Source organism: Strix aluco, chromosome Z (assembly GCF_031877795.1).
Source record: "Strix aluco isolate bStrAlu1 chromosome Z, bStrAlu1.hap1, whole genome shotgun sequence".
NCBI classification, from domain to species: Eukaryota; Metazoa; Chordata; class Aves; order Strigiformes; family Strigidae; genus Strix; species Strix aluco.
Genome location: NC_133971.1, coordinates 768,218 through 840,100, shown reverse-complemented (window position 1 = coordinate 840,100; position 71,883 = coordinate 768,218). Strand labels below are relative to the sequence as shown.

Below are 71,883 nucleotides of genomic sequence, written 5' to 3'. Positions count from 1 at the left end.
GCTGCCAGCGAGATCTGTTCTACACTTGCCATTAATCCATTTTTTCATTTAAAACTTTTAGCTTCTGCATCCTTGTCAGTCCTGTAGAGGGATGGGTTCTTTTTTTTTTTTCTTTTTCCCCTCTAAATAGTTTAGCATGGAAGTGTTTAAAGATCCTGTAAAAGAACAATAAACATTTTAGCTTGACAGTGCTTCAACAATAAGTACTCACCTTGAGATGTTCTCTGTCCTGGGGGGTTAAGTTACATATTTTTTCCAGCACAGGATTTCCTCACTGTGGCCATAACGTCCCCAAGTCAGCATTACTCACAACTAGCTTTGTCTTTCTGTCCTGAATATCAACTCAGCTATTTACATCTCCTTTCATCGAAAGATTTCTTACTTCTCCAGACTTCTCTCGTCATGCTTACCACACCTCCTGGTGCAAACACAGCACGTCAGTGTCCTCCCTTTGCAAGTGTTGTCCCCTCATCTTGAGGCGCCCTGACAACATGAGCATCCTCCTCTGGCTCTGCAGCCACCGGCAGCAGTGACTGTCCCCGGGAGTCAGTGCTCCGGCCCAGGGCCCGTCTGCGCTGCCCGTTGGTGAGAGGTGGACAGGCCGTGCCAGGGCTGGCACCGCTTCCCGAGACGTGCAGCAGGAGATGAGCATTAAGCAGCCCACGATACGCTGCATTTCTCAGGCAGCCCGTTATTGGCTTCTTCCCCCGGAGTTACTGATGCACACAGAGCTGGTGGAGACTATTTCACACTCTCCAGTGACTTTGTCCTAGTTGTCTCTGAGGCAAATGCTACGGATTATACATTACAAGACTCTGATGTACATAGTGGGCTGTATTTTGTAGCTGACATACGGGCACTGCACATCTGCTGAAGATCTTAGAGAGCTGAACATGCCTCTTGAAGGATCAGGGCGGCATCTCAGCTTAAAGATGACAAATTCTTGCACATTAGCTATTTTAATTAAAAGAAGTAATCCTGTTTCATGACAGAGCAGAAAGAATTAACAGACAAACCCCCAGGACATGGAGGTAGGTCTATCAGTAACTCCAACATGGACACTTAAGATCGATTCGATGGCACCTGCACGGCATTTATCAGCGCTAAAAAGGAATAGTAAAAAGATCAGAAAAAGTGCGTCCACTTCTCGGACTGCCTGATTCAGCTCCAGATACCAAAGAGGCTTGATGGCCAGTATCCCTGGCCAGTGGCCACTGTCGGTGGCCAGCATCCACGAGGTGGAGCTCTGAACGTTACGATGAGCCGTGTAAGGACACTTCACCTTCCACGCTGCATTCGGTTTTTTCCTCTTCCCTCACACGGAACTGTAGAGTGTGGGTGTGTAATCCATTTTCTTATTAAATGAGTGCTTATTTCAAAAGTAAGCTCGAGGGTTTTCTTCTCCATCTGTTTCCCTGACTTCACCTAATACCAGTTTGCGTTCTTGTTCAATCACAAGACCGCTTAGAGAGGAAATACAAAACCAAGTGTCCTATTAGAAAATGAGGCATAATTGTGAACAAAAAACGTTAGGTCAGCTTCACTTCCCTCTCAACGCTGAAAGCTCCAGAAGGCGGAGATTATTAATAAATTTAGATGGCAGATAATGACAGATAATGGTAATTGGCTTAGGCAGAATCATGTTCAAGAATTTCAAGTGTTTTGCTGAAAATTTTTAAGTCGTTTCACTTATCCAATTTCTGTAATTGTGACAGGAATGTAAATAGCTTTCCCGAAGCCCTGGTGCAAGCAGGTCATGGCAACTTTAAAGGAAACAAAATGAGTAATTAGAGTAATCTTACCCACCATTAAAAAGTACAGTTTGTTCAGGCGATTTTTTTCTTGTTTTTCTCATAAAGTCGAGAGTAGCAACGCTAACGTCATCCGAGGGAAGTCAGAAAGTTGTCTTTCTTGCTGCAGATCACTGAAAAGTTCCAGTGTTTCCACGAAAAATGCTACGTGCGCTCCCCATCCCTGTTCAACCTTTGAGGCTCAGCCCCGTGAGCACGAGGCAGATGCGTTCAGTCTGTTTTACCGGCCCCTGCCAGGCTCACAGGTGGGCTTTGAGCCCAGCACCACAGCCCTCTGGCACCGCTTCAGAGAGGGGATGCACACTGAGCCTGGAGTCCACTGGGTTTTGGGTCAGAAGGCACCAAATCCAGTGGGCTCTACCCAAAATGTTGGCATTTTAGTAGCGTTATATTGCTCGGCCAAACAACACTGAGCCAAGAGCCTTGACTTCTAGCATGCTGCTTTCCTAGTATCTATAACTAATATCAAATAAAATAAGAGACAGTTTGATTAGAGCTCATGAAAAATGTGGGTAGCCACCAGCCTGCTCAGCCCCATCACCCCTCCTGCAAAAAAGACGTGCTTTAACACACCCATGCTAAAAACAAGCGAATTGAAGGAAGCCCCTTGCAGTCTGCTGCGCTGTGGGTGCGGGGATGCTCTGTGCCAGCCCAGCACCTGTGTGCTGGCAGGGACCTGCTCACCCCAGGGATGCGGCAAGAGCATGACCCTGCTTCTTGCAACCACCCCACGCGCTGAGGGTACCGCCCCACCAGCCATGCCTGTTTGGGTAGAGATGACGATTTTCCTATCGCTTTTGGATGAGCGACTCCTTCAGTTGGAACAGACGCTGTGTTTCCGTCACCCGGCTTTGACCTCCTGTTATGGGAGCAGTGACTCACAGCAGTGCGGTAACACGTGAGGCCGTGGCATTACCAGCAGGGTAACGTCCCCATCAGGGTTCATCAATTAGGGTGCTAATTTGCTTCCATTTTCAACTGCTGGAAAACATGAAAATTTATTTCATCCTGTGCTGGAGGGCAGGCTTCTCCCTCTGGACAAGACCTGCTGCCTCTCGTGCTCCAGCTCCTGTCCGACCTAATGACCTCTGCTCCTCAGCTGGTGTTTCAGCTCTCACCCCAAGCCCTGCTGCGGGGCCCAGACCACCTTCCTGGCCGCTATTTCACCCTGACCCCCATCATCACTCACAGCAGACCTTTGACATCTCTTGTGCCCAACCCCAGGTGCTTTGCTTTCAGGGTTGTTTTCTGGCCAGGGAATAACAACTCACACCTCAGCGGCTCCTGCTGAAGCCCTTCGGCTGAGCCGGTGCTCAGGGACCCGACCCACTCACCTCTGGAGCCTGGATTTTGGTGCACTGAGGTCCTGCCAGACGCTGGCTGGATGTTCAGGCATCTCTGCAGCACACGCTCACCCATACAGGTGCAGGGCAAGGGGGAGCATTTTGAGAAGCAAAGGGCTGGAGACTTGTGCCTCCGACCTCCTGTCTCAGAACATAACTATGAAACTAAGGAAAGGGCTGAAAAAGCCTCCACTGAAACCCCAAATAAAATCATTTAGATGGGAGATTGGAGAAGGAAGGCAAAAAACTAAAAGCATAGGCATAAGAGGTACCCATGTGTCTCACACCTGTACTTTTATCCTACATCTTACAAGATACATCTCTCAAGATTGAGACAGATGAAAGGTTTTCTAAGTAAGGAGTTACACTACATCCAGGTTTAGACTGGCTATCAGGAAGTATTTCTTTGCAGAAGGGGTTGTTGGGCATTGGAATGGGCTGCCCAGGGCAGGGGGGGAATCCCCATCCCTGGAGGGATTGAAGAGTCGGGTTGACCCAGCGCTGAGGGATCTGGTGGAGTTGGGAACAGTCAGTGTGAGGTTCATGGTTGGACTGGAGGAGCTTCAAGGGCTTTTCCAACCCAGATGATTCTGGGATTCTGTGATACATGTTTACACTTGAAAAAATGTTCCTTGAATGTCAGTAGCGATCAGTGACATTTGAGCAACGGTACTGAAAAGCTGCCTCTGGCTGCTGTGACCACAGCCAATGGCACCTTCCCCTCCTCAACCTGTGATGTTGCTTTGGCCAGGCTGGCAGGCAGGGCATGTTTTATCAAGGAAAATAGCTCCTTTCCCAAATTGCACCAGGGAGATTGAAGTTGGGGTTAAATGCCCCTAAGACCCATTGGCTGCAACAGAGGTTTAATCCCGAGCACAGTCAAAGTGCGCTCGGACTACACAGGGGTCACACTCCCTAAGGGGGGAGGGACAGAATAAAGAGTTTTTTTCCGCATCCCAGGCACACACCTCCACTTTGTACCTTGGTCTGGACCAAGTAGATCCCTCCACAAGCTGATTCGCCTGCAAAAAGGCAATATTTGGAGCTCCACCCCCAACCAGACAAGGCTCTCCGAGGGGAGAGGTCGGCGGATTGAGTGGGGACATCTTCCTTTCTCACAGCTGAAGCCTTGTTGCCTCGGCGGAGTCACTTGGGTTTTTTTAGTTCAAGTTTCAATGTCTCAGCCCCAGGGTTGAGAGGAGGAGGAGGGCATTGCCAATTCGACCCCTCGCTGCCGAAGAGCTGAGTTGCCAAAGAGACAGACAGCCTTCTCTGTCCCCAGAAAGCACCAGGCTGTGCCCCTGGCTCTGGCTCTCAGCAGCGGATCGCGGAGCTGCGGTTTCGGGCCGGGTTTGTCCCACTCGTCACATGCAACAGCAGCAGTCGGTGCAGCTCTTCCCAACCCCAAACTGGTGCTCAGGTGACATGAAAAGCACAGCGGGAACAGCAGTGGTTCCTGGCTTGGAGCGTGAATACGGAGCAGGGGGTTGTCAGCTCTTTGGGGAGCGTTTGCTTCTTGCCCTGAGTTCACTCGGGTTTTGCGAGGAGGATTCGTGCTCTGGTCTGGGAACTTGGCAGTGCCAAGTCCCGGTGTGTCTGACCAGCGTCGGGCACCTCCCTCTAGACCAGGATTAACTGGCTTTTCTCCCCGGCGGCAGGATTTAAGGCTAAACCTTCTCTACAATTTTCTGCTAGGTATTACGACTCCGAGACGTCCGACCTTTCTGCCCTCATTCTCCTCCTGTCTCTGATTTAACGCTGTGGTTTTTGCCTCAGGAGCCGGCCCTCAGAGAGTAAGCTGCAAATTCATAGGATCCAGCCCTAATTTGTCCAATTCATAACCATCTTGTTATCACGAGGATTTCTCCTCCTACCAGCTAACTAAGAACAAAAGAAATCATGACTTTTCCTACAAAACTCAGAGCAGCACAGCCCTCTGGAAGAAGATATTATTTTTCGGCGTGGTTTTTTTTGAAGGATGTATTCAGCGTGATAGTCAGGGCATGTCATTGCTGAGCTCCAGCATAAAGGTGAGCTGCCACAAACAGAACTATTAACTTTCAAATTCTCAATAACTGGGTCTTGCTGTGGAAACTAAATCTCATGTATTTTGTATGCAAGAGTGGCTATCAATTTTCTGTTTGTTTTGTTCCTTGTTGTTTGAGGTTGTGCTTAATAGTAGCATTTTTTTACTTCACTCCATGTATAGAAAACTTACATAAACTTCTAATTCTCCTTATTTCTAAACCTGTTTTTGATATACCGAGATGAAGTTTTGAGAAGATAATCTATTAATTGTTGAAGAGAGAAAAAAAGTGAGTACTGTCTTCATAGCTGCCATACTAGTCAGTAAAATGGAAGTTTTGATCCAATAAAAAGTATGTTAACACATGTAAGGACAAAACTTTCTGCATTCTGCTGAGAGGATGAGCACACTTTATGTGTAACATATACACAGAGCAGTTCCTTCATACTCCATTATCCAGCCAAAAGTTTCCTCTCTAATGCAAATACGGTTTAATTTTAACTGCAGCCTGATTAGTTTAAACATTTCAAGGGTTGGCACAAACATGGCCAGATAGTTGCAGATAAATATAGACTTACGGTATGGATTCAAATGTAATCCACTTTCACACTTTCTTACACAGTAAGGCTGAAGAGAGTTTTATACCAATTTTACTAATACATGGGGGGAGGTCCCTTAGTAATGGGGCACCAGAGCCCAAGGAAGAGGGAAAAATATTTCCACTGGCAGGTAACTTGTTGGCCTTAGAGAAATATGGAAGGATGGAATAAATCACGGTATTTACGCGCCAAGGAAGTCATGAGGAACTCTTCATGCAGCTAATGGCAAGGCAGCAGTCGTCCTCACTGCAAGGTCACGCTTTAATTAGAAGCAAAACGTATGGTCTCAAAGAGCCAAAGGAAAACGTGCAATGCTACAGAGCAATTCTTTCCAAAGGTCACAAGGCGATATGAAAATTAAAAAATAATTTTGCAGTTCTTCACAGTGATATTGTTTTTTCCTCCATTGAACTGATGGCAAATTGGAGACTACTATTGAACTTGCATGCTGTCATTATTACATCAATGGATAAGATGATTTGGTAAATAAAAAGAGCAAGAGGTTTTCAAGCTATTAGGACTTTATCATTGACTATTTCAAGCTTTTATCAAGTAGTGGTAATCAACCTTTATTTGCTTAATAAATTCTTTTCCCAAAGTGTTGATTTTATCAAAATTACCTTCTCAGTAAAGGGTGTAATTTTCTGGTGGTAAAATGAAGGATGTTCTCAATACTGGTAATTGTCCAATTATTTTGTACAATTTTTATGTTTTAGCGAGCTCAGTGAGTTTCAAAGCAGCCTGAACGCTCTGCATGGTTTGTAAGCGTGTTAAATAGGAAAGCACCTGGCAGCGTTTTAATTATACACGGTCTTCCTGCTAACTAGGAAAATGAGACCTGAGCGCATTTTTTTCTTGGTGAGTGTGAAAAAGACATCACATTTTCGCACACCCGAATGCAAAACAAACATTATTCAATTCCAGAAGACGCGTTATTTCTTGGTGCCTACCAGAGCACAAAACGAAACAGGGTGAAAAAGTCTCCGCGGGGTTCCGTGGGGTTGGCCACCACCAAAACCACGGCAAGACTGGGCGCAGAGTTAAAAGGGGATGTGTGGCACCCGCTCCGTACTGCACACGTGTGTATCCACAAATAAATGCTCTGCTGGCGGACACAGTCCCCCTGGGAAGGCTGGTGTTCCCCTGGGCGGGAGGAAGACTCGCCCCGCGCTTACAGCACGGTTGTTCCCATCAGATCAGCCGCCGGGGAGTGGAGCAGCGAAAGGAGGAGAAGGGAAAGGGCTGGTTACAGCGAGTTGCCATGCACGAGGCAACAAACACAACCAGTAGCACCAGCGAGAACTCCACAGAACCTGCGCTGTGAGCACTGGGATGTCCACAGGCTTGGACAAAACCTTCCTGCGTTTACCGGCTCACCCACAGCCACGTTTCTACCCCTTCTCCATTCCTGCCCCAGATTTTTTTTCACTGTTAGAACAGCAAGAAACACGTGAGGGTTTGCAGCTGAACACAATGAAAAATAAACAGCCGCCCAAAAACCACTTTGTCCTCTACTCCTGTGCTTCTGTGAAAATATTACATCTGCAGTATGTGGTGCTTAAGAAACAAGACTCTGCACCAGATAATCACACCTGATGATCTTTGTCACTGGAAAGACTAGCCAAATCTTAGCACAGAGGGGAAACACAGATTAAACACCGTGATTTGTGCCACCAGTAATTTAGAGGGCCAAAAACCCCTGAGAAGGGAGAAACAAGTATTGCCTGACAATATTATTGATTTTCTTATTTTGAAAGAATCACCATATAAGCACTAGAGGGCAAGGTTGAAGGAGAGAAAAAAAACCACCAGATTTGGACTGCAGTAAAACGCTTGACACACTAACAAAATTTCCTTCTGATAAATTAATGTAAATCAGGCTTAGAAGGAACACTCTCATTTTAAAGTTGGCTGAAAGACAGTAAACAAAATAATAAGTGACAATATGGCAAAGTGGGGAGGGTTTGTTTAATGCGATGGCAAAGGGATAGGTGTCAGGGCTCGTTCTATTTAACATCCTCATTAATGATCCAGAAGAAGAAACAAGCAGCGTGTAATGAGATTTGATACTTGGGAGGATTAGTTAGCGCTGGTGAGAGCTGCAAATTAATGCAAAGCAACAGCAGCAGAATCATGGGCAGAGAACAACAAAAGGCACGAGGCACGTGGGTGGAAAACAAATTTAATAAAGAGAAACCTGAGGAAATTGCAGCCAGAGGAAACATCACTTCAGTAAGAGGAAACCCAGGAAGCAGTGACAGGGGAAGCAATTTCCATCAAAGGACGGGTTACCACGCGCCGCCGGGGAGCTCAGCTCCATTTTGGAGAGTCCAACCGCTCCGTCCTGCGCATCTCTGCCGCTGCCAGGCTTCGGGAAAGAGCAAGAAAGGTGGTGGTGAAGGACACGGCCGGCTCGATCTCCGGGAAAAGCTTGGAAGTGCTGCAGCTTCGCTGCTGTAGCACAGCTTGGCAGAGCCACGGCGTGGAAAGGACGGGGAGGGGCACGGCCATCGCCTGCATCTGAGGAGAGGTAGGAAGAAAAAATGCAGCTCAGAGCACTGAAACCACAGCTTTGCCTGTCAAACAAAGAAGATGCAACTTTTTCCAAATTATTCGGGCCATAGTGTATACAGAAATTCCCACATCTGAGAACATAAGAGCAATCTGACTGAATTCCAACAGGGAAAAACCTATAAAATCCTATATAAATAGCAAGAAGGCAATGACACAGCGTTAATACCTGCTTGAAAAAAATCAGCCTTACATAAACCAGGCTCCTTATTCATTTGGGCTCAGAAAGGCAGAGTGACAGCATGGAAAGAGTATTTCTAAGCAGTTATAGGTGGTTACAGACTCTGGTGACACAGTTCAAGTGATGCAAGAGGCCTAGTTAATGCCTGGCGGTGCCGTGGAGACAGACTGCAGCCCCCCGCCACGGCAAAGAGCAGCTTTCCATCAGCCTGCGCTTGATGCATCCCCTGGGAAACCTGGATCCTCCAGGAAACCTAAAAAGGGAGCAGCCCCCTGTGACACGGGCGCCCTTCTTCAGCTTCTCTGCCACCATCTTTTGCAGGGCCAGGCCTTATTTATCCACGGACGGTGGCATCCCTCCACTCAGTCTCGTGCGTTGCACGTGAGTTTTCACAGGCACAGGCAGCAGCAAGGCTCTGACAAGCAGCAAAAGGAAGGGCATCTGGGATCCAAAACCTCGTGGGCAACATCAAAAGCAATTTGCTGTTGAGGATTTGAGCCAAAGCAATAACTAGGTGTTGTTTTCCCATTTGATTTGCCCTACTCCCTTGTTAAAAACCTTTTTAAAATTCCTGGATAAATTCAGTAACTTCTTCCTGACAGTGCTGTCAGATAATTCAGGTGTATCACAAATTTATTTCCAGTACACCCACCGCTACTTACCCCGCTTGGAATTTCAGCAGGGCCATAGCAGTACAGCACATGGGGCATCTCTCCATGTGTCCATGCAGCTGCAACAAGAATTTTCAAATTCTTTAAAAAGAAGGCAGAAAGCCCACAGGGCTTTTAAAATTATTTATAAACAGGGCAGAAAGCCCACAGGGTATTTTTTTATCTCAACGGAGCCACGTAGAATGGAAATTGAAGCCCGTAAGAAGAAATCTATTCAAGTTCACAGGAAAAATTAGGTACAGTAAAGAGTTAATTCCTCCACATAATAGGGGCAAAGAGGAATCCTCTGGTGCTGTTGGCAATTTGTACTGTCAGATATACCTGTCTGACAGCCACCTGTTCCGAGGCTCGTCACCAGGACCAACTGGGAAGCTTGGGAGTGGTACCGGAGCGGAGCCCGACCCTCTCCTGGGCTGGCTGGGGCTGAGCCCCGTCAGCAGGCAGAGCTGTGGTGACAGAAGCCGGTGAAGCTCAGCAGACCCGGCAGCTGCTCACCCATGCCTCCGCTCTTTGGCCCCAAATCCCCCGCTCTTGCTTCCCAGAGGGAGTGGGAGGCTTGATGCCTGCCTGGGGCAATGTACCTGCTCCCCACAGCCATGACAAGAGGTGAGATTTTGCCTGGTCAGCCACAGTCCCAGGGAGGCTCCTGGGTCTTCTCCACCTTTGCCACGTTGTCCAGGACTCTGTGCAAGCCAGGTCCTCGTGGTCACCCAGCTGTGCGCAAAACCACTGCTCCGGTGGGCTCTGGGGAAGTGAACACCACGCTGCCATCTCCTTCTTCCCCAGTTCACCCTCTCTGTGGGACACGCTGCAGTCCCTTTGTCCGCAGTAGGTTCTGCACAGCGTTGGCTAGAAGTGCTTCCCTCTAGGGAACCTTCAGCAGCTCCACGTGTCCTTTTTCAGATGATCTCTGGATGGCAAGAAGGAGTTTGAGCTGACCTGCCCATCCAAACCTGCTGACCCTGCTGAAGGGCTGAGGCTTGGACAACCGGCCCAAGAGCTGACCTATGAATCCTGTATATTTTATAACTGATAACCACTGTGCTAACAGGTATTATACTAAGTTATAGGAAACCACCTACTCTGATGTAAAAGGTGAAAGTGTTGAAGCCTGAGCAACAGGCCCTGAGTCGAAGCTGCTAACTCAGTATGTAATCATTTGTGAAATATGTATGGGAGATGTAGCTTAAACATGAATCTTATCTTTATCTTTCTTTGTGTGTGGGCAAGATAACAGGGTGATGGAGACAGTTGTCTGGCCTTGGGACCTGACATGTGACCTTGCCCATAAATCAATTAGATAAGCAGGGAAAATCCCTGAGCTTCTCCCTTGAGCCCTGGCCAGGCTCTGGGGGAATGTAATGTGAGAGTGAAACCAGATATATCCGCTCAAATCAAAGGTGCCAGCTATTCTGGCTTGCTGATTTTTGGGTATATAAGGCTGGACCCACTCACAGTGACTTTGGATGCCTCAGCTACTGGTGGACGCACCACGTAGCATTTCCCACTTGCTGGGACAGGCTCAACAAATCCTCGCTGTAACCGGGGCTGCCCAGCGACTGCGGGTCTGGATGATGGTAACGTATGAAAATGGGGATGTATCTTTCTTAGCCACTATTCTCTCTCTCAGGTAGTAATGATTTGATGCATTACCCTGTATTTTCCTATTTAAGTGCACTATTCTGCCTTTTCTTACTGCATGTTTTCTGTATTACTCTGTTACCTCATTTAGTTATCCCCAGTAAAATACACCTGCTCTTTTCACTCTGGTGTCCGAGTTTAATTGGTATCTGTAATCAGCAAAACACCTGCGAGGCCCACCCTGCCCTAGCAGAGGAGCAACAAAGGCACTTGAGCGTCCCTCTGTGTCTGGAGGTCGGTGGGATCTGGGTTTCTCTGCCCGCCCTGAGCAGGAAGCGGAGCTGTGCGGAGGAGGGCGCTGAGCCCCTGCCAGGGAGCGGGAGCTCTGGCAGGCGGCAGCTCCCTGCCAAGCTTGCAGCCTTTCTGCTCGCAGCAAGGAGCGAGTCACTCTTGCCAAGAAAATCCCCGAGGTGGATGGTGATTTCTTCAGAAAACAAAAACGTTTTCTTTGCACGTGAAGGATCTCGACAAGAGCGCCGGACGCGAGTGCCGTAATCACAGGCATGGTCTTTGCCGCTCCAAATTGTAAAGAGCAGCTGTCGGGTAACCGGACGGAGCCAAGGAGTTGTGATTAATGCGATTGCCGCCAGACTGTCTGGATCTATACGCACAGAGAAATCTTTGCCAAAGCCTCCCACCGTCTGGCACCCCTATCCTGCCTTCACCCTTCATCTCGCTGCATTCTGCCCCGAATCAATCCGCTCGGAGGAGGGACTGTCCTACACACCCTCCCTGCTAGCTGCCTCACACAGCACAGCTTCCTCTTGGTCAGGCTGTGTTTATCTTGATGAAGTCAGAGTATTATTACACAGAGGAAAGCACTGCTGCAGATTCATCTTACCTAAACCCAAAAATCTCACAAATAACATTTTAATCTGGCTGAGGGGCTTCCAATCAACCCACTTGTCAGCAGTAGTACTTAGGGCACGCCAAGAATAACCCCGAAACGGAAGGTTTTTGAACAGCAGTCACACAGATGGCACAGCAAGCTACCAAACATGCGGTGTGTCTGAAGATGACTCAGCCTTCCCTTCTTTCAGGGTAAACAAAAGGTGATCTTGCCTCTCCTGTGTTACTTTTCCGCTTAGCTGAAGGGCTAGTGCTCATCTTTCTCCTGGCCATCTGCAGGCTGGAAAAAAATTAAAACCTAGGACAGCTGGTGGAACAAGGGAGCTGCGGCACTGCTCTGCAGTTGCTGTCTACAAATGAGCGTGAAACATTGTCACTGATGGAAAACTAATGTTACCCAAGAGAGGAGTTAGTGATGCTTATCTTTACAGGGTTTGTTTTGTTTTATATAGAAAGAGATGCATGCTTGTGTGTGTATGTTAACAGTAATTCTAGAGGAGAGTGACCATTACCTCGGCCTGGGTAGTTCTGATTCACATCTCACAGCTCTTGGCTAATTTACAGCTTTCTAGTCCTGAGGATGCCCTTAGTTCAGGTTGGTTACAACCCGGAGTCTGCTTTGGCCCCTGCGAGGGAACCCATAAATTCCCACACGTGATGGGGGTTGCCAAGCTTGCACACCACGTGTAGATCCTACTGATGGCCATGAGAATTAAATGCATGAGATACTGTGTTTTGTCATCAATTTCACTGCACCAGAACCGCGCTGGAATCCCAAACACAATGATTCTATTTAAATGTAAAAAAGACAATAAACATTTGGACTGCTAGAACATCTCGGTGAAAACATCTACCAGGAAAACAAGAGCTTTTCTGGTGCAATTTGTTCTGTTTGGAGAATCAGTATGAACAACTCTGGCAGCATCACTGTTTCACTGGTGACAACTGCACCTGAACAAGTCACACCAGAAAGCTCTGCCCAGCGCAGATGCAATCTTAGCGGGTTGTGGGCAGGGTGGTGATCGGCAGAGAGAAATGACCTTTTATTTGGGCGTTTGAGCAGGAGACTTTAGGCTAGGCAGGGCTGGGCTGGACCCAGGTGAAATATCAGCCTGCTCCTGTCAACACTGCGAGAATTAGTCTGGGTTGCACAGGTTATTCAAGCTTTCACAGGTTAGGGAGAAAGAGGCATTTTTGCTAAGTTTGTGTACGCCATGTGATCAGATCCGCGCAGGCAGCCTCTAACGGAAAATCACCTTCAGGCGTTCACTGAGAGTTGAGGGTAAGGAGGATGCCTCCCTGGAGCAAAAAGATCATTCTTTTTTTTAAATGCATAAAGCCTTTTTTAAATGCATAAAACCTACGAGGCTGTTAACTCTTTTTCAGTTCTTTGAACAGACTGGGTGACAGCAGTGCTGCCTGATGAAGAGCATGAGCAGATCAGCTCCGTTTGTGACTCAGGAAAGGACGAGCTGTTTGGGCCCGGCAAGGAGACAGGGCCAGCTAGACATCAGCCTTTTTAATGTGCAAGGTGCAATGCAGTAAATTAAATCTCTTCCCCTTCCACTGTTACTTCCACCCACACAAAGAAACTGATTGTATGACTCTGCACACTGCAGATGCAGGCAAACAGAGGACGCTCGCCAGCTTTGTGCTAACAGAAGATGATTGCACCCAGTGCATAATCCCCGAGCCACACGCCGCAATCCACGCAGGGATATGCTGTTCCAGAGGGACGCAATATGGGCTGGGGTTTAAAAAAATCCTAAGGAATTTAGGTCCTCAGGTGCCACTGAAAGGTGAAGGAAGCTGGGCCCCTACTTCCTTGTATCCTTGGTGCTGATTCTGGGTCTTGTAGAAAATGTAGCAGGCATAATCTAAACATTCTGATTCTAGCTCATAATTCAGTTTATGGTGTCCGAGGAAGGGGCATCCAGGCCTGACTGGAAGATCTTATCCCTCAGGGATATAGGTCTTATAGTGACAGATTTAGGTTAATGGTTGGACCAGATGATCTTCAAGGTCTTCTCCAACTGAGATGATTCTGGGATTCCTTCTGTTTCCTCTTAAAGTTTCAGCAATGACCCACTCCTCCACCAGCCCGACTTTTAAGAACGATGTGTCGTGGTCACGCTTCAGACAGGCGTGCGCAGGGCTTTGAACAGCACAAGCTGAGCTGGCACAGCTTTGCTGAGAAAACTAAACACTGGGCGACTCTGAAGGTAAGCACATACTGATGAATGTTCCTCAAAACGGGTAATGGCTTGGACTCTCAGTTAGTGTAAAATTAGAGGGGCGAGGTCAGGGAACTGAGCTGATTAACACAAACGGCAGAGCTGATGAACCTGGAACTGCTGGGCTTTGGATTTTATAATTAGAATTCTGGTAGGAAAGGGAGACATGAGAGATCAAGAAAGCAATGGATTTGTTACAAAACAAACCATATCTGACTCATCAGCATGAGCAGCAGAAAGATCTTTAAAATTTGTCCTTTGAAGCCAGGGTAATGCGACTGAAAATTGCTTGAATAAAGAGAGTGGAAGAGCACAAAATTCACTCTTTCTTGTCTGGGTCTGTTTCCAATCTGTCATCTCTTTCTTTTCTCTTCCTTTCCACTGCTATGGCATAACACTCGACTAAAGTTATTTTCAGCTAGTTTAATTTCTCAGGTACATGGGAACATTTGGAGTGAGCCTATAAGGACAGTGGAGTTAGTCAGAATTTTTGTCAAAGCAAGTGAGCGCTTCTGCCTTCAGACTGTTCTTCACTTCCAGTGCATTTGTACAGCACCGCAATATGAAACTGAATTAATTTTGAAAGAACTGAGCAGAACTTTAACATCCAACTACCCCCGAGCAGTAATCCTTCCAGACTGAGCCAAGCTCTCCATCAGGTACTCAATCACATACGTAGGCTTAAACAGGACAGGACAGTGACTTAAGCAAGTGGATAATTATTAACAAAAATTGGGGAAGATTGGTGGTAACGGTGAATTTAGTGAGATTCCTGCAAAATGAGGCTCTCCCTCTGCATTTAGCACTCTTACCAAATGCATCCTCGCAGTAGGGTGCTCTTACTTCCACAGCTTTTGCCATCTGGGTAAACAGAGAGGTTAAGGCAAGAACTGTAAACCTGATCTGGCACTCAAACCCATAGAATTAATTTAAATAATTGCCCAAGTGTCTTAGCTAAGGCACTGAGCACTCACCTGATTCACAGGTTGCTGAGGACACCCTGTACCACTGAAGACTGTTCTGGCATCTCCACAGAGCTTTAGGAATTGGACTGCCAGCATCTGACTGGGAGTATTTGTATCTGGTTTATCCAGGATCATGCTGCAAGCTCTGATCAAGGAACCTGCCCAGAGAAGCTGTGGCTGCCCCCTCCCTGGAAGGGTTCAAGGCCAGGTTGGACGGGGCTTTGGGCAACCTGGGCTAGTGGAAGGTGTCCCTGCCCAGGGCAGGGGGGTTGGAACTAGGTGATCTCTAAGGTCCCTTCCAACCCAAACCATTCTATGATAAAAATCTATGATAAGACTGAGCACAAGTTTAATGGTTTTACACCACCTGCAGCATGTGCTGAAATGCCTTGTTAAACTGAAGGATGCCCGTTGTTTTCTGAGCTGATTTCCCTCAAGCCCGCGGGAGGGTCACACGTGGCCTTCATAAAGAAAAACCTTGGGCTGAAATGGAAGATCCTTGTAAATTTTCTGTAGCGACCACTGGCCTGGGGAGAGCCCCAGTGTCTGAACAGATGTTTAACAGCTTCAGCCCAGCTTTTCAAGAGCACTGAGCTGCTGTGTGCTGAGCACGGCTCAGCGCCGGACCGGGGGCAAGAAGGGGAAGCGATGAGGACACCGCTCGCACCGTCCCACTTGAGACGGGTACATTCAGCGCCTGGATCAGGCCTGTGATTCACAGCTGAGCTGCTACGGACCCCCGAGACCGTGTCCTCCATAGTGTGGTTCTGAACAACCTCTGAATCCTATAGGTGCTCAACAGGAGATTATTTCTGTTAATTTTAAGGGAAATCTAAAGAAATATTCAAAGTACTATGAATATCCTTCCCTAAAAAATTTCAAATTTGGTGCACAAAGCCGTGAAAGAATTTTGACTGCAGTGTTTCACAAGACCCAAAATCCAGCATTTACAGTGCCTGATACAGTACTCTCCTGTTTTCTTACAAAGCCAGCATTAACTGTCTAAACTGTTCAAAGCTCCCTACAGAGTTATGGCTATTTTTTCCATAATAAGAGTAGGCTTATTTTTCCATTAGTGCAACCGCAGAAATACAGAATCCTTTGGCAAAATGTACCCCAGCTGTTAAAAAGATTATCAGGTGAACAAATGTCCCTTCCTCCTTTGCCCCCCTCCAAGCCAACCTGCAGTATCAACACTACCATGATGCAAAATCTGAGCTGAAATTTAGCTCTGAACTCTGTTCTAGCAAATTAGTGTGTCGGCTTCTGTCTTCTTGCTGTTCCTGCTAAGAGTTGCTTTGTTCTGCCGTCAGAGAGTGCACACGGAGTCGCGTAAGCATGTACATACAATTCTTTTTTCGTGTGAAGGTATAAGCAATGAGTTGCACTGGCTTCAGCCAGCCCGGCAGAAGTCACTGGTTAAGCAGTGGTTTGAATATCTACAGGTATTCTCAGAAAATTTTCATTCAGGTGTGGTGGACTGCTCTAAAGCGGGGTAACTGAAATACAGTGAAAAAGAGGAGAAACCCGTAGCTGCAATTTTTTCTAAACCCTCAGTTTTTAGGACGTCGCTCACAAACCGTGGATTAGCACGGGGGTGCCTGAGCTCCTCACTGGACGGCGGCACCCGACATTGCCTGGACATCCCGCCTGTTTGTGAAGCTCCGCTTCACACCGCCGCTGTCCTTAAGCGCAGGACTAATTCTCGAGGTCTGATGGAGCCGGCATATGGCTTCCTCTTTGCCTAACCTTTACGGGTCTGTTTCACGGGAGCGCTCCGTGCATCAGCAAAGCTGCACGTCCTCAGCTCTAAGTGCATTTCCTTATCAGAATATATGGCCCTGCATTATGCCACAGGTTTATGATTTGAAACACCGACTGATAACGCCGCCATGGTCAAACAAGATGGTGCATGTAACAGCAACCAATTCGTTTGTTTTAGGGAAAGAATATGACATCAGAAACAAAGAAAGAGATATATGCTCAGCTACATTTGATTGGAGGTAGTCAAACAGCTGAAATGATACAACCATTAAGATATATTTTCCTGATAACTACCCATATTCACATATTACCTATTTATTTTTCCCTGATATCTTAGTGGAACTTGGACCATATTTGACTTCTTTTTTTCCACTGGGCATTTGCTGTGTGCTGGAAGCAAATTTCCTCATTCTTTCTGGTTACATTATCCTCACAAATCGCAATAAGAGAAGCGATACTTTTATTAGTACTTGTGTGATTAAACAGAAAAATGTTTACAGAAGTGATCTCTATTAGTGCCTAGTAGGGTTGGAGTTTCAGCCTTTTCAGTCTGCAGTCAAAAATATTAGTGAGCCGAGCAGCTGATTCAGAGCAAAATACACATTTCTAGATTTGTCCCTTTCCAAAATGCTGTTGTGAATGTCATGGTTCCTAGGAGCTCTGGAAATGGGCTTCTGGAAAGATTTGATCCAACAGAAAGGTTTTAGGCTGCACAGATATTCTGTATCTGCATAAACTGAAAAGTGGTGTTGCATAATAATGACCAGTTCTTTTCCTGTAATTGTTAAACTATAATTCTTTTCAGAGCTGAACTAATTCGGGAGCCAACTTTCCCTGGGTTTGTAATGTTTGGAAAATTGCAGTGGTGGGGGTTTTGCTGTCGCAGGGGCGGGACGGGGCTGCTCCTGCTGATGCACGTGGAGTTAAGCGCAGCTGCCGCCTCCACACCTCCGGTACCTGAGAGCTCCTCAGCGACATGAGACCTTTCCTCTCCCCGTGAAGGTGCTCTTTTCACAAACAGACTACATCCGCTCCGAATTTCTGCTACTAAGATAAACCGAAAGCCAGTGTTGTGTTTGTAAAGTCCCCTTTTCTCTCTTAAAATAGCTTTCTTTTGACTGAAAGTGCTTATGATTGTTTTTGGACTGAAGTGACTTTGGGAGAGGTAAGAAAGAGGACACTCCTTTTGAAAATTAAATTTACACGTTTGGAGCTACAAGATGTGACTGATCAGGCACTCTGCTTGGATAACTCAAAACAGCTAAAGCTAGAAAGTTCAAATGCAGACTGACATTTAAAAAACCAAGCCGACGTGAGAGAAAATCCATTGTTTAGTGTGGAAGCTAGTTAATATCACCTGAATGTAGGCTCAGATTTCTTTTTTTACGCTACTTGAGAAATCTATCTTCTATGCACATTTCCTAAAAGTATTTCCGCTACGGCTATGTAGCTTGTGGAAAGCACAGAAAATGTTTTGATTATCCTTACAGCATTTGACAAAGCAGGTTTTGTGAACAGCGGCAGTTAGTTGAGACTTGAGAAGCAAACTAAACCCGAGTATGACCCGTAAATCCACAAGAAGTTTAAAGCGTTTGCTCAAACGTGATGTCTTTTCAGCCTAGCAGTGGGACAAGGGGGATCCACGGACATGGGACATCAGCATAGGGTAGAGCAGCCTGGGGAACACCAAGCGAACAACTACCCCTAAAATCTGTTGTCCACAACGATTTCCAGTGTATAAAGGTGTATGAGGGCTGGAAATGCGGGTAGTGACAGGGGGAGACACCGACAAATATTTTAACTTCTGCTGCTTTGATGCAAGGAAGTGAAGACCTGCACCGGTTAATCCAACCCCCAATTTCATCGCAGCGCTTCTGACACACGCGTCTGGGTGTGAAATAGGCAGGATTTGGTCTGAATTACAGGCACTGCTGCTGTCACTGATGTCCGCAGCAAACCCCACTTCGGCTGCAGTGGTGAAAAGTGCGTGCTGCGGTGTTCCCGGTGAAGAAATCCTCTGCAAGCCTTCATTTTCAATAAATGACACATTTTCTCCACCCAACCCCTGCTGATTTCCTCAAGCCGTTATTTTTAATTCTAAACTATATTTCCAGGTCCTTTTAAGTCAACAGCTTGACTTTATCTTACTGATTTCTTTACAAATGTTAAGACCACACACTGAGCTCTGCTAACACACTGTATTATGCTACTAGTAGACAAATTTTAACATCACATCACATACATGTTGCAGTTGCTGTTGGAACATGCCTTTTAAAAAATACCTTTATTGGATGAAATTGTCTCTTTCCCAAGAAAAATCTGGTTCTTTAATATAATTTATTATGCCTTTTAAAATTCTGTCTGTTCAATAAAATCTTTGCTATATTATAAATACCTGTAACGAAAATATAATTTAAAATTCTGAGAGAAAACATTTTTTTTTCCTTTTACATTTTTCACAAAACCCACACAGGCACCAAGGAAAGACTAACAATAAAAATAATTTACTCCTGTACAATCTACTCTGGGTTGGAAACATTCAAAAGAGAGATCTTAAACTTGTCCTCTGATGAAACTTTGGCTACAACATGGGAACTGATCTTAAAACAAAGGAGGGTCCTATGTTTTCCACCCATTAAACCTGAAAACTTCTTTCAAGGGCTGACTGATGTTGCTAGTACTTTCCTCGCTGTAACATACCTGAATGAGGACTGGCTAAAATCGCTGTTATCTGAGGGAACCAGCCTCTGAGCTTGATTGCGCAGGACTAAAAGTGGTCCTACCTCTCCAGATGGGAATATTTATCGTGGAGATTAACTCCCAGTTCTGAAAATTAAAGATTAGTGGAAATAAGTTAGTGTTCTCACTCTGCGATAGCAGCAATTAGAAATTTTTACGTTTTGCTTGTTTAGTAGTCATGTATTGCCAGAAACCCTGGGTGGTGACGGGACAGCACAAGAAAGCTTTCTGATTTGGACCACTTGCAGGGATTTTTTAAATCACTTCTCATTCTAAGCAAATTTCTTAGTAGAGAGGGAGCGATTCCGTGTAAGAGACATTCAATGGCGGAGTTGTTATCTTTGTAGTATGGACTAGAAACACAGAAGAATTCTTCAAATCAACTAAGCTCAATCTATCTAAAGCTGGCAAAAAAGCAGACTAAGCCCAAGATAGGCATGAAACCATCACAAAGAATGAATAAGCAGAGATTTTTAAATCTTAAATTTGGTAAGACAATTTTCAAAGTTGTCTTTAGAGCAGTCCCTTTTTCCACAGAAGACGTAAGTACTGTTACAGTAAACAGATTTACCTTTAAATTACAGAATTTAGTGTGAAGTTCAAAAATTCTCTCTCTGAACTGATGAATTATGAGCAAAATGTTAAATACTTGTCTTACAGCCACTCGCATCATTTTAAGGGATAAACAGTGAAGGAGAATCAAACATTTCTACAGTGTCTGGAAAACACATTTCAACAGTAGATGAGAGAGAAAGAAAAGTAAAAATCAGTCAGCACTTGTTTGGATTATCTTTAGCACTGCAGTGAGGTAACTATCCCCTGGGAATCTTCATTCCCTTGTTCTAGATCCCCTTTAATTTCTGAGTAAACACTGCAGTTGTTTTGTTTTTTTTAAATTACAAAATAATATGTCAATCTTGACTCTGACTTTAAAGAGGTATGTGTGGAAAACCGTTTGTCTGGTACACTGCTAATGTTAGAGAGCCGCCTGCCCTAGCTGCTTTCTGACAGCCACCTGTTTCCTCCTCTTCCACCTCCTCCTTCCTTCTATTCCTCTCCCTCCTCCACATTCCATGCACTTTTCCCCTCCATTTCTGAGTCCCCGCTCAGGGTATTTGTTTAATCTCACACCTCTCCCCATCCATTTTGCCTTAACTTCCCAGATATTTGGGAAATGCTCCAATCTACCACAGACACTCCAAGATCCAGTCTTTAAGCGGCCTTTGCTGGTAGAGTCATCCTTTCCATTCCACTTTGGTCACAGTTCAAGGAAAGGACAATGTGATCCCAGCTTTGTGGTCCTGACTGCTGTGGACCTAGGCATCTCAGAAGGCATTTACATTACTCAACTTTAGAAATTTAACTGAGGCTCTATAGGTAATTCAGACCCGGTATTAAGACAGAGGCTCCAAAGCTCTACCTATAGGAGCCTCTGTCTTCATTAACTCTCTGTAGCCCAGAAAGACTAGGCTTATAATTCAGGCACTTCACTTAGGTAAAGTTAGGGGGTGAGAATGCCACCCCATGGTGTGGGATGCCTCATCTGGGGCTCTTTTATGTTGACGTACATCTGTCCGTCATCTAAATCATGAGTAACTTCATCAGTGTTCACTGAGGCTCCAACCCAACCCCGGCCCCCTCCCAGCTGCTCCTCTGTGGGAGAACGGGAGGGTAAGGGAGTGTGGTTGTCTGGAGAGGGAACAAACAGACTGTGATGGAAGCAGTACTGGCTGCAGGTGTTAAATCTGGAATAAATGCCAAACATAAGAAAGACTGCAGCATTTGTTACAAAGCTGGGGATGAGAGTATCTCCCCATAGCTTTGGCAGTTTGGTTCAAAACCACTTGGTAATTGAGGTTTTGAGTCCTACTGCATGCTAAGTGAATAGGGGGGAAGAATAAGTAACGTGAAAATTGTTTAAAATAGAGCATTAGGGTTTTCAGGGGAATACTATTGCATTTCATGCCTGAGGGGGCAAATCTACTCTGATGATAATGAAGAAAGGCTTTGAAAAAAGCTATTACTAAAAAGCATCAGTTTACTGCCTTATCCTCCCACACCTGTTTTTTCCCTTCCTTGATATTTGTATTAAATATGAAGCAATCAAAGCAGCAATCACACAACTAGAGCGTACAACAGACTTCTGAAAAAAAAAAAAACCTACAGGTGGGGTGGGGAGAATGAATATTTCCAACTCAGTGCCATACCCTATAAGTTTAGTTTCCTTCATTTATAATATCAACCAAGGCTTGCAGCAGTCTGTCATCTCTATGCTTGTATGGTTTGGCATTGTAAAAAAGATCAACGTAGTCACTGTACAGACTTTCTTCTGAGTCTCTCAACTGGGAGGGCTTGTTTAATTTTTCGAGGGCTTGATAGAAGTGTTCATATGGAATATTTAACTTCTCACTCGCAGTCTTCTTTGGCAGTCGCTTCTGAGCCATCTGTCTGCTAAAAGCACTTTGCAGCAAATGTAGCATAGCCTCTGATGGGATTTTATCTTCTGCTTTGTCACTGCTGCTGCTGGTATCTTCTGTGACTTTGGGTTTTTCACGCAGGTTCTCCTGTGTGGTATGGTCCTGGAATACAGAATAACACAAAAAAGGTCAGGTGCCAATGAAAATCGGAATGGATTAAGATTTGGTCTGATTAGTGATTTCTCTGCATGTGGGTATTTTTTCATTCAGGAGCCACTTAGCCTCTAGAAAAGAACTAGACCATTATACACAAAGAACTAGACCATTATACACCAAAATGGAGTATAAAAAGGACCATATGTATAAATATCAAATCCTCCCGCAACGTAGGAAGTTATAAATTCTGATTCTACAGTGGCAGGATAAAACATGTCATTTTATAGCAGGATTCGTCCCTCTCCTAAAAGCTATTTCTAGCCGTACTGTGGGAGACAGCTCCTCAGCAGTCTAGCCGAAGGATGTCTGTGCAGCAGCGACATCGGCTCTTACTGACTGTGCCACATGCCCTTGTTGAAGGGACTGATTTCATGTAACCTTCTCTGCAGAGGCTCTCACCTGAGAAAGGCTGTGGAGTGTGGCTAACAGGTAGCCGTGACATTTATCCTGAAACCTTGGAAGATTAGTGCCAGATACAGATGCAGAGAGGAGCCGGTGAGAGGCAGCGTCTCCTTTCAGCAGGGTCTTGTGTGCTGACGCACTCGTGTGTGGCTGCGCAGCTTCCTCATTTGCACTTTCAAACTGAACACACATTTTGTCTTCATCTGGTTTTTACTACGTCCACCTATCTTCTCCTACAGCACCTCCTGAATCCACTTTTACTTCCTTCTAATTCATGTTCTTGCCCCTGGCTGCCACACCTTGGACACTTATTTAAAGACCATAATCACGTCTCCCTCAATACTCTCCTTCATGCCCTGGCTGAGGGATGTTAATCTCGCTATACTTCATGCATGTCCTAGTTACTGAACAGGGAGACAAATTGATGTGATGAATAAAGTATTCCGAACATGTTGACATGATCAAGCATTGTGAAAATGTCCAGTACTACAATCCTGTGCATCCAGAAACCCACTGTCACTCCCAGAAGCCTGCAGTATGTTTACTCTACCTGAAAGGTAAAGAAGGGGTGACAAAGGAGCTTGCAGCAGCAGATCCACTGAGCCAAACCTTCTGAATCAGTGAGTCCCTCACTTTTGTCATGTCTTTTGTTACCAACTTCCTTCCAAACTCCCTGAAAGTACACCAGCAGGCAAAGACCCTTTTGGATGTGACATTTGTCCTCACTAGAATTACGTAAATGCAGTAAGTCTGTGAGAGGTGTACTCCTCCCCTCCTCGCACCACTCAACTGCAGTAGCTGTTGAGTTCACCACTTGAGTAGCAATATTCTCCTACTGTCCTAAAACCTTTAGATGCTGGCATATGTAAACAGAGACTAATAAAAATATCAGTGGCTGACATGGACAAAATTACAATACACAACTCAAAAGTGGTCAGGGGCTGGATGAAATGAACACAGAATGAATGTGTCTTCTTACCAGGAAAAAAATATAGTTTTCTTATAAACTGAAAAAATACGTAAGGAAAAAAATTAATGCAACACTACCTCTGCAAAGTCTGTCATCTTCTCCACTCCTCTTCTGTCGTTTTGCACAGCATTGTAGGATGTGTACACACGTGGCTGCTTCATATGTTCGGGCTGGGTAGCAGTGCCATGCAAAATCAATTTCCAGTTTACAATCCTTCCTTCATTTTGTATTCTTCTGGACTAAAGGACAAGCATGGCATTAGCATAGGTTCTCAGGATGTAAAAAAGAGGAAACAGGACACTTGATTGTAAATTAACACAAGTGGCTGAAATAAATGATAAGCTTTCAATATCTAATTTTAGACAATGATTTGTAAGTACCAAAAGACAGACGTATTAGACAGGATATATCAGAAAGTGGGATTTAATGAATGAATCATGTAAGCATCAGTGGAATTTTGTCATGACACAGAATGCTAAAAATTACGGAAGTGGTATTTTTATCTTATTAGTGTTTGTTCACTAAGCCATTCCTTGGCAATTTCCTCAGAAAAGTTACCACTGGAATAGTAATTTGGAATAATATTATGTAACGGTGTACAACAGCAATCTGAAACACAGCATGTGGAAGTGAGCGACAAATGCTTTGTCCATGAGTTTTGGCAGCATTACTTTAATAGTAGAAAGTGGAAGAAGTCCAGAGAACACTGAAACTTTGCTTTACAAAAGCTTCTTTCAGAATTTTTGCTCAGTGACTGAGTGGCTGAAGATAGCTGCTGAGGTTCTTCTTTGCTAAGAGAAGCCTACGCCAAAGTTCACATACACAGCCTGCATGACAACTAAACTATGAGCAACTCTGTGTGGGAATCTGATTTCAGTTAGGGTCATTAATATGAAAACTTACTTCAGGAATCACAAAATTTGTCCTCTTGAGGACAAAAAGCTTGGTTTATTATAAGTTTCAGGAACCTCTCACTTGAAAATGAAAAACGAGAGATAATTACAAACAAAATCCTCTCCTTAACTTCATTCCAAAAAATGCATTATGCTCATTACAAAGAGCAGGATATCTGTAACCACGGGGTTATCTATAAGCCTGCAGTATTAACACTACACCGTTGATAATAATATTTACTTCTACTGCCTTGTCCATCTGCTTAGTACTTGGCATTACCCTCCTGTTTACAATCGGAGGCCAATAGGGGTTGGAGGCTCAGTGTCTGGTAGGAAGCATTCAGATTCGGGCAGGATCTGACCCCTAATGACAAACTTATTAACAGACAACTTCAATGAAATTCTCCAGAGATGAGTGTGCTTGATCACTCTCTCTTTGAAGAGAATGATTTTTCAGTTGCCTATCAAGCAGCTTTATTCTGGCATCTTGCTGATGTAATCCATATCCCTAGGTGGTTTTAGTAAACTTATTTATTTCATATCTGTAGATTTCTTGGCTTTAATCCTTAAACATTGTTCAGCAGTAATTACTCTACAAAAGAATTTAGGGAAAGGTATACATCAGAATAGCTCTCTGAGGTCACCAGAAATCCATTAATTCAAAAGGTTTTGAGTTAATGAAAATTATATACACGTACCAAGAGAAGAATAGATCTATACTGTGTTTTTTTCTGCAGAAGAAACTAATTTACAGTTAATTATATGTAAATTTGATTACGTATTTCACTCCATGAATCACAGAAAACTGTGTTAAGTGATTTCTTTTGGTGACATATAATGTGTGAAAAACACAGGCATGACATTTTTTTGACAGCTACATCAATGAAGTGAGGATGGTCCTTTGCATTTACATAAAGAACAAGAAAATCTGACCCTATCTTTTTTCTTTAATCTCTAATCCAGATGGGTATTTAGTTGAAATAAACTCTTGTTGTAGCTTGCTTAACGACAAGACTCACTATTCAACCCGCTTGGTGGAGGTTAGTGATCATTTTATCTGTGTCAGCCGCCCAACATAGCTAGTTAACGTACAGACATACTTACCACATCAGTAATTCTTAAAACCCAGGTGCCTGTTGGGTTCTCTCCCCATGTGTGAACAGACATGAAGTCCCAGTTCTTAAAGCCATTGGGAGATTTATCTCTCTCTCTCTCAGCCAGTAAGACAGTGCTGGTCCCTGTGTTAGTGCAAGAGCAACAGTCGTGACTGTTCATACACACCCGCTCCCACTTTCCACACTCAGCTTTGCACACTATCTAGCGTGGGGGTAACCTGGGAAATACATTTTTTAACGGTGGCTTGTGGCATGGGAAACACGCTGCTGCTGATCAATCATTCCTTTAATTATTTTCACGGCAGTTTTTAAGAACATAAAAAGTATCACATTAGGTCACGCTCAAAAAGTACATCTTAGTGTTCAGTTTCTAACACAAAATTAGCGGATGCACATCAAGGAGCACAAGAAACAGAGGTCAGGCACACCCAGTCTTTTCCACTGATGACCGGTTCAGGAAACTTCTGAGATGGAAGTTTTGAAGGCAAACCAGCTCACGCACCATTGTGAAACCAAAGCCCTATCCTGAATTCCTCACTATATGTTGGTTTTTTTGGAGAGTGGATGTCAACTGCTACAGCCTGGAACTCCAACAGGGTGAAAAGCATTTGTATTGTTATTATTATTATTACAAAAATGCTGCAGTTCGCAAAGTATTCCTGCAGCAGAAGAGATTCTACTGCTCAGTGGGAATTTGTTGTGCTTGTTTGCACATAAGGAGAGAGCAAGGGAGCTGTATTTACATAATAAGGAGAAGAGAGCCCCAGGGAGCCTGATCACAAGCTATAAATATATTTCCAGGTAATACCGTAAATATAGAAAAGGAATGACATACATTGGGTAGTGCTGTTTTGCAGAAAAGTGGAAAAAACAGCAAGAACCAAGGGAAAAAACACCTTAACCACGAAGGCAACACGATACTATCATGGAGGCGGCAGCACTTGGCTATTGCTGCCTCAGTTATACCCACAGAACTACATACAAAGATGAAGAACATATCACTGTCTTCAGTCTTTCAAAAAAGGGTGTTTTTCTAAGATGAAGCCATGCTTCCTACATATTAGCAGCAGAACAGTGTCTCGGGAGGGAGACTAAGGGAGACTAAAAGTAGACTGAGAGCTACCGTGGCTGTCACCTCCATGATGTACCAAGAGACAGCCCATATATTTACTCCCATGCTAAAACTTATCTAAGACAGAATTAAATTTGAAAATACCACTAAGAGTCAAGGGTAAAACACCTCACAGCAACATTGTTCCCATAAAACAAAAGGTAAACTCAGAAAAGGAAGAGTTAGGCTTAAAAGGAATCCCAGACAAGGTAGGGTTTGGAAATACACTGCATGTACAGTATCTTAACCCTGCTCTCTAGTGAGGTCCTGCAGTGATGGTATGAACGAGGCTCTAGTGGTTTATTATCTGTGAACTCCTAGATTAGCTTTTAATATCAGTAAATTAGATCAGCCTGATGTTTAAATTCATACCTGAAAGCTTGTCTTTTTTTTCTAAGAATGCCAGTTGACCTAACAGATCTTACTCTCTACAAGATTGTTTATAGTCATTCTCCTTTGGTTTTTTTCTCCTTATGGTGTTATTTCAGGGCATTGTCAAGTTAGCTTGCCATATTCTAGCACATTTCATATGGTTGTTCTAAGGTGCCTAACAGGGACACTGTGTTTTTAAACACACCAGTGGGGAGACAGTTACATGAAATCTGGGGACTCAGATTTCCTCAGTTTTCCATTAGTTTGTTAAATCACAGTAAGGCTGATAAGCACTGTTGAACTATAATTTGTTGTCTGCCAGGAACTCACAGTTTTTATAGGTCCTGTTGCCAGAATGAAAGCGTATTAGAAAAAATGGTGCCTCCATTTTCTGAAGAATGATTTTCAAACCTCTTGTCACAAAAATAACCCAGAACAGCTGAAGGCTGAAAAGGGGTTTCAGAGAACCAGTTCTCTAGTTCCCAGGATGCTCTGTCCTCACACGCACCTGTTGGAGGTCACTAGATTTATCTAATGATATATTTAGCTCTTTTTAAAACGCTGAAGAACACAGAGGCGGTTTTTAATGGAACAAATGTTACATAGTACAGGAACACAAACAAAGCCTGTCTTTGCCTCCTGTACCTGATGGAGATGCCAGAGTGACATGAAGATCACCTCTACGGGAATACTCAATCGTTGCCTCAAGCTGCACGTGCTCCAGAGATGCAATGGAGTTTTCTTGACCCTCGCAGGCTTTTGTGGGAATTTCAATGATGACTTCCTCATTTGCTCTTAATAATCTGGCAAAAGTACAGGAGTTCTTTGATTACTCACAGCAACTTCTGATTCCGGATCATGATGTGCAGTGCAAATCACAGAATCACAGAATCATTCAGGTTGGAAAAGCTCCTCGGGATCATTGAGTCCAACCCTCAGCCCGACTCTACAAAGTTCTCCCCTACACCACATCCCCCAACAGCTCATCCAAACGGCCCTTAAACACACCCAGGGGTGGTGACTCCACCCCCTCCCTGGGCAGCCTATTCCACTCTCTGACCACTCTTGCTGGGAAACATTTGTTCCTCATGTCCAGTCTGAACCTCCCCTGTTGCAGTTTAAAGCCGTTCCCCCTTGTTCTGTCACTAATCACCTGTGAGAAGAGACCAGCACCAACCTCTCTACAATGTCCTTTCAGGGAGCTGTAGAGTGATGAGGTCTCCACTCAGCCTTCTCCTCCTCACACTGAACAGTCCCAGCTCCTTCCATCTCTCCTCACAGGATTTATTCTCCAGGCCCTTCCCCAGCCTCGTTGCCCTCCTCTGCACTCGCTCCAGCACCTCGAGATCTCTCTCATGTTGAGGTGCCCAAATGACACATTTAACACCCATTTCAGAATGATGAGAAAGGAAGAAGTACAGACAAATTCTACATCCATTTTTTTTTTTTTTGAGCGCTCCAGTAAAAACCAGGGGAAGTTCTGGAAGCACAGATAATGCTGCAGTGGACCAAGTGATAAGACAGACTTGTGGAAGCAAGCAAGTTTGATAAATCAAGGGTTTCTGTCAACACTTTGTTGTCCCACAGAGACCACAAAAACCCACTCTGCAGGCAGCTGCATCACACGACTGTATCAGACTTAGTCACCTCATTCAAATATCCAGAAGGACTGTTATCATGGAGTTAAATTATTGCAGCAGGCACAGCCATTTTAACCCTTTCTAGTCAATGCCATCTCACGAATAAACCCTAACATCTTCTGTATGTTCTCTGTACAGCGAGCTACTGTGCACAGTGCTCTGCACGATTTCCATCAGTTCTAATGAGAATGGGGTATCTCAATCTCCACATAAATAATTCTAAACTCAGAATTGTGGGATCTTTGTTTTTATAATGTAACACAGAGGACTGCAATAAAAATACATAAACGCCAAGTATTACACACATCAGTACTGGGTCAACACTCTGTGGAAAGGAGAGAGCTCATAAAAGCAAATTGATAGTAAAATAGCATAAATAATGTGGCTACCAAGCAGTGGCACTCCAAAACACTGTAAAATGTTTCTACAGACAGATTTTTGGTGCACTCACGCCGTGTAACTTCAATCTTTGAAACAGCTGTATTTTTTCTAGACACAAATCCAGAAGTGAACAAGTGGAGACAAAACGGTTTAGCTACCCTTACTGATTAACCAGCTTAGTGACTAGTTATGACTTACCTGTATGATGAGCTCAGTTTAGGCTCACTGTGCTGGGAGCACTTGTGAATGTGGCTGGCAAGTCTTTTCAGCGAGCCTTTGAGACACTTCTGTTTCATAAGAGAAGTGCTACGGATGTGACTAAAGCTCAATATATCACCTTGATTTCAACATATGCTATGTCTGTTACAGGAAAAGAATTGCTAAGATCAGTTACAGATGGTTTTTTAAAAAAATCCCTGGGAGACTTTGGTATCTTTTTATTCACATTCTGATATCAGTCTAAACATTCATATCTTATCTGTTGGGTTCAGTCTCACAGTATCATCTATCCATACCCTGGCTGCACAAGCAGACATAATAATCTTTGTTAAGGCTTCATGCTAGTAATTTCCATCAGTCTTACACTGAAAAAAGCAAGCAAACAAATGCTCCTTGTCTGCCTCTGAGCAACAGAGTCAGGCAAAACCAAATGAATCAAAAGAAATCTCTTAGTCTGCTTCAGAGCAATCTGTGCTGAATACTATCCTTCAGGCTTTACTAAGACAGGCATAAGCTTCTTACTGCTAATGCAAATTCTTACCTTGGTTCAAAGCTTTTGTCTTTGACAATACACTCTCTCTTTTCTGGTACCCCTTTCCATCTCTTGGGATCAGCTAAATCTACCAGCGCGTTGGCATTGAGGAGCCCAAACCCAAATCGGCTGTTGACCATCAGTCCTGCTCCGTTCTTCTTCCATCCTGGATTTCCAGCCAGTGGATCATATTCTGAGGTCCACACTACCAAGTGTTGCATATCCCTCCAGGTTAGATTTGGGCTGTTGGGAAAATGTTCCTGGTTAATTGTTTCAGGGCTATCTATTATTTTTCTCTCAATTATTAGCCTGCAACAGAACACGCTCTGGATGTATATGGCGTCCCATTATTTTAAAATAGACAGCATGTTGCATGCTTATCCCCACAATACTCCTCCAGGTAGACAAGATTTCCGTGTAAATGAAGAATGGGTATCTAGCAAGATTAGAGTCCAGTTCTTCAAAATAATTCAGGTGTTTGAAGTTAACTAGAAAAACTACTATTTCCCACCAGTCTTTAAGGGACCTGGACTTTGCAAATTCACTGGGTATTTGATTCTAACTCTCCCCTTTAAAATATGGCCCTAAGTATCTTGGCTTATGCCATCAAAGGAGTAAGCAATAGAAAATGGAACTGAACCTACACTACTCCAGTACTAAGCCTACACCTGAAGTGTTTTTGGTGAAAAAGCCATTGTTCTGTTCCGTCCTGCCCTTTCTGACCCTCCCTAAGCCATATGTTCTGACTGCCAGCCCTAGAGGATCCTGCTCCCCACCTGCTCTGACAGTCAGGCTTGGGTACCTTCCACTTTATCTCTCATCACTGGCAGAAAAGGTTCTGTAAATTGACTAAAGAATTAATTTAAATTCCTGCAACCTATTCAAATTATGTTCTCCTGATACATGTGCAGACTCACTGCTTTTAAGTGCAATTGACCAGAACTCAGTAAACAACTGTTGCCAATGCACAAAATGGACTAAAATTCCTCGGTCATCACGTTTTACTTATGTTGGTTCTGCTTTGCTAGGACAGCGTTGAAGCAAGTAGCTGCTTATCTGTGTCATCAGGCCAAGCAAGTCTGACTGACAAAAAGTGGAGCTCCAGCCTGAGACGATGCCGCTGCAGAGAGACAACATTTTGGGGGAAGATGGTGGGGTGGCTGAGAGAGAGGAGTTTCAAAGGTAATTGTGTGACATCTTACTTTGCTTCCAGGGCTAGGGCAAAAATTCCTGCTGCCAGTGGTGCAGATGCAGAGGTCCCAGTGTGAGTCTCTGTACATTCATTGTGAAGATCAGCACTTGTCTGACAGAGAAACACAAAAAAAAAGCCAGATTGCATGAATAAACAGTTGTAAATACAGTCACAGCCACACTCACAAACATAACCATGTATCTTGGTGCGTATTACTACACTGCTCACCAGCAGAAAAAGTGATGGATGCTTAAATCCGTTCATATTTCAATCCACTCTTTTCACTTCAACTATAATTTTTGTATCAAAACACTTTGTGTTGGAACAAAATACTCCCACACTGAATAACTTATTTTATTCTAAGGTTTCACAATAAGTGTTTCAGGCTTACTGGTGAATCATAAAAACAGATCATTGTGTTGGGCCTAGAACATTTAAAATTACTGCTTGCTAGAAAATTACTCATAGGATTAGTATTGGTGTTCTGCTCCCTCTTCAGCAGAAGAACTATAATTTGCAATGAAACATGTGCTTTATTTGGAAATTAAATACCGAATTCATCTGCCCGTGTATCTACATCTCGGCTATGAAGAGAAGCCACTTAGGAAGGACAGATCTCCTGGCTAACTTGGAATGACAGTGTTTTAATCCCATCAGTAAAGTTTACTGCAAAATTAGCATCCTCCAGGGCCGAACAGAAATTACAGGTACTTCGCCACTATTATATCACAGCAATTTTCTTCAGTACAAGTTATTTCTTGCACAGTTAATGGAGGTACACAGACTGATACGCCTGGTTGCTGAGTACATGTCACAGGTTTGGAAGCACTATTGTTGCTGTCGTAAGTGGGAACTCAGGGCTGACAATCTTACAAAAGCTAATGGCAAGGTATTCCGGAGGTGCTGACTCATACGGTACGTGAACTTCACAGGTTCTTTTTCCTTTCACTCTAAACCTCTCTTCACCTGCCCTTTCTGAAGAATGGGACCATATCCAGCTTCATGCAGAGACCTCTGTTGTACACAAGCAGCAGACAAATTCAGCATGCTGATTTAATCGCACTGACACCACGATTTTGTTTAGCCATTGCTTTACAGGAGAAGATGTTCCAGGAATACAATCACTTATTGGATTACAAATCCCTCAGTGGTTCAAGGCAAAAGCACTAAGCAGGTAACACAGAACGTAAAGCAGGCACTTGAAACCAAGCATTTAAGAGCTCTCACTTGTTATTTGCATATATCACACATTTCTATGTTTGTTCTGAAACTGGTAAAAACAACCTACAATTCTTTGGTCAGTATAATCCCCACTGCTGTATGCTGTGGCCAGAGTTGAAGAGCACTTCTCTGCATACCAGGGAGAAAGGCCTTGCTGAGAAGCACTGCTAATGGAGATAGTGTAGATACTATCAGTGTAACCGTCACAGTCACAGTTGTCACCCTGACGGCCTCCGTTCCCAGAAGCCCACACGAAAATGGAGCCTTTCCCATTCCGGCCCTAGAGAAAAATGGAAATGAGTGGTTATCGAAGAGATTTCAGTCTCTGTAATGTATTCTTAACAACTCTTTCCCCGCAAAAAGCCTAATATAGCAAACATTTTCAGGTGGAAAAGGACAATTTTCCATAAGCACTGTAGAAGACAGAGACAGAAGAAAACAGCTGCTTGAGGTACCCTACTTCACACCCTACAGTACCCCTCTTAGTTTAACTGGTCTAGGTTTAGTGTTTCAGCTACAGCGACTTTCCTCAGAATAGGTTTTTAAGTTAAAAACAGAGTCTGTGCTCAACAGGTAAGTTTTCCCACATGCTGATCACAGAATCCCAGAATCATCTGGGTTGGAAAAGCCCTTGAAGCTCCTCCAGCCCAACCATGAACCTCACCCTGACCATTCCCAACTCCACCAGATCCCTCAGCGCTGGGTCAACCCGACTCTTCAACCCCTCCAGGGATGGGGACTCCCCCCCTGCCCTGGGCAGCCCATTCCAACGCCCAACAACCCCTTCTGCAAAGAAATCCTTCCTAAGAGCCAGTCTGACCCTGCCCTGGCGCAGCTTGAGGCCATTCCCTCTTGGCCTGCCGCTGGGTCCTTGGCTCAAGAGACTCCTCCCCCCTCTCTGCACCCTCCTTTCAGGGAGCTTTAGAGGACCATGAGGTCTGCCCTCATCCTCCTCTTCTCCAGACTAATGTTTTGGTCCTGAACATTTCTGGGAAAAAGGTCCATTTTCTTAAAGAAATTACAAGTTTATCAGGGGTTATTTCACTTGTCTTTCCTGTCATCACAGAGCTACAGGCAAGCAGTATGAATGATGTACATGATACGACTCTTCCAACAGTTTATATTTTGTAAGGAAGCCTTTTGCAGCTGGCGTTCACTTGGCGAAACAGAGTAAACCAGCAAGCGCATCTGACTGAGAACCCCCCCCTTCTCTTAGAGACCCGCGGGCCAGCACCACCAGTCTCTGCTCTGGTCTCCAACATGCAATGAGGGAGCAGCAGCTAGCGGCTGATGCTGGCAGCGTGTGAACTATCACAGCTATCACAGAGCAAACACGTATCACCCTACCCAGTCTTAAGCTGTGCTAGGCCTTCAGAGGAAAAAAAATTCATTTAGTGTGAAGAGCAAAAGTTCATTGTTAATAGATGTACATTCACTGGAAACAGCAGCTGAAATACAGATTTTTATCATCCCACTCAGATGAGATTTGAAGTCATGTGTGCAAGTGCTGAGACATTTGCAGCACTTAAAACATTAAAAATAAAGAAAAGTAAGCTGCACTGTGCAATACGACTTAAAATGGGAAGAAAAGAACAAGTCACGTCAATTACAGAAAATGAGACAGTACCTTCCTTGAGAATAAAGGCTGCAGTCCAGAAAAGCACTGGTATGTGTAGACAGCTGCTTTGATCTCATTTAAGAGTGGTACTAACACCTCTTAGATGCTTAAGGCTAAGCATTCGCCTAAGCGCTTTACCAGGCCAGGGACTGAAGCCTCTGACAGCCCCAACTCTGTCTGACTTTAAGCAGGGTGGAGACAATCCAGATCCTTGCAAAGGGAAGCCTGACAAATGAATGGGTAAATTTGCTCGAGAAATAAAACAAGTTGTAAAGAAAGATACGTTCTTCACCAAAGAGCCTGCTTTTTCAGAGTGAGACCACTGAAAATCTGTTTCCTCATTATTGCCTTTAATTCTCCCTCTTCTCTTGCTGCCTACCTACGGACTTAGATCTCTGTTTATCACCAGCTCACTTCTCTCAGTCTCTCCTCTTCCCTCAGAGTATGTTTGTCAGCTGTCAGACTCCTCTTCTTCCCTCCTTCTGTCTCCTAATGTTAACTGCCCTTATTCCGAAATCCTTTCTCTTTGCTTCTGTCCTTCAAGCTTTCCTCCATTTCTCTCCTCTCTCTGATCCAGTCTTCCTCTCTCTGTTAGCACCTGTCCATCTCCAAATCTCTTTTCACCTCACTGGCAAGAGCGAGAGTAGTTTATTAATACATCCCCGGTAGCTCTCAGTCTGCACCCTCCTTGTCATCCAACCAGATCTAAAGAAAAGAACCGTAAAAGCATTGTTTCCAACACCCTTCATCATGCATTTTTACTATCCTCATTTTAATTGGATCGCAATATGCACCAATTTATAAACTAATGCAATTAACACAATACAAGCCCATCCACAGGGTGCTAAAATGCATCGTTATTTCACACAGCAAAATATTCACAAAGCAGAAATTTTGTATTAAATTTTACAGGCTTTCAGTGCAGAAATCCAATTACTGTTCAGCGCAAAACAAGCAGCAGAGAAGGGTGGGGGTAGGGCGAGACAAAGGCAGCAAAAGTAAGGATGGGAAAAGAAAGCTTATCTGTGGAGAATAGCGGCTTAAAACCAGCTTAGAAAGCTCTAATGGTGCTTTTTTAAAAGTCCTCTTCTGGCTGGTAATTTCTCTGACCTGTACTGTTAAAATCTCTCCCCTCCTTTTCAAATGTTTGAGCAAAGAGAGCGCAAACGGTTTTCATTTCTTCCCTGATATCAACCATTTAAAAATTCTGTTCTCTGACACATTTTATTGCATCTTTCTCTTAAGTACTGTACCTGTTTTATCCCATACTCAAAAGCCTTCTGTGCCAGTCTCCCAGGTCCCTCCACGGTTTTACCATCATCATTAGGGCCCCAGCTTGCGCTGTAAATATCCACATGTTCTGGATTGAAACCGATTGAACTGGCTTCAATAGCATCAGTGACTATTCCATCCAGCATTCGTATACCTTAACAGGAAAAAAAAAAAAAAGGCAGCACACTGGATTTACTTTCTGCTCCCTCCTCTTTGTCTTTGTTAACTGTTTCTAAAGCTTCCCACAAAATTAATCCTTAACTACTGCAACCACAGCCTGCTGCTGTTCACATAAGTAATACCGAGGACAGTTCGTGTCATTGTGAAACAGGACACTTACCATTTATTTGCAGAGCTCAGTGCTTGCTACAAACGTTAAAAAAAAAAACCCTCCTAAAATCCTGGTTGCCTTTTATTTACTTCTTTCTCTCCTTCTACAGACAGCCAGGATGATGTTTTGCCTACTGTTCCTGCTTTTTCTTGTTGCATTGAGCTCTTTCTTGACTCTTCTTCCTGTTAAATCTGTAACAAAGACTTCTCAAACTGCTAGTACGTCACTAAAATTGAATAGGTTTTACCAGCATTACTTCCATCTTTAAGAGTTTTAGTTCAAAGATGTAGTCCTGTATGTTCTGGCTAAGACACTCTGTACTCACAGTCATTAAGGTTTTGCTGTCTTTGTGACGCTGCTATTTCACCAGCTCTTCAACCTTCACCACAAAAAATTCTCACTGTTATTTTACTGCTGCGTTTTTTCTACTGTGAGCAATCCAGAGATGCTAGAGATACCTAGCCATTAACATTTTATTAGGAACTGCATGAGATAATCTTCTTCAGAGCAAGCCTGATCTCAGTGGTACTTAAAATTCAGCAGCAGACAGCGGTTCATCTGTACTGGATCTCTCGCTCTGCAAACCCCCAGCTCTGCAGCAGGACTGCTACCAGTGTCCAGTGCTGGAGGAGGACAGAAATAGCAGAAGTCTGGCAAAATTCCCACTATGGCATGGCTCTCCCAGCAACAGCAGCAATATAAGAGCCACAGCAGTCAGGATTCAGCCTGTGTTTTCAAGCAATAAAAATCTCTGGGTTCTCTTGAACTTGGCAAGTTAGTACTACAGCAGCTGCACCATTACTGGCAGTTGGTGAATTATGAGGACTCATTTTCTAGTATTTTCCACAAAACGGGGATCTTTCCAAAGCACAGCTGAAAAAATGTGGTCGTTCTACTATAAAAAAAAACAAAGAAAAAAAATCTCCCAATCTTGCCCTTGCAGCTCAGTGTCTTGTTCTTTTTTTATACTATCAAGCAGGGAAAAAAAGACTGTAAGCATAATTCATTTCCCAAATGGCTGGCCTCTAAGACTCGTAATACCACCGAGATAAAGCTGGGCTTTATTATTTCCTATTAATTAGTGGCAAAAGCAGACAAAGGAGTTAATCTGCTCAACCACTGCTACTCCATGACCACTCACAGAGCCGAGAAAAGAATCAAGGTATATTCTGTGCCTCAGGTACCAAAGACACCACTTACCCTGGATAGGCTTAAACTCGTTAACATTTTGAATACTCATTTTTCGGTTGGCTCAGAGTTGTCAGATTCTCTCATACCAGCGCGCTGTGAGCAAAGATCTGCCTGCGTGGAAATGACTGCAAGCGCCGGGCACGAGCTTGCAACACATAATGAGATACTGGGAATGCAGAGAGTAGTGCACAGATATTTCCCACAGAAGAAGACAAAGCCAACTCTGCAGATAACTAATGTACTAAGGAAGAAAACAGGAACACTGACAACACGCTGATGAAAACAGTTCAAGACAAAAAACGCTGTCTTGTCTCCGCGATCGCCAAAAATCCTGCTTGTTTTAAGTCAACTCAGGGATTTGATGACTGCAGTGATATTTCCCTGAGCAGCCTCCAATTATGTCCTCTTGCATAAACTCCTTCCTATTCCTGCACATGCTTGCTTCCATCATCAGTCCCACAAAATCAAAAGCCGGCAAAGCCCGAGGTAATTTCAGGCACATACATGTATCTGCCTGGCAGGAGGCTATTTTTAGCAACATGTTACTGTGCAGGAACTCTCAGCCCAGTCCTTTGTAAAATGGAGCTTCTTAATCATTTGATTTCCATGGTAGCACCAGAGAAATATCGTAGCACAGTGCTACACGTGAAAATATATACAGCCTGCTTCAGTCTGAAGGTGATCAATACACACACATTTCTTAGCTCTACACAGAACAAGAGGAGAATGTTAAAGGACACTGAAAGGTGTCACTTTGAAAACTGGCATTAAGAACTATGTTTTTTTTCGCACAGTGCACAGAGAAGCCCATGGGATTCACAGCCGCAAAGTACCAAAGAGACTAATCCAGGTCTCAGAACAGGGCCAGGCACTGATGTGAGTAGTGAGAGCACTCAGCATTATTAAAGTCAGTATTTTCACAGAAAACAAAAAATTCTGAATGGAAGGTTTTATTTTACCCCTCAAGACAAAGTTAAACCAACCTCTGATGCTGAAGATTAGAGAACAAGGTATGCCAAATGTCAGGGTTTCTTTCCCTAAAGCAGCTATTGCTGACTGTCGGAGAAAAGGCATTGGCTGTGGACCACTGGATTTATCCAGAATGGCAACTGCTACAAGCAGACAGCCACTTAAAGAAGTCATCCTGAAATAACGTCAAACAGAAGTGTGTAATGTGTCATTTCACGGATTTAAAAAAAAAAAAGAAGAGAAAAAACCTGTGAAGAAATGGATCCTGTATAGCTTGGAATACCAGAAAAGCCCTCCAATGTTTAGCCACTCCAAATTTATCTGAATCTTTGGAAGACTTCTATCTTCTGTTGCTCTTTGAACATATTTTTGTTATGTCCCTGTCTTAATCAGGGTGGTCATATATAACAGCTTATGATTTCTTTCAACTTTTCCATTCTTTCTGCTCCCCCGCCCAGACATAAGCAGCTTTCTGGGTAATACAGATTGCCGGACTGCTTTTCCTCCTGTTATTTTCCTTTTCTAGACAAATCACCCCACATAGATCTGTAGTTTTCATTTGCAAACGAACACAGAGCATATGCAAATAACTGTGGAAGAATCTTCTCTGTAGATGCCAGTGCCTTAAAATATGGGCACAGCGGGAGTTCAGACATCTTTGCAGCTTCATCCATTTTGCCCTGCTTTGAAAATTTGGCGTCTTCGTCTTATGAGTGAGATATTTTATTTAAACAGAGCACGACAGCATAATGCATCGTGGCAAAGGCAGACTGCAAAGCTGACATCTATGACAGCTCAGCAGAGGAAATGGGAGCCTACAAACATAAAGACTGAAATGGTGGGAACGGCAGTTATGGGTGTCAATTGCCACTCATCATCCCTTTGTTTAAAAGGAAAAAAGGGAGTAATGGAAAAACTAGGACTGTACAAGTATCTTCTGCTGAGCTAAATAACCATTTGCAACTGATACTTTGATCATGACTATTTCCTAAACCTCTAATGGATTAAACTTTTAGTCACCACTTCCAAAAACATGGCAGTATTGATTGACGGGCATGCAGGACTCCACTTATTTTCAAAATTAACTTACGATGATAATAGAGAAGCTGTTGAAATGAAAACAGCAGCAGTTTGAGTATCTTGACTGACGTGACCTTTTGAATGTGATTGAGTAGATGGGAACAATATGCTGCGAGCAAGGGTGGGTATAAATTTGTATATTCTTACTTTCACTCTACTCAATCCCTCTCCTCCCCCATGCCACCTCTCTCCAGTATAACCAATTATAAGAAGTGAGTCCATCATTCCTTAAAAGATACAGTCTTATCTCATGGTACAATATAGGCTGATGCTGCTATTACTATTATTATTGTTGTTGTTATTATTATTATCATCATCACCACCACCTATATTGCTGCTGCTACTGTTACATATTCTACCTACATTCAACAGATAACCAAATTCCAGAGAGTATGCTGACATTCAAGAAATGCTGTCATACAGATGTAACACTCTGCACTACGGCCAGACAGGATTTTGTAGCCTAATGGTGCAAGATGGATGTTTTCTGAGAAGAGCCAGTCATTCGTATTTCAGATTAACAGTGGTTGAAAACACTCAGCGCTTCGCAGTATCTCTCTGGTTTCCATTCCTATCAGACATCTAATTATTTTCATTTTCTTACCTCCAACTTTGGAATTGTAGGCTACTCCAACTCCACATTTTCTGTTGTTGGCTTGCATGGCAATTTCTCCTGCACACCGTGTCCCATGCCTGAATAAACATAGCCAGAATAAACAACATCTCACGACATCTTTGTGTAACGTACACAAAGACTCATCACCGACGACCTTGATTTTGGTGGGTCTTCCTTTAAATGAATGCAATGCAGTTATGGAAGAGCTTCCGAGCCGTATCTACATGATACTAAAACACTTGTTTCTCTTGGGCTTCGAGCAACATAAATTTACCTGCTTAATGATCAGAGGATCATCGTGATGAGATGAAAATGCTTTACCTCAGTCACACTGAAGTCTGCAGACCCATCAGACACCAGTATCTCAGTAGAGTGCAAAAGTAGCACCAAATTATGGGGCTAAGAAGCCGCTGAACTTCTTCAGACAGAAATATCATAGAAGCCTTCTTTAATCACACGTTTAGATACTCTTTTTTTTAATGACTGCATTTATTTAGGATTTCAGAAAGTGAGCCTTTAAAGCATCCTCAACATTGCTAAATTTTTCTCATAACCTACTATTTTCTATGCAATTCTTTTTTGCCATAGGTGATTCTTATTCCACAACACAGAAAACCTTCATGTAAGGGTAACTGTAAAAGAGTTGTATATTTAATACTACAAATTGTTATTCAATGAAGTGTTTGAATGCTTCTGGGCTGAGTTCCATCTACTTATTAATAAAGATTAGAGGTCATACAGGTAGATTTAAGAGATAATGTCATTGGAACAAGAGGATAATGGCTTCTTGCTCTTAAATAACGCTGTAACAAAGTAGAAACGTCATTTTTCAAATGTCTTATTTGTAGAATATTTATCCTTTGACTGATTGTTTTTTCCCCCATCCACTGATTTATGTTGTGGATGCTACTGCATTGTCTGATAAACAACAGGGAACGAGCGCAACAGTTTCTCACCGTATCTTTATTGAGTGGGAGCATCCTAATTAGTTTAAGAAATTGATTTCTTCTGCGTACCAGCTTTTAAAGAGGTCCATTCTCTTCTCTTTCTGACGGACAAAATCTCTCCCTGAACTACCAGGGAACTGGCTGCCTGTCTTGTGCTCAAGCTTTCTGAAACTTCCTGGGTTATTACCTTGAGGACACTTGGGACAAACCTGGTCTAAATAAAGCTTCCATACGCCTCAGAAGGGACAGAAAGATTGTCACAGGAGTGAACACATCCTCCTCCAGTGTCTGACGGTCTGTCATACCCCTAGGAAAGGAGGTCAGAAGCATGACTTCACCTGTGACGGTGTGCACTGAGGTAGAAGCTATTCTGCTGGTGCAGAAGTTACTCCCAGAACTAGAAAAGAGTGTCCTTAGCTACAACAGCTGACCTGAGGGGTTGGGTGTCTCGGTAGGTTCCTCTGAGACGCAGTCTCTTCCAGACCCCATCAAGGAGACACATTCTTTTAAAATTCCCAGTTCAAAGCAGAGAACTGAAGTCAAAATCTGCTTAGGGAGGTATCGCTCTAGGAACACGCACAGTGACATGAGCAGATTGTTCCCTTCAGCTCACAGAAACGTATCAGTACCTTACATATACAAAGAAATTCAGGACAGCACATTTCAATTGTGAAGGTCTTCATCTGGGAATTTAATTTCCTTATTTGGTGTTTGTGCCAATGTTACGTGCAAATGTTTGTGCAGACTGAAAGACAAGAGGTTCCTTCCGAACAACAATAAACACTTTTTTGCTGCGAGGGTGAGCGAGTACTGGCACAAGTTGCCCCCGGAGGTTGTGGAGTCTCCCTCCTTCGAAATATTCAAAAGCTGTCTGGATCTGTCCTTGGGCTCTCGGTGTCCCCGCGTGGGCAGGGGCTGGGACCAGATGACCTCCAGAGATCCCTTCCAACCTCAATCACTCTGCGATGCTGTTGGACAAATTCCTCCTTTCATTACATCATTGTCATAGGGGACATACAGAGATACTTGTGCATTTGCATGTTCTAACACACAAATTAATAACTCACTGTTTTGTTCTCTTCATGCAACTGGAGGCTACTCACTTGTTTTCATTTGTTGGGTCGTATCTAGGAAAGGGATCATGGTCGTTGTCATTGAAATCGTAACTTGCCTTTGGATCCTACATTTAAAAAAAAAAAACCAATTAATTTGGACAACTAGAAAATGTGGTTTAAAACGTGTAACAGAATGGGTTCTAGAATCTATTTATTTCTTTGGCGTGCCTCATGTTGACAGCAATCAAGTTGGTAGAGTTTGATGGGCATTAACAATTCCATAAATTTTTCATGGAGCTTTAATAATTCAGCATTAAACCACTGTATACAAACATGCCTGGGAAGTAAATCCACTGAGGGGAAAAAAACCAAAACAACAAAAAAACCACCCTGCTATCATTGCTAAGTAACATTCAGCTTCCTGTGACACAGACTGGGTTCCAAATTATGCCTGAGGCAAATATTTCAGTCTCTGTACTGCAGGAGCTGACTTACAGAACCGACAGCCAGCTGGAGAAGGGTGTCTGTACATCAAATTTACAGTCAATGCACTTATCCCGTAGTGTTCTAATGCCCAAACTCACATAGTTAGCGTAGATGTCAGTGTGATTCCACTCCAAGCCATCGTCTAGTACGGTGATGACAACCCCCTTGCCTGTAATCCCTTTTTGCCATACAGGAATAACGTGGAGATCTAGTTTGGGCAGGGTTGGAGTTATTCTTGTATCTTGCTGGGGGACAGAAAGGATTGAAATACGTCAACATCTTTATCCATTTATACTACACAGGTCCAAAGATGTATTTTAAAGGCATGCTAAACCATCCCAGCCTGAACTTGTATATTTCGCTCAAATTTTGCAAAGATAAAACAAAAGTCAGTTCCTTCAAATACTTGTAGCACTGAAAGATTTACCCCATTACTTGAAGACCACCTTTGAACAAAGAGCATCTTGGATTTATTGGAGGGAGGCAGCAGAAACAGGGGAATGGTAGGGAGGCACTGATGAACCTTGGAACGTCAAGTTAATGATCAGACCTGCTCGTGTTTGTTCTTCTCACTTGATGAGAAGCCAAGACACTACCCCACAATGCAGTCAGCTGTGTTTTCTCCAAATGTGTTTTCTCCTTTGACGTTCAAGCCAGAGCATAATAATTAATGGATAAAACAATTAAGGTAGTCGTTTGGTTAGGAACAACTGTGCTGAATCACAACTTTCTGTTTACTACCCTCATTACTGTTCCTGTGGTAAATCAACTGGAAGCATGAATCATCTATAGCCTTCTCTTCCACAACAAGTTCTTTAAAGAGTAGCTCCTAAATGGGTCATTTTTCCTCTCTAATATTAAGAGTGCAGTACACACATCTAATTTAGAAAACTTGCTTTCAAGCCCCTTAAAAACACAGATGTAAAGAAAAGCGTTTTCCTTCTGTTTCTCTCTGCATAATTACACTAGTTGATCGCAGGTTTTTCATTTCTTTGTTTCCAAAGGAATGTTCATAAAATTGGAGTCTTATAGAGAGAAATTTGTTATGGGAATGACCTTTCCTTCATTTTATCCTTTCTCTTCTGACTGCTGCCTTTCAGGGTTTCAAGTTTTGTTCTCTAGAATCCATCAAACAATCATTTTTTCTGGTGACGTGTGAAGGCACACTGAATAGAGCTAAAAACTGTTCCCATCAAATTGTAATCATAAGGTAGTAATAAGTTATTCACCACAAGGCAAGGAGCATGTTTTGGAAGAAAATATTTAACACATTTATGCATTTCACCAGAAAAAATTCAACATGCACTGCAAAAAAGGGTAAGCATCGCGTTTCTGTTTCTCATGTGGGAAAACTAGAGGGAAAAGAAAACCATAGGGAGGTGGAAAAAGGAACGAGATCTCCTGGAGAGAAGGGCATTGCTTTTTTCACAAAACCGCTTTTCTAAACTCTGTGTGTGTTTGTGTATTTGTCCAATACAGACATCTCGGTAATTTCCAGCTTCCTCTTGGAAACAGGCAAAGAAGCAAACAGATATTCAGCTTCAATGAAAAGTTAAATTCTTAAAGATAACCATTTCTTATGTTGAAAAGAAGTCTGCAGGAATCTTAACAGAAATATTTTATGCTCTGGGGCTTATAATTTATTTTTCTTAGCTCAGGCAAAGGAAAGAGAGGGCGAAGCATTATACAAACAGCCTAGAGTTTGGTCTGTTTTCTCTAAGCTGAACTGAAGAAGAGAAAGGTATTTCCAGCCACCTGGGCCACACTTGTGCTTGACCTTTCTTCTTGATCTGTTACACCCACCTTTAATCCCAGCCCTGTTCTGCGTGGAAGCAATGAAGCCTAGCTGGAGGGTGCAGCTAGATGCACAGTGCAAACACAGACTCAAGAGAGAAACCACATAAAACATAAATGATCAACTGTATTTCTGAGTGGTCACGTGCAGACAGAAGCTACAGAGCTCAGGAAACTTCTTTTCCTCGATGTTTTGAACATGTGAGCTGCGGACACCATTTTCTATTTACATCCCTGTCCAAGAGGCTGAAGGAGCTTTTGTTTTCGTCTGGCAGACGGTCTCTGCACCACCGATTTTAATAAAGAAATACACATCATAGACATGATAAGGGACTTCTTAGATGCCAATAGCAAATTTTTTAAAATCATCACAGAATCACAGAATCATTCAAGTTGGAAGGGACCCTTGGGATCACCGCGTCATAAAGGTAGATTTTAACTGTTACAGTTTCTAGTATCAACCCCCATCCTAAGCAGCAGCCTGAAATGGCTTTTAGAATCTTTGTTCAAACAACACTGCAAAGAAAACTGAAGGTTACCTGGACATCCTCTGCGCAGAGAACTCCCATTTTTAGAGCAAATGCTAGTGAGAGGGACTCTTCATTTACTCCCTTCACTGCATCGCTCTGATCCTAGTAAAATAATGCAGCTGATAGCACAACTGAAATCCACCATGCCCAGTTCCACAACAAAACAAATTCTTACCAGATACCACTGCTGATTCCACATAGGGTCATTGAAAAGATTTTCTGCCGAGTCTCTCACGGTGGCACGCTTAGTTCGTTTCTTTTCATATTGCTGCTCTGCCCATGACACCTACAATTATTTGTATAAATATGACAAGTAAGCCTCTATAGGTTAGGACTTTCTCAGCCTAGAGGGCAAGGGTTTTCCTCACACAGCAATATTTTGATGCCTAAAGCAAAATAAGCAATGTTTGCTGCAGAGAGGAGGATTATTTCTGCTAAAGTACAGTGTACTTTGGGCAAGAGGACTTGATGAAATCATGATACTATAGAATCAAGTCACAGAAAATCATTAAGTACCAGTTAACAGTAGAACTCCTGTGAGTGCCACACAACACGGGCTTTTATATCGAATGTGCAGTATGGTTAGAGGTTATCTAAGCAGCAGTGGTTACTGAAACAAGCAAAACCACAGCCTGCTTCTTTCTCCTACCTACATTTTAATCCCCATCTATGGGGAGTTGAAAGGAGAAAGATTATCCCTGGCTTTAGTCTAGCCATCATGATGATGCTGTTACTCATAGCCCAGCTGGACCTTCAAGTCTCTCTCCCAGTGGTGTTTTGAAGTGCGATCAACTAGTAAGCTATGAATATTAGACTAACTTCATCACTGGCATAATTCCACTTCGGGCAGCTCAAAGCCAAAATGCTTCAATGTGTTTTGCTAAAGCATCGATAGAGTGAGTCGCCCAGCATTTGTGCAGAGCAATCTCTGAGTCACTGGGCTGCATTTTAAAGTGTATCCCACTTGGTCACCTTGAATGCATTACTAACCCTCCCCCCAAAAAAAAAAAAAATAATCCTGGTTCTGATCTCTCGGTGCTGTGTGCTCCTTCTGGAAAGGGGAATAAAATGTTATTCGTCGGTAGTACCGAGACAGTCACTCTGATGAAGCTGGTGCTTTTCATCCCCGTCTCCAAACAAGCAGAGCCAGCTCAGGTTCAGTAGATCGCCAAGATCCTGCTATAAGCCACTGGTGGAAGACACCTTGGATCTAGCCTTGTGCTTTAAAGGTTTGAATATTTTGTTATTTTTCTCTGCTGTGAGCTTTATGGTCCTTACATCTATCACCATATATGAAGCCGTAAGCACAACTCACAAATTATAATGTTTAAAAAAGTACTGATTTGATTAAAATACAATTTCCTAGTGAGAGACTAATGGAAATCCACTATAAGAACATAAACCCTTAAAAATGGTAGCTACACCAGCAGTCTTTACTGAAAGCTCTCTATTACTCTTCCCTTGGCTATAGATTTCTCACTAAAACCCCTACAAACCATAGTTCGGCACGGGAGATGTGCAAGTGTAAGTATTTTAAACCGCCCTGCAGACACCCAGGGCCGCACATACTTGTGCACAGGTCACAGCAATTACCTTTCTCTCTCTCCCCTGCCCACAGCAAAGCCTGGCCTCTGCATCACTCAACAGTAATTAACAACTGACTGCTTCCACGCTTGCTGTTTTCGATGTGGACAACTGCTCTGAGGAAATGAGCTGAAACTACCAAGCACATATGTCAGACAAACAAGCCAAATGTCTGTCACTCCGCCGCTGGGTGAGGTTCCAACCATCCGTCTGCAGAACAAGCCGAAGGCCCTGTGCCAAATCTCCGGTCGCTGATGAATAAAGCAGCGAAAATAATCTTGATTTGGGTCTCTTTGCAAGAAAATAGGTTTGGAAACTAGCGCAAATACTGGAAGTTAAGGAACCAGATAATCATATCCCTTCAATATATTCACAGCCTTTATCTGTTTTACAACAAACACTGGGACATCTATAGGAAGCAGAGAAATACTCAGATGAGAGCCAAGTTTTACGCCAGCTTTCACACTTAACATACCATGAAAGTCATGAAGGCGTTACACAAACAAAAGCAGGATTCCCTTCTCTCTCCCTTTTTGAAGACTGAATTTAAATCTTGTTAAATAGGCTGTTGCCAGACAAGAGTAGCTCTTTGGAGCCAAGGTCCACGTGTAACTACACAGCGTTATGTGATTGCTTTGTGTTTATACACTTACATAATGACATAATTACATGTCATTCACTCACATGGTTCATTTGCATACTGAATGGTAAATAAAAGGGAAATGAGAGTAGATTTAGCAAATCACCTGCAGCACTTTGAAGCTCTGGTTTTGGATCTAAGTCTGCAATCACGTTTGGCAGTAACGCGTGTAGCACAACTGCTCCCATTCTGCTTATGACATTGGAATTCCGTGTCCTAAACACGGCCACGCTTCCCTGTGTAAGGGGTGCATTCGCTGTGGTAAGTCCAGAACAGGGAGGAACTGCAGCCAAAACTCTGTTCCTGAACATGGTGCTATGATGGCATTGAACACCTGATCACGGGTGTGGGCACAAATCAGAACACTCATTTCCACTCGCACTGTGGCTTTGAATATCCCAGTTTAGAATGACTTCACCTGGAAGACTTTAACCGTTAAACCCATGTTCACAAGGAGATAGATGAGAGCGTACGGTTTGGAAACAGGCAAAACACATACCCCGTCCCACCCCCTCCTTTAATTCTCCTAGCTACATATAGAATATTTCCTCCCAGATGACATTTGCATCTAAAACCTCCAGATAACCAATTGCTCCTTCCCAAGTGATTCACCCTTACATGATAAATTGCTGGGTTTTACAACTAGGTTAATTCATGCTTTGGTCTGCTCTCATTTTTACAATGATTGCTGCAATAACACTGATTTGAAATTCAGATTTCGTTGTTCTGAAATCCACCAGAACTTGGTTTTAAGAGGGGCTGATAGCATTCTGGTCTGTTCCTTAAATTCGCCACCCACCCCGGTTTTTCAGTATGTTTTACAAACAGACATTCTTCTCTCTCAAATAAAGTGAAATAAATGGGCAGTCTGCCTCGCAGGTGGATAGTGCCTTAGACCCCTGGCTCTCCCAGTGTGCCTGACCTTGGACTGTGCTGGGATCCCAGTGTAGAAAAACACTGCAAGTGTAGAAAAAAACTGCAAGTCTGGAAAAAACCTGCAAGTCTAGAACGTGTGATGGTTTCTTTGAGAAGGGGTTTCAGAGCTTGTCATAGAAGAAGCGAATCCAGCAACACCTCGGCTCTTTTCCCCTACTTTTTTTTTTTTTTAAATATTCAGTCACTTTAAATCAAACCTAATTCCCACGGTAATTGCACAGACGTGGCCTGATTAAGCTTAATGCATCTATGGATTTTTACTCTGAATCAAGCCCTGTGGCTCCTTGTTCACATTGTCATCAGCGACACATCGACATCTGAAATTCCAAGCCTCTGCAATGCTGCATATCTTAAATCTTAATTTGGAAAGCCCTTGCAAAAAATATGGTAGGAGAGGGTCAGATTCTGCCTGTTAATGACAGAATAATAAAGTATTATTCAGCACGAGTATGGATGGCTGCATATATTAGACTTCTAAAGCGAGGAGAGCCTGCCTGTGACCTCATTACAAAGCTAGCAATAAAGGAGACAGAACAAACAGAGAGCATGAAAAAGAATAAATGTAACACTCACCCGCTCATCGTCAGAAAGTCTTTTAGTGATATGAATGGCACTTCTTCGAGACCGTCTTGGATGGCTTTTATGTCTGAATAGGTAGTGATTTTTGAGTGATCCGATCTGTAAGACAGAGGCGTACTTTAACTATCAAGAGAGATTTCTCCACCGCAAACAAATATCAACAATCACAACCTGACCGAATTCATTCTGCTTGAAGACAAAAGAGCAAGAAACTAGCCTTTAGATTCCTTCATCTAAACTAAAAAACACTCTTCAAGTAACAAGCGCTTACCACAGCCTGAGCGCTGCTAGAAGAAACTGGGGGGGGGGGGGGGCATCATTTTATTTAAGATAGTGAAGTAGTAACACAGTACTGTAGTGCTGGGGGTAGTGACCAGTTCCCTCACGGACACACCTTGACCCGGCCACCTTTAGAAGCCGGGTTTTACCTCCAGTCCCGTTTTATCTCTCTTCCCGGGGTTCAGCCGAACAAGGGTAAGAAGCTCCTCGCACCTTCCGAAACCTCACCGCCGGGTTTTGCTGCGCAGGCACCTACTGAACCGGCATTTCCAGGGAGACGCGGGTGCGCCCCGCTGGGCTGCCAACACCCCTGTTCCCTAAGGAGGGGCTGTCTGAGATCGGTGGGGCCGAACCCCGCCAAAGCCAAACCCGCAGAGCTGCGACCGCGCCGAGGGCTGAGATCCGGAGGACGCGGCCGGGCCCGGGGCGCGGGGCCGGGAAGGGGCTTTGGGGGGGTCCCGGCGCTGCCGGCTTGGCGCAGGACCCTCGGCCGGGGGGACCGGGCTGTCACCTCAGGGCGGTTACTCATCCCTGACAACGCTGGCGTCACGGCATCCCGAAAAAAGAGCCCCGAGAGGCTGCGGGAGAGGAGCCCCGCGGCGGCGATGGAGCCTCGGGGGTGGGTGCGGGATGGCGCGGGGGGGGGCGGCGCGGGGGCGGCGCCGGGACGGAGCCGGGGCTGGCTGAGCCCTCCTCCTGCCCGGACTGCTCGGGGACAGCGGGGTGCCCTGCCAGACCCTGCCCGAGCCCCTCAGGGAGGGTGGCGGTGCCCTTCCTCAGGGAGAGCCGGGGCGCCCAGCTCGGTCCCCTCAGGGAGAGCGGGAATATCTGCCAGACCCTGCCCGCTCCCCTCAGCGGGAGCCGAACCGCCCTGCCTGGCTCTGCCCGCTCCCCTCAGGGAGACCCAGGCGCCGTGCCGGGACCCCTCAGGGAGAGCCGGGACCCCTCAGGGGAGAGCCCGGACCCCTCAGGGGAGAGCCCGGACCCCTCAGGGGAGAACCGGGACCCCTCAGGGGAGAGCCCGGACCCCTCAGGGGAGAACCGGGACCCCTCAGGGAGAACCGGGACCCCTCAGGGGAGAACCGGGACCCCTCAGGGGAGAGCCCGGACCCCTCAGGGGAGAACCGGGACCCCTCAGGGAGAACCGGGACCCCTCAGGGGAGAGCCGGGACCCCTCAGGGGAGAACCGGGACCCCTCAGGGGAGAACCGGGACCCCTCAGGGGAGAGCCGGGACCCCTCAGGGAGAACCGGGACCCCTGCCCGACCCTGCCGGGACCCCTCAGGCAGAGCGGCAGCGCCGCGCCGGGTCCCCGCCCGCTGCCCTCAGGGAAGGACCGAGCCGCCCTGCCCGCCCCCGCCCGCTGCCCTCAGGACCCGCCCGGTCCCGTCCGGCCGCCGCGGTCGCGGGGTCCCCGCCGAGGTGCGGAGCGGGGGGGGGCGGTTGCTGCGGGGCGGGGGGGAGACGGCGCTTCCCAACTGCCCCGGAGCCGCGCGAGCGGGCAGAAGTTTCGGGGGCAGCGCGGAGGAAGGGAACGGAGGGAGGAGAGAGGGAGCCGATCCGGAACCGCCCGGCCGTACCTGCCCCACCAGGTCGTAGTCCAGCTCCCGGGCGATGGCTCTGGCGGCGTCGGGGCCCGCCGGGATTTCTGCCGCCCACTCGTTGAGGAACTGGCGCCCGGCGCTGCCGCCGCGGGCCGGGCAGCAGCAGCAGCAGCAGACGGCGAGCAGAGCCAGGGCCGAGCCCCGGCCGGCCCAGCCGCCACCGTCCATGGCCGCGGGGCGCGGGGGGAGCGGCCGGGCGGGCTGCGGCGGGGCGCCGCGTTGCCAAGGCGAGCGCCGGCCCCGGGAGCGGGGAAGCGGGAGGCGGCGGGTCCCTTCGGCTGCCGGCGCGGAGCGGCTGCCCGGGGCCGCGCGGTGCCCAGACCCTCCGGAGCCGGAATGGAAATGAGTGTTTACACGTCAAAACGACGACAGACAGCCTGACGTCAAAGTGTACCTGGCCCCCGAGCCGGAGGGGGGGTGAGGGGGGGTGATTCCCCCCGGGGGAGCGGGCGGGAGGGAGGAGGGAGGGAGGAGGGGGCGGGTCCCGGGGCGGCCGCTCCCCGCGGCGACACCTCAGCGGATTTATCACCGCCCCCAACCCGTCCCGTCCCGTCCCATCCCATCCTCATTCCATCCCACCCTCATCGCACCCCCACCCCATCCCCACCCCACCCCATCCCCATCCCACCCCATCCCCACCCCATCCCCATCCCACCCCATCCCACCCCATCCCCATCCCATCCCCACCCCATCCCATCCCTATCCCACCCCATCCCCACCCCATCCCACCCCATCCCCACCCCATCCCATCCCATCCCATCCCATCCCACCCCATCCCCATCCCATCCCATCCCATCCCATCCCATCCCATCCCTATCCCACCCCATCCCCATCCCATCCCATCCCATCCCATCCCATCCCATCCCATCCCATCCCTATCCCACCCCATCCCCATCCCATCCCATCCCATCCCATCCCATCCCATCCCATCCCATCCCATCCCATCCATTCCCATCCCCATCCCCTAGGACAGGGGTCCCGGGGGTCTGGGTCCCTGGGGTGTCACAGCTGTGCCGGGCTCAGCTTTGCACTGTTCGATGATCGTTACTGTAATTAGTGATCACGGGTGAGGTTCACCCCGAGCCCCCACCTCACCCTCTCCTCCCACTGCCAGGGGTTTTCTGACCCCCTGCCCCACCGTGTCCTTGGGAAGAGCAGCACTCACCTCCCCACCCTGGTGCAAGGTGAAGAACTGGGCATATAAAACAATTTTATTTTTTCTTTTTTTTTTTTTTTCAGTTAAGCTAATAACCCAGGACCTACCGCGCGGTAATGCTTGATTAATGCGCATCGTCCCCTGATACCTCCAACACACCGTAGGTATGCTGCATTAATTGGCACCGCTACTGGCTCTGATTATATAACAGATATCTTTATCCTGAAGTACAATTACTCATTTTAAATTCTCTCTTCTTCTTTTTTTTTTTTTAGTCACATCCAGTGGTCCGCACATTGCACTTTCTCAGCAAACACTGCAATTTGCTAAACGCTCGCTTATTTCCATATTTTCATTTTGCACCTGCATTTCCCCAGCTCCTCCTGCTTTACTCAGCTTTCCTAGTACCGTTTCATCATCTTTCCTCACAGGTCAGAAAACACCTCTAAAAACATTTCCTAAATGCCTGAAATGGAACATTTTAGCAGCTTCGGATTGTTGTTAACTGTATTTCACTGCTAGATTTAAACTTTTAAACTGGAAATTTTGGTAAGTTGCTTTTAGGTATCAGAGCTGTGCTTCAATAGCACTTTCCTTCTGTTTATTATAGTGACGGATGTGCCTGCCCTGCTCTTCACTGGCTTCTAAAGCAGGAAGAGCATGGAAAGCATAAATACAAAACAGCAAGGAGTGGAAAATACTGTGAAAAGCTGACTTTTGGTGTCTGAAATCTCAGCCTTGGACATCGTGCCAGGACAGGCATGGTTCAGAGGGCTGCTGGGGACCCGTGTGTTCCCGGGGATGAGGGGATTGTAACCGCTGCAGCTGAAGTGCCGGGTACAGGAGCCCAAAATAAAGGGGATCTGAATGGATCGAGGGAGGGGAACAAGCACGAGGATGTTATAAGGATACCAGAATTATAAGGGTACCAGAAACCTCAACAGAATATCAATAAATATCAATATAAAATAGAACAGAAAGTAAAATGTCACTACAGCACCATCCTGGTATTCACCCACACTCACTTTCTGCAACGTGGTGTAACCACAGGACAGGGTTTCTCAAAGTCAAACTCGGACATGTGTTTTCTGTTCATTTTCGTCTATTGTATTCACCACATAATTTTCTCAGTGTTCACTGCCAAAAACCTATTTTCTCCACTTTCCTGGACAGATGCCTTAAAGATCCCCCTGCTCCATCGTTAGCAAAGTGTTTCTGAGCTCCTTTTAAATGTGGATGTCTCGCCAAGCCATCGCTGGGTCGACGCGGGTTTTTCCTGCGTCAGTTCTACCACTGCTGTGCTACCCAAAACACAGAGGGCTTTTTACCTCTCATTTCTCATCACGGAGACTGCAACTTGGCTTGAATTTTACATTTTATATTAAGCAACTGTGCAGAAACATTATCTGCATACAGAATTGAAGTGAGAGTCATAGGTATGTATAATGACAATTTATATTCCCAAGTCTTAAGTGGTGGTTAGAACATCTACATCCCTGAGAGTGTTCTGAAAATCTCGGGACTCTTTTCTAAATGATTAATTCATTCACATGCATTTATTTATTGGGATATCCTTCTGTGCAGGACTTTGGTTAGATGGGCTGTGTGCAGCGTCCTGAGCTGTGCTGGAGAAGGAGCTGCAACCCAAGGTTGGTTGTCTCATCCATTAATGAAGGACGCTGTCCAAGCCACCACCTTCCCACCTAAGAATAGCAGAATAAAAAGGAACAGCTTGCTCGGCAGCATCAGGTGGAGTCAACGATAATTGTTTCATGCTCCATAAACAATTCGGGTTTGTTGTTTATCAGTGAAAGATTTATTCAGCCCCTAGTGCGCCCCACGGTATTCTACATGAGTGTAAAATCAGAAACAAGACCAATTAAAATATTATTTCAACTTCAGTTTAACATGATATTCAAGACAGACGTGCTTCCAGAGGATCTACGTCTGACAAGGACCTCTCTGCATCTGGTGAGGTGTTGTGAGTAAAGCAGCTCTTCAGTGTTTTTTCAGCATGTGATAGCTGAGTGGGAATTACTATGTTTCCAAAGCTGAAGTGTCTTCTTGTAGACCAAGTGCAAAATGTTTCCTGGCACATAGGTGAGATATCCATCAACACAGTGTGTCATACTGAGTATGAGATCCTCACCCACCAAGAACTGTAGCCACCGGCTGCAGGACAGCCGTGAACGAAACCCCTCAGTCCTGATTTTGACCTAACGATTGTCTTTCTTGCTGAGGCAAATAATGACAGAGCAGAGATAAACAGGAATGGAGCACAAGGAGAACCGAAGGCAGGCAAAAGAATTAAGTTTATCTGCAGAAAAAATCAAGAGGCTTCAGGGGAATGTCATCATTTTATGATCTCATTATTTTGAAAGAATCTCACTATTTTGATGAAGAAGAAGGGCACCGCGTAATGACATTTTGTTCTGAATCAGTCAGAAGGTAAAAGCCAGAGAGCAAATCCATCTCTGATGCTCCTTCATGAAGCCATTTGAAGCCATCTTGCCATTCGATTTGGCAAGATGAAACTAACCATTCTTTTCTCTACCCACAGAACTTTCAACATGTAAACTGAATTAGGTTAAAATGTTGGTCTTTCTTGATGAGTAAAGGATAAGCCCTCACTGCGGGAAGCTGGAAGAGGCCACACCTGGAGTATTGTGTCCAGTTTTGGGCACCTCAATACGAGAGAGATCTCGAGGTGCTGGAGCGAGTGCAGAGGAGGGCAACGAGGCTGGGGAAGGGCCTGGAGAATAAATCCTGTGAGGAGAGATGGAAGGAGCTGGGACTGTTCAGTGTGAGGAGGAGAAGGTGAGGGGAGACCTCATCACTCTACAGCTCCCTGAAAGGACATTGTAGAGAGGTTGGTGCTGGTCTCTTCTCACAGGTGATTAGTGACAGAACAAGGGGGAACGGCTTTAAACTGCAACAGGGGAGGTTCAGACTGGACATGAGGGAAAAATGTTTCCCAGAAAGAGTGGTCAGACAGTGGAACAGGCTGCCCAGGGAGGGGGTGGAGTCCCCATCCCTGGGTGTGTTTAAGGGCCGTTTGGATGAGCTGTTGGGGGATGTGGGGTAGGGGAGAACTTTGTAGAGTAGGGCTGAGGGTTGGGCTCGATGATCCTGAGGAGCTTTTCCAACCTGAGTGGTTCTGGGATTCTGAGGCATGTTTACGAAGCAGGAGGAAGACATCCTGAACGCGTTACTGCGTCCCGGCGCTCTGCCAATGAATTGACAGGGAAAGACGAGGCCAGTCTCAGTGCCGGGGATCTTCCACCACCACGGGCAGCCGGAGCAGAGGCCCATCCACCACCGGCCTTGCTCTGAAAGAAGTAGCGGTGCAGGGACAGAGACACTTGCTTTGTGGGAAGAGATCAACGCACGGGGATCGAAGCTCAACCCGATGCCAGGCTCAGTGTTCCGGCTACTACCAGCGTTCACCACTCGAGGGTGGCCCTGGGGCTGTTCTGCTGGCTGAGCCCGCTCCCAGCAGCTTCCAGCCGGGCTCGCTGCCAGTTTGGCAGCACACCTCCGACTTTCACCCAACCGCCCAGAAGCTGCTCTGTGCTATCAGCCACGAGGAGCAACGCCGTCTTCTTTCTTTTATTTCTCCTCCACGGGCATTCACCTAGAAGGACTATGCGTTGCAGAAAAGCTGTTCCATAAAGTGACCGCTGGTATTTCTGCCCACCTCTCATTGCAAAATCTGCCCGTTACTAACACTGCAAGATCAGCGGATCTTACGCAGCTGTCGGGAGCTAAAAGCTTGATAAAACCTCAGGTTGTAAAGCATAAAACCAGCTGGTTACGCAGGTGTCAATATTATTTTACTGATCCAATTTGAAAGGTCCAATTTGAGAATGTTAACGCCGTTCAAATGGGAATTTGTGTTACATGTGGCTTTAATTTGCCAAGTCAGAGCACCACATTTTAAAGTGAGAGTAGCTGGAAAGGCAGTTTGATGGCTAAAGTGGATGTGGTCGCTGCTGCGGTTTAATTATTTAAATACTAAAAAGGGTTGTGCTGCTTGTATTTGATTTGGCTGTGGACCAAAGAACACTCTTGAAACCCACTCTTTTTCGGTAACACTATTTCTTTTTCTGCAGGAGCCAACACTACAAAGTAATTGAAGGATAAGTATAAAAGAAGCCATATGCGTAGGCAATCACACAGAATATGGGAAACACCTGTTTTTCCGTCAATTACTGCCTGCAAACTAGTGGGGCATGTTTATTTTGGGGGCATTACATTTGCTTGGGTAATAGCGCATGACACATTTTCAGTTTTACGGCAGACGAACACTGAGAACAGCTAATCATATCTGTGTAAATGAAACACAAACATGCCTTCCCAGCCATACGGGCGGTTAAATAGGGGCCTAATGACACCAGGCATTACCCGCTGCACACTCCCCGGCAAGCAGGAAGCAGTTGGTGAACAACCGTCCATTTGTAGCAACCTGGCTAATTCTGTTTGCTCTACGGCTCAAACTAATTCAAGCAAAAAGCCTGGAACATGCATAGGCGGGGCTGTAGGAGAGGCGGAAAACCCCAGAAAAACATCAATAATGTCGTTATTCGGAAGAGACTAAGACCCCTGAAGTATTTTACTGCTGGCAATAGGAAGGGGCACAGTTGCAAATTCATAATCCAGGTAACAGAGGGGATCAAAGACAGGGAATATTTTAAGGGAATGTTTTATCAACTTCAGCTACATAGATATAAACCCCAACATTTTTAAGTTCTATGTCTTTGGGTCATACTTTTACCTACGGTAAAGTACTTTGTTGTCCTCACTTGCAAGCTCTTCAATAAATCCCTAAGTGAGGACCAATAGATTCATAAATTGTTGTCATATTTTAATAACAGCATAAATAATATTTAGCATTGACGAAAACACTGCTGAGAATTCAGAATTACTATTTTCATTACACATTTAATTTAAAGGGGGTGGTTTTGTAGAAGTCTTTTTAGAAGACTAAGTACATTGATAAATTATTTTTAAATGGCTCTTATACAGTGTTCTTCCTCTTCATGTTCCATTTCAAGTGTGATGAAAAAGAGAAAAGACCGGAAGGAACAGAGAGCATGAATACGTGAGAGGAGAGTAAAAATACATGGGTAAACAGATTAAACCCCACTCATAGCTATATAAAAATCTACATTAAAAAATTGTGTATTCCTCAACTCTCTCTTATTTTTTGGAACTTATGAGTAAGTAACAAAAAGTGACAATAAATTATTGGTTTTGGTGAAAATTTATGGCAATGTTTCTTGTGTGAGGAAAGGGCAGCCTCACTGAAGAAACCTGTGAGAAACCAAAAAGTGCTTCCTACCAAAGTCCCATAACGCACACAAGTAATGGAAAGGAAAAGAATCACAGAACAGAATAGAATCACAGGATCATTGAGGCTGGAAAAGACCCTTAAGATCATCGAGTCCAACCATTAACCCCACTGCCAAGCCCACCACTAAACCATGTCCCTAAACGCCACGTCTACATATCTTTTACACACCCCCAGGGCTGGTGACTCCACCACTGCCCCGGGCAGCCTGTTCCAGAGCTTGACAACCCTTTCTATGGCAAGTAACGGCTGACGTTAGATGGTCAGCCTGTTGCGGAGAGGGGAGCAGTGCCCATCACCTACCAAGTTGCTTTTGGTGGTTACCCCAAGCGCAGGTGAACACAGGGGGAGTGGAAGCGTGTGGCTTTTACCTCCATCCTGCCAGGGCATTTCATTGTGTTCCACCTAACTGGGCAGGATGGCACCTGACTGCCCTTCCCAGGCCACGTCAGCGCCCGAGGTCACCTCTCCAGGAGATGCACCTACCCTCTGTAAAACTTGCCTGAAATCAGGCAGATTTGTTCAAACAGGGGAAAATTCCTCTCATCCCCGTTTCACCTTAACACTTAACTTTGACTTGCACTAGGTCAATGAAGAATCAACTTCAGTCTAACCCTTCTCAAACTGAAATTAAAAAGTCCCCTTGTTGGTTTGAGCAGTACAGCCGAAGCAGCATCAGGCTGCGGATGGGCAGGGCTTTGCTCGTCCTCGGGGCAGTGCTCCAGGTGCCTGTGCTCTACGTCCCGCACTGCCGAGTGACACCCAGCCGTACGCTCTGCTTCGGGGTGCTCTCAGTCTAGTAAGTGTGGATTTATATCAAATTATTAAAACCCAGCTTGAAAGGTGCAAGTGTTTTTGCTATGGAAGCACCGCTGACAGCTGGAAAAGAGTTTTTAAATATTCTCCGAGCTGAGGTTCAGCTCTGATAAAGCAGTGGCATTTCAAAGGAAATCACTCACCCCCGACCAAAGCTGCTGTCTAAATACAGACCCAACCCTCCCGTGCCGACGTGTCGCGCATGATATTGGAAGAATTTTAACCAGTGCTGAGCAGTGTGGTAGCCAAAGCAAATGCAATTTTTAGGGATAGGGCATGCATTTTAGAAAATGCTTTAAAGATGCAGTAGTAAAATTGGAGGATTTCCACAGTGGATTCGCACAGGCCCACACCCCCCCATCTCACACTGCCCCATAACAGGTCTGTCTGCCTACCCCCGTGCTGCGTCACGCCACTCTCTCTGCTCATTAGAGGCTTTTCCGGATCCCAGTAATGCCGAGTAAGATGCTTCTCTTATCCCATATACATACTCAGCCCGTCAAAGATGCCTGGATCTTCCCATGCTAGGCTCTGCATCTGTTGCGTTGATGAATTCTTTCCCCAGAGGATTTTTAGTGGGGTTTTCAAAAACCTTCTGCACTTCTGGAAATGTGATTCTGAAATAACAAAACCAAGATGTCAGCCTAAATAAAAAGATTATTAAGAGTGCAAAGTTATTAAATATCCTCACATACGTGGTGGGTTGACCTTGGCTGGCTGTCAGGCACCTACCCAGCCGCTCTCTCACTCAACCTCCTCAACGAAGTGGGGGAAAGAAACAAGCTGCAGTAACTCATGGGTTGAGATAAGGACAGGGAGATCACTTGCCGATTACTGTCATGGGCAGAACAGATATGACTTGGGGAAATTTAATTTAATTCAACTTAATTAATTCAATTTAATTGGCAATAATTTATCGCTGATTGAAAATAGAGTAGGACGGTGAGAAGCAAAGATAAGAAGTAAAACACCTCCTCCCTGCCATGGGTTTAAACCCACGACCCTGTGATTAAGCATCCCACACCATACCAACTGAGCTGCCCTGGCCCTGCTGACCTCAGGAGACCCAGACCCTTTCCTGCTCTGCAGAGGCTTGGCCTGTGCCCATCATATCTTCATTCAGCACCATCAGAGGAGGGTGGTTGAGAGGGACCCAGACCACCTCTGAAGATGCCAGGGATGAGATAGTGACTCAACACCCAAGTAGAGTCATTGCCCCGGTAGTCACAAAGGAGCACTGGGCACAGAGGTGGATGGATCCATACCATTGACTAGTAAGGAAGAGGTGACCCCTCCTGAGCAGCGTTCTTCCCCCTCAGTTTTTGTGTTTGTGTTTGTGGGCCTCATCATCTCACTTCCTGAAGTCCTCTCCACTGGTCAACAGGAAGAACCAAGGGATGGCACCTGGGTACACTGGGGTCTCCCTTTCCCTCTAGTTATGAGGAAGAAGGATCTGATCAGGAATTTGAGATAAAGACAGCAATCAGGAGAGGTAGTGGACAAAACTTGGACTAGACATGGCCAGAGAGTGGAATGATTGTGGAGAATCTTTTGTTGTTGTAATGTTGTGAGGGGTCAAGCGGTGGAGTTTTACTGTGTGTGCAATTTGTCCACTTCTGTTGGTGTTGAGATGAGGTTACTCTGATTTTGGTGTGGGGAATGTTTTGGTGTAGGGAGAGGTGCCCATGTGGGAGCTGGTTCTCACTCAGGATCTGTGGCCTGTGGAGAGGACCCGTGCTGGCACAGGTTTATCCTGAAGTGCTGCAGCCCAGGGAAGAGACCCACGCTGGAGCAGGAGAAAAGTGTGAGGAGAAAGGAGTGTCAGAGGACATGTTATGAACTGACCACAATCCCTGTTCCTCATCCCCCCACACTGCTGGGCTGGGAGGAGGCAGAAGAGTCAGGAATGAAGGGGTTGAGCCCAGGATGAAGGCGGGAGGTGCTTTTAGCTTTCCTCCTTGTGTCTAACCATTCTCCATTTCTAGTTGGCAATGACAAATTAATTTTCACCAAGTCATGTCCATTTTGCCTGTGATGGCAAATGGTAAGTGATATCCCTGTCTTTATATTGACCCAAAATGACCAAAATGTCTTTATATTGACCCATTGAGGAAGGGGGGTGAGAGAGCAGCTGGGTTGGCAGCTGGCACTCAGCTGAGGTCAACTCACCACAGTCCTTTTTGGTGCCAGTACTGGGTCTGGCTGGGGCGGAGGTCACCTTCTGGTACGGTGCTGAACTTCACGCCTGGGCCTCAGCCAGCGCTGGTGACTCGCTGGTGTTTTGGCTGTCGCTGCTCCGTGCTCACGCAGCGTTGAGGCTTTACCTCTCTCTCTTCCACCCTGCCCCAAAGCAAGGAGGCTGGGCGTGGGATGGAGGTTGTGGGGGGACGTGGAGGTATGACAGCTGACCAGCGGGATGTCCCATGCCATATGACATCACGCTCAGCAACACAAGCTCAGGGAAAGGAGGAGGAAGGGGGGACATTAGTGATTATGGCATTTGTCTTTGCAAGTAACCAATAACCGAGCTGAGGCTCCACTTCCCAGGAAGCAGGTGGACATCTGCCTGCCTATGGGACCTAGTGAGTGAAATCTTTATTTTGCTTTGCTTACATGTGCAGCTTTTGGTTTCCTTGTAATGAACGCCATTATCTCAACCCATGAGTCTTTTCACCTTCCTTTGACTCTTTTCTGCCCACTTCCCAGGAAAGGGGAGCGAGTGAAAGGCAGGGTGGATGCTTGGCTGCCAGCCGGGGTCAGCCCACTGCAATATGCCGTTAAGGTATATAAATAATCACAGAGGTATTGTACATGCTGAGATTTAGGACTTTTTAACATTAAAGGGGACAGGGGAGCCAAGAAGAGATACAAGACCCCTTCCCCGCCTCTACTCTCTCAGCATTGCCTGCTGGCGCAACAGAGAGCTGATCCCCACAAGCAAGACAGAACCAGTAGTCATCCAGGGAGCAATGAGCCGGGCTGGTGGGGCACCGAGGGAGATGCTGCTTTCCTTAAACAGGCAGGAAAACTACCGCCAGGCACACACCTCAGGGTTACCGAACTGAGGTTGTAACCTGAGCCCAGCTCTGTGAATTTAATATTATATACCATAAGGTGACTGCCAGTTATCTGAAGAACTATTTCCTTTATAATTTATAAAAATAGCAACTTCAAGTGTGACTGGATGATGTATTCTCATCCTGTATTTGGGGAAAGCCACACAAGACGGAGAAGGGTGTATGTCTTCAAAGCAATCTTCCCTAAATCGCCTTTCTCACGCCAAAACAATCACAGAAATTTCCTGCTCCTGCCTACAAAAGGCATGTTGCGCTTCCCCTAACTACCGTGACTGCGTCCAGGGAAGAGCAATCTGACAGCCTCTCCTCTAAGAAAAGACAAACCAGGCAGAGCACGGTGCCGTGGACTGGGGGAGACAGGAGAGAGGACCACGCGGAGCAAATGAGGCTGATCGCGTGAGCAAAGAAAATTTAGCTCCCAACAAGCTAAACTTAATTCCAGTGACAGCTGAAAACATTAAGTATCTTCCAGGATGACGGTGTCTAGCCACAGGCAAAACCGTGCTTTCTGGAGAATACACTCAATCGAGTATCATTAGAAAGGAGACATAAAAGGTTAGCAAAATCAAAGCAAACGCATTTGAAACTTCAGGCCAATCCTCTCGAATAAATGTTTCAGTAGCCCTGCCACAGCCGTCAGGTTGGGTGTTATTTATAATCAGAATAACCTATGCTACCATAACATTGCTGGGAAGTTGCTTGGAACTACATAAATAGAAATACTTGTTTTATCTTGAAATTTTAGATAACGTTTAATAAACCCTCTTCTCTGAAATATGCCATTACGGACAGCTTGATTTTCTAAGCTGCTTTCCACCAACCCATCTTCTTTGTCTTCTGTCTTCTGTTGTCTCTGATATGTTTGAACAGGACTGCACATAAAGATTTATTTAACCAAATTAAAGACAAAGACTTTTTCAGATACGAGCAAGTGCTTCCAGCTGGCTCCCCACAGATCAAACACTTTGGCTTTGTATTTTATTCTTTGAATCTTACAAGTTAATAACAATTCCATCTAAGATTAATACCAACAACGTTTCTAGACTAGGTTATCCTAAATAATTTTGTTGGGTGTTTTTTGCAACAACAAGAGAATATTTTCAGGTTCCTCTGTATTTTTATATAACCAGCATGAAATCCTGTTGCTAAGCAGAAAGCAAAATCAATATAGAAGGCAAGCCATTACCAGCTCTTTTTTGAATTGCTGTAGACATTTCACTTTCTTGTAGCCTCTTCTCTTTAAACTGTCATAAAAATCTGACATGACTTTTCGACCAGTGTTTTGTATTTCAGCATATTCTGGAATGCATCGCATAAAAAGTTGTGCTATTTGACTAAAAGGTACCATTTTGATGAAACTGCTAAGGCAGTCTCCACTATTAAATGACCACCTCTGAAGAAGGACTGAAACAGGCTGAATTTTATGTAGACTCCTTCCACTAATCTGCCAGTATTTGCACGGCGCTTTCTCTTCCAGTCAAATCACAGCAACAGAAATTGTTGCTGAAATGCTTCATTGTAAAAAATTCCTTATGTTCACTGTTGCAGGAACCATTTAAAAGCTTACTCTCTGTATAAAGAAAAAAGAATAAAATCTCCTTTTACTTGCATTTAATTTAGTTTTATTTAGCAGGAAGCACTCAGTGAATGATCAATCTCCTCCCTCAAAGCTGCAAGAGTCCGTGAGGGCTCACGGTGCCTCACACGTGCCTGGGAAGGGTCGTGCAGAGGAGTGGGGGTCTTTCCCGGCGGCTCATCCTTTGTCCTTGCCATGGGCCTGGCAGAGGTGTATTTGCCAACCCCCCAGCAGCTTTAGCGGTGTCTCCTCTAGTGCCAAAGCTGACTCCCCGCTGACAATTTGGCGGCTGCTCGGGCATGACTGGGGAACAGGAACCAAATGGACACATTTATCCAGTGCTCAGAAACCCTCTTGAGGAGGAGTGTGCCAACTGCTCGTGGCTACAGACAGGGACATTCTGATGGCTCTGGCTGTGCCACGTGCACCTGCCTGGGTCATCCTTACCCATGGGTCTCTGCACTGAGCTCTGCGCTTAGACCTGTCTTAAATGACCTGCCAAAATTCATACCGGCACGGCCAACTGCATGGCCAACTGCATGACCAGAATGGTCAACGACGTGCCAGCGCCTGGCTGGTGTCTGCGTGGCTGTATTGCTCGCTCTCGGCCTCACCAGGGAGGAGACAAGATGGACTAATGGTCCTGACTGTCTGACGTGTCTGTCCAAACCCTGAGCTGCAGGAGACTTGTGCTGTCGTGTTTGTGCGCCTCAACGTTGTGTGAAGCTCTGGACTAACCCAACCAAACAGACACAGCCCCAGTCTACCCTCTCCCTAGGACAAGCATTCTGCTAAATCTTCTCTGTGGTGCTGACTGCCAATCTGTGCAAAAATCAACTGCTTCACTTCTTTAAGCTGGAAATTCCTCTTGGCACTTGTGAAAAAAATACAAAAATATTCCGTCCTGAATACCCAGGACAGAAATAAATATCTCGTGATTGAGCAGATATAGCACAGCTTTTGCTGGATTAAAAGGATGATTAATTCATACACTTTATACTTATAAAAGTTATTTTGGAAAGAGCGTGAGCAATATATGCCTGGAAATTCCTAGTTAGATTCAAGAGCATGTTGGAGTGAGTAAGCGCACACCCACTGGAGCAGATGTTTGTTTGCACTATCGCAGTGCATGTATCACCTACCCAGCTGACTTCAGAGACGAGAGGGGGTGGTTAAAAGATGCTGCTGAATTCAAAGTGACCGTGTCATTCATTTTATTATTGCGCTTCTCAGAGTAAACAGTTCTTGGAGAAAATTTCAAAAGAAAAGGCAGACGAGAGAGAGGAGACAGCTCTGAAACCATTTCCCTGAGCAGGGGTTTCTGGGCTGACACCTTTCTCTGAGATTAAAAAAAAAAGTGGAAAAAAAAAAAGCGGGAAGGCAGCAGCACTGGATTTCTCCAGCAGCAGCAGGGTAAAGCGTCAGAGACATTCAAGCAGTCGAGCAGGGTGTCAGCCACCTGATATTTTTCTAACGAGCTCCCTGGGATTCTCCACGCTGCTGCTTTAGCAGGTCAGGGATGGTCTCTGCTGCAACTCCCCGGCTCTGCTGCGCTCCAGGCGCCCAGTTCCCAGGACGGATTTTGGGGCACTCCTCGGTCTGTGCGCTGCTTCTTCCCTTCTCCTGCCTCGCCTTCCCTTCCCCTCCCATCCCTTCCCTCCTTTTACTGATGAAATTTAAAGAGCTTTTGAATCAAAATCTTGATATTTCATCAGGTTGCTTCCTTCAGTGAAAATCCATCCTGTTCCCACAGTAATAAATGTTTCCAGACAGGCATCTTAGGATCTCATTTATGCGCTCGCACGCCCACACTGCGGTTGCGGGGGCTGGTACCGGGCCCCGTCAGCGTCCGTCTGTCTGGGAGCCTCATCGGCTGCAGATCGGGGGCAGGCGACGGTTGTCAGAAAGGCAGGGGCAGGAGCGGTTGTCAACCTCCATTTCTACCTCTCCTTCTGCCTTGTGTGAGCAGTGAAAGGGACAGTAAAACCCAAAGCTGCCATGGAGAAGTCTCACACCGGTGTGTGAGTTAAAAGAAAAATCAAAAAGCCCCAAATTATTCAGATCTGAGGTTCCACCACCATTTCTAACACCAGTTTGTCAGCTCTTAATTTGGAAAGAAAGACAAAAATTGCAGATCTGCTTCAGCTGAAGGAAATAATGACATGTGTCCTGATTTTACAGACCCAAAGAAAATCATGAGAAGAAATCCCAATTTTTTTTTTTAGTATGTACCCTGATGCTCTCACATAATTTCCTTTGGGAGAGTGGTAAATTAACAGATCTATCACTGATACGGCATGATTCATCAGCTTACGCTTTACAAAGAGGAACAGAATTGTTATTTCTTTTTTTACGCAGAGGAAAACTGGAGGAAAAGGAGATGCAGTGACTTACGAGGGACCATGCAGCGAGGCAGATGAAATTGAGGCATCCCAAGTGCCAGGCCAGTGCTCTATCCAGACAGTGGGTTAACATAAAGAATCCATAGTGCTTTTCATTCCTCATGTCCACTGAAGTCACTTTCCAAGCACTGAAATAGCTTACTTAGAATGCTCTTAATTTTTCATGTTGGAGTTATCTTTGCGCTCCAAAGGGAGGAGAAGGTGGAAAAGATATTTACTGATAAACAACAATCACCACTGTTCAGGGCTTTTAAATCCCATTCTCTACAGTGCACTTTGCTGATACCAAACCAAAGTGAACATATGTCCACAAAACAGCAGCGATAAATCCTGCTTTGGGTGGAAAAAAACACTAGTACTTACTGAAAGTGTTAAGAGATTATTTAATTTGCAGAAAGACACAAAATTTGTTATGATATACAGAGAGCTTGTATATAACCCGATTGTTTTCTTATTACACTGCATCTTTAGCATAAATTGCACCGACACCTTCACATTTACCCTGAGCTTTACTTGCAGCTGAGGTGAATAATGGACAGGGACCCTGCAAACCTCGCTGCCGTGGTGTAGGCGCCATGACTCAGATTAAACTTTGTGTCTGAAGGGAAGGCCAGACTTTATATATACACGGGCAAGGAGCATTTGTAAGTTCCCCCCGCTGTTTATGCAGGCAAAGTGGCAGGGGAGGGGGATGAAAACATGTTGTACGGCTCTTAATATAACTTGCTGCTACAGGTCCTTGCCAAGGGAGAGCAGGGCAGAGCTCTGAGCCAGCTCACACTCGAGAGACCACGATCACCCCAATCACTAAAACACCCTCTTCCCGCAGCGGCCAGACGTACATGGGAACAACAGACATGACCTGGCTGGTGACATACGTAGGATATGAATATGGGGATTCATCTGCTGAACATAAGCCCAGTTTTGATTATTATTTATGTACATCTGCGTCTTAATTTCTATGATCCCATAAAAATCTTCTTTAAGCCTTGTTGAGGGCAGGAGATAAGATATTGGAGACATGTTGAGTCTCATCTCTGCCTATGATCACGTCGGCATCATTTTGGGGAAAATGTGACACTGGGTTTGATTTACTCCTCCCAGAGCGTATGTTTCTTAAACAAAAGCAAGCAGTCATCCAAAAATGGGAAAATCCATGGCTGTGTCACTTTGACAGCAATCCTGCCCCTTTTTCTCTTGGGTGGCCCCCGGCACTGCCCACGCAGGTGGGTTTGTGCCCCAAGGAGAGGACAGAAACCCCCTTCCCCACCCCCTGGGGACACAGCAGAAGGGTGCCAGCAGGTTTTCAGGAGCCTGTGGCCCCTCAGCTTCCTGTGGTGACCCCCCCGATGCCCCCTCCCGGGGTCTACCATGGGGTTGGTCCCCACACACGGCAGGGGACAGGAGAGCACCGGGTTAGGGGGTCTCTGCCTGAGGCAGCCCTGCAATTGTGAGCCCACTTTCTGTCTGCTGCACTCCTCCAACATAAAATGTTTGATCCTGGCTTCTATTTTAAAGGATCCATTGTGCTCTGTCCAGGCGATGCTGTCATGTCTTCTTTTTCTCTTCCATTTGATCTGAAATAGAAGAGAATAAAAACTCTGCTCTCTGGCTCCTTGTCTCTGAGAGGACCCAACACTGCTGTATTAATAAGGGCTGGAGAACAAGGCACAAGTAGGAAGGAAGTGAAAAAAATGTTGCATGTGAAAAAGCAGAAGCCCTGAAGCAAGTTTTTTCATGTCAAAACACTTGTTGGCTGCTTGTTTCAAGGGTTTCAATTTAAACAATATATGAAAGGCAGTGGTCTGGATCCTTCTAGCTGGAGCTTTGGGGAGATCAAGGAGAGTGCCACAGCTGCTGCTGCACTGTGCTACCAAGATGCTCTCATGATGCTCTTGTTGGAATTTATTTTTAGAGATGGAAACCTCTGCTTTTCTATGATACTCAGCACTGCTGCACCAGGAAGGCTGTCAGAAGGAATTCAGCTTCTGTGCTCCCGTTTCCTGTGACCTTAACATCTACAGCTCTGAGCTCTGCTCGACATTTCCAGCAAAACCTTCCTCTCCAGATTGTCTTGATTTTTTTTAAGCATTGACGCCACTCATAAAATTTCACAAAAATAAGATAATTAGTGCTGCTTGTAAGTAACTTTTAGGGAAATGTCAGCTGCTCTGCATTCAGCATATGCTGAAGCAGTATTCTTCAAATGCTTGAAATTTCATATCCAGCTTCCTGTGGATGAACAGGTCACATCCAAGCTGTGTTACGACTGAAGTGGCATCAGAAAATTATAGATATCAGCAACCTGCAGGCTGTGTTAAATATGAACGACTAAAATTATCGCTGAAGGAAACAAGGAAGGTGAAGTGAGATTTCCAATAAGAGCTTTGTGCTAGTGGGGGATGCCTGGTTTTGGCAAGAGTTTATTTGCCAGAAATTTTGGCAATAGTCCTGACCTCAGCTGTCATCTGCCATGACTAAAGAGGTGACACTTGTGCTCCCCTGTTCCTAGGGGTGAGCACTGGGTGACCAGCACCTCTGAGCCCTTGTTGTTCCCAAGCTGTTGAGTGCTCTTAGAGAGGAAGAGGAAAGGTGCTGGTGAAGGAAGCAAGCCAGGGATGGCAACCATCCGCATGATGAGGGGTCACCGCCAGCATCTCCACACCCCATGAGCTGCCCCGTTGGGGACCGCTGGCCTGGGAGAGCAGCTGCCTGACAGACCATTAACTTCCACTGCTGGATTCAGAAATATTGCCTCGTCCTTCTCGAGCGTTGCAGCGGCCCCATGCTCCTCCGTGAATCTTTGAAAATTATAAAAGTCGTTAAAAATTACATTCCCAGCAGGAGGGTAAGAGGAAAATAACGGTTGTTTATTGCTAAGCAAGTTGCTAGATTAATAATATTATTTTTGCAGTAAGCCCCGATTCTGCTGAAATCAGTTGTGAGCTCGAAGGGGTAGAAGATTTCTGTCTGCATATTGAGTTTTCTGTCTAATTGATGCAGCCAGTCCATTTCAAACAGGCTACCTTTCCTACCCCCCACACGCTCCCCTTCAGAGAAGCACCAACTTATTCTTATGAAGAAGCATTTCTCTTGATCTCTGTAGTGCCTCTCATCCTAATTGCAGCTATCTTGTTTCAAATGTCTCATTGTCTTCCCAAACAGAAATCAGCCCCAGGGCTTGATTTCCATCCTCCTTGCTCCCTGGCAGGAGCTGGAGGCTGGCAATCATGGCTTGAGCCGTGTTCCCCATCTCCCGAGCCAGCAGGCTGGTTCAGAGGGTCTGGTGAAGGTGGGAGATATTTTTTGTGCAAGGTTCCTATCAGCAAACCCAAGACACAACCCGCAGACACCCGCCTGCCAGCGCTACAGCTGACAGGCTGTGGCATAATAGCTGCTCCGTGCTACAGCGCTCTCCGGCTCTCTAATTAAAAAAAAAAAAAAAAAAAAAAAAAAAAAAGAGAAGCTTTCTGCATACTAAACACCCTCCATTTCTCTGCATGGATGCAAACATGTTTCTAGCTGTTCCCGAGGGATGGGGAGCAAAAGTGCCACCAGACTTGTGTCACCACAGGAGCGGAACCTTTCCGAATTCATGCCTCAGATATCTGCAGGGTGAAGGGTTTGTCCCCGGGCTTCGTCCTGCAGAGCTGCTGGTACCCACGGCAAGAGGCTTCCCCGAGCAGGGGCACTAGGCTGCATCCAAGGCCACGCGGTGTCATGGCATAAATCCAAGGGGAATGATCCCAGAAGGAAATCAGGGAGGGAGTAAGCTAACATAAAGATCAAGGCTGTCATAAAAAGTGCTTTAACTTGGTTCTTGTACTCTTTTCTAACTCTCCATTCATTCGGTGATTTGCTTCTGATTTGCAGTGGTGCAAACGAAAGGAGCCCTGGGCACTCTTATGTTCATGGCAATGCCACGGATAATGGTTAATAGAATTGGATGTGAGTGAGAGAAAGGAGCTGAAAAAAGCTCAAATGTTCTGGCTCCAAGGGCTGGTGGGACAGACCACACTTCTTCAAGAATTTCAGCAAGAGATTACACATCTATTTCAGCCCAGAGCTGCCTTTTCTCTTCCCCTTGGAGTCTGACTTGCCAGGTCAGTTGTCTCATTGTAAGTCTGGCTAGATTATTTCTTTAAGAAAAAAAAAACAAAAAACTGAGCAATTTATTTGAAACATACACGCAAGTGCAAGATTTACATATAACCCCAACTGCCAAGAAAAAGAAAAAAAACATTTAAAATCAGCCCTTTTCATTGATGAGAGCACGGTGCTTAGTATTCAGGACGCCGCATCTGAATACATTGAGTAAATTATATGTGCCAAACTATTCACGCATCGCCTGACTACAAGATTTACTCACACAAACAGCCACAGAAACGACATAATAAGAAACCTTCGGCGTATTTCCAGAATACAGATATCCTAGCTGCGGAGTGAGCCTGACAAGACGGTTTGTGCTCTAAGAGAGGAGGGATCAATTCTCCTTTAGATGCTCGATGAGACTCCAAAATCTGGAGTCCGAGGCAGCTCTGGTGGGTCCTGCCTATACGGCCCAGGCAGCTATCTCTGCATCCAGAAATACCACTTTGACCTTTCTCCCACCCTTTTTTCTGCTCAAACAGGCTCCAGCTGATTAACTTGGATCCGCCAGAGAGGTCTGAGTGCGTGTACCCTTTCCCACAGAGCTGGTACGGGTAAGCTGGGCCAGTTGGATCCTGCACAAACACCTTGTCGGTGCGCTTCAGGTCCATGGTCACGCAAATAAAATACTCCATGCAGTGGCTACTGAAGGAAGGTCAGGAAGAGTGACGTCTTCCAGTAGCTTTCACAAAATATAGCGAGCAAAACTCAACCTGAAAAGTTCTGCTGCGTTTATGGTTTGAGCTCATACTCTGCTTGAAAGTGTTTTTCAAGCTCGTGGGGTTGCAGGAGTGTGTGAAGATTTGTTGTCCCTAGTACGTGTCCAACACAAGGACCCCAACAGAGATTGAGGTTTGCTTCAAAGTGCCAAGCCTCTTTAAACTGAAAAATCAAACTGGATGAGGGACTGAATCTGCTCTGGCTCATGGTGATGGTGACTTGAACCAGCCTCTACACACACATCGCCTACCAGAGGGGCGATGCGGGAGGGAGGTTTATCAGAAACTCCACAGCGATGGCAGCTCTGCCTTCATGTTCCACATGCTCTGATAAACCACATTTTCCCTCCTGTACCATCGCACCCACGTGTAGCTTTGGAGAAGGCTCAAAACCTGTACATGAAGATAAACCAGGTTGGGTTGAATCATGGCAGGGGCCTGTGTCTGCTGTCTGAGTGTGTCACCTTCTGCCACCCATCCCACCGGCACCAGGCAGCTCGAGAGGAGCCCACCACCGGCAGGCAGGTGGGAGTTGGATGCCCACGAGATGAGAAGACCAAGCAGCCAGGGCATCCCGGTGCGTTCTGGTTCAGAGGGAAGGTCCAGGCAGAGGCAGCCGCTCAGGACCAAGGGTGCGTGACACACCATGTCTTTGCCGTAAAAACTGGCACAACGGAGAGGATTCAAAAAGAAAGTGCTGGGTTATGAGTCCTTTGTGGTCCACAGCGTCTAGGAAGCATCATCTCACCCGTACGAAAAAGATGCGAAGGACAGTGGGAGAGAGCTGGTGAAGGTGGCGTGGAGATGGGGATAAACGCCCCTGGGGAGGGCAGCGCGGGGTCCGTGTGGCGGGTGATGCATCTTTGCTTTGCCTCAAGCCAGTGACGCTTCACAGCATTCAGCCCGGCCTCAGCTAACAGGGAAGAAGAATAAGAACCTTATTTCTATACGTACACCCTGCACAGGCTGCCTCTCACACTTTTTGCGTTTATTGAAGCATGATTTTTGGTGAAATTTGCTGCCCTGCAGGGAAGCAAAGACGAAAGCTCAGATCATTAATCCTTAATACTGAGTAGATGCAGCTTGTTAGTTTGCATATTCACCATGTAATTATCGCTGCTGTGAAACGTTCTCAGAAATGCTGGGCTGCGATTCTTCTGCGCATCCAACCCAGAAACTCTGCAAGAGGATGTCTAGAGGGGACAGAGGCCACTGGCGTGTCACCAGGAGCGACGCTCCCCGGTTTGTGGGGCAAAAGCTCACCCACAGTTTCCTTCAGGAGCCTCCTACACGTCCACATCCAGGAGGGTGAAGACACACTGTCAGCAGCTCTGAAAACCAACAGCAGATTGGGGCAATCAATTTGAATTTAAATATAATGTGTTCAAGGATTTAATAAGTAATTTACGATCCTAAATCTAATCTTTCCAAATGAAGTCCCGGTCCGTCCCTTTGGGATCTCCAGCCACAACCTCCGCTTGCTGGGTCCACGACTGTAGCACCTGGGTTTGGCTCTGTCGACCTTTTCCTACAGACCCGTTTGCTCACGGATTCGTCACACCCACCCCGGGAACTCTCGTGATGCGTCTGACACTTAACGTGATATGCGGGCTACCCTCCCCCAGCTTCATCTTCTTAATTGCTGTATTTAAAGCAGTAATTCAGTTTAGAGTTAAAATGCTTTGCGCAGATATTTATTAAAATCTGTGTCTTGAAAGACGGTGACAGTTCCACCCCGGAGGATGGATGCCCCGCTGAACAGACACATCCCAGGCTGCTTGTGGAAGTGTGAAGATGGGATCACACTTGCTGGAAAGGGTCAGTCGCCTGGCTGGGCGGGTGAACAGCCCTCGTGCAGTTAACTGCTCACCAACCAAAACTCTTTAGCCACAAAGGTCTTTGCTAAACTACTGCAGGGCTCTGTGGGAGATCACGAAAAATGAGTCTGTGCTCCGTCCATGGCCAGAAACCATGACGAGAGCCACGGGGCTACGGGATGAACGCTGGAGTAGTCGCTGGTGGGCGCAGGGGTGGGAAGTGGTCGGACGGAGCTGCAGTCAGCTTTGGCAAGAGGCAGCACACGTGGCGGGAGCGCAGAGGATGGCAGAGGCGAACGCAGAGCCTGGCACGACCATGGGTCGGGGTCGGTCAGGCCGCGGGTGACCGAACCCCATCGCCGGGGGCTGCAGAGCCGCTGGTTTTGCTGCGCGGATTCGGTCAGCTCCTGTGAACAGCACATGGGCTGTGTGACGCTCACACCAGAGGGGGAAATTACCATCTCGTCGTTTATTCAGAGCACCCTGGGGTTGGTTTTTTTTTTCACAAGTTGTCCTAGCAGCACGCGGCGGCTGCGGCGAACAGGCATCGCCCTGCACGTGCCCGTTTTATCGTCATGCTCTGCTGCTGCTGCAGAGCACGCATACAAAGCTGCGCTTAGTTAACAGGAAATGTAATAGAAAGAGGATGAAAATGATCTCTTTTTAAGAGATCCGTCTGCTTGCCCTGCTTTGTGAAACAAAAACATCAAAGAAAGGCATCTTCTGCTGAATGACTCACGGGCGACCAGTCAGTGTTTGTCCATCTCTGCCAGCCAGACGCGCTCGCACTGGCCCTCTCACAAAGGCGACCTGCTGCAGGCTGCCGAGTGATGCTCTGGCGAGCTTGCTGGTCACCATCGTGATATAATCTCCTTCCACGGCAATTTAATTAGCACAGTGAAAGAACTGACCTTTCTCAAGATTTTATTTTTTCCACTATGCTAAAAATATCCCGCCTAATATGTCAATAATATCCTTGATACACACAGCACTCTAACACCCTGTTGTAAGGAAGGAAGCATTTTAAAAGGACAGTTTTATAGAGAATGAGAAAAAGAAGCTTTTAAATGTCCTTTAAAATAGGCAGCGTTATTTGGAACGCAAAATTATCGCAAATGTCCTAGGTAAAAAGGGGATCATGGATAACAATCCACCATGCTTCTCACAGAGCATTTTACAGTAATATCTATTACTGGTAATGGATATTACAAGGCATTTTACAAAAGAACTATAATT

General features: G+C 45.5%; 1 protein-coding gene across 2 annotated transcripts; it reads right to left on the bottom strand.

Moving 5' to 3' along the window:
• Window positions 1-18,839: 18,839 nt before the first annotated feature.
• Window positions 18,840-49,892, bottom strand: PCSK1 (proprotein convertase subtilisin/kexin type 1). Of its 2 annotated transcripts, XM_074813596.1 has the most exons (15): window positions 49,562-49,892; window positions 47,698-47,802; window positions 44,140-44,250; window positions 41,739-41,885; window positions 41,203-41,279; window positions 39,141-39,229; window positions 34,947-35,119; window positions 32,143-32,355; window positions 30,865-30,965; window positions 29,672-29,905; window positions 27,536-27,693; window positions 25,397-25,530; window positions 23,477-23,638; window positions 21,602-21,973; window positions 18,840-19,481 (listed from the first exon to the last, which is right to left on the bottom strand). In XM_074813596.1, exons 1-14 carry the CDS (start codon window positions 49,751-49,753, stop codon window positions 21,611-21,613), a joined length of 2,259 nt encoding a protein of 752 aa, XP_074669697.1. In that variant the 5' UTR covers window positions 49,754-49,892; the 3' UTR covers window positions 18,840-19,481; window positions 21,602-21,610. The 2 variants fall into 2 exon arrangements, with proteins under 2 accessions (XP_074669697.1, XP_074669696.1); XM_074813595.1 differs by having other exon boundaries at window positions 18,840-21,973.
• Between the last annotated feature and the right edge of the window lie 21,991 nt (window positions 49,893-71,883).

Coding starts and splice junctions, on each gene's coding strand:
- PCSK1 (XM_074813595.1), bottom strand. CDS start 49,753: ATGGACGGTGGCGGCTGGGCCGGCCGGGGCTCGGCCCTGGCTCTGCTC. Junction 29,906..30,864: donor GCCCTAGCCCTGGAAGCAAA/GTAAGATGTCAC, acceptor TTTTCCCAACAG/CCCAAATCTAACCTGGAGGG. Junction 25,531..27,535: donor CACTCTGGCATCTCCATCAG/GTACAGGAGGCA, acceptor GCACTAACACAG/GGACCAGCACTGTCTTACTG.